We start from the raw sequence: 71,647 nt of genomic DNA, 5'->3' as shown, positions 1-71,647 counted from the left end.
GAGCTTTCTGCCTGCCTTTGTACCAGACAAGGTGAAATTCAACTCTATCCAGAGGGCAAGCACAAGACTTATAGGCGCCACTTAAGCTCTCAAAATACGACTTGCTTAAATGGGACTTACATAGCGCATTGGCCTTGAGCTGCTGCCTGAACAGGGTGAATTTTATCCTCCCTAAGAAGAGGAGCTAAAAGGGGTAGAAGTGTCATGCATACTTACTCTGGGATGACAATAAGCATGAACAGTGAGTTTCACTCTGTGCCATATCTTTCTCTGGGAAGGTCCAAATGTTCTCTCTGGCATTTTTGAGCTGTATCAAGAGGCCCACATCCAAAGAGAAATTAGGATTTTTGTGTATGAGTCTGTTGTTTTTGGCACATCAAGAACTCACAAAGAGTTCAGGTCCAGATCCTCAAATTCCTCCATGGGAGTTAGGTGCCCGAATAGCTTTGAGGGGCTGGGCCTTCGAGTTTCAAAATCAGATTTTTTCAGGCAGCTCTTCTTCAGGGGAAGAGAAGAAACAAAGATGAACCAAATAAGCCAACAAGGAACTGAAAAGCTCCGATTGCTGGAATCACTGTTTCTTTGATAGTATTAGAAAACTCTTTTCACTGCTTCTTGGACCTGTGCCCAGATGCAGACTGTGGGTAATGCTGAAAGCACTAGGCAGGCAAATTAGTTATTTTATTAGCGGTATTTTACAGCCCAGTATGTTTGTACGGTAAACACATATTTTGTATTAAGCCACTGGCTGAAGTCGTGCTTTTTAGCCTGGCGTGCTATTTTATTTTATAGCTGCTCTTCTAAGCACCTGCATGGAGCATTTGTTGGTGTCATCATCTGCGCTTTACATTGGTGTGTGTAGTGAGAGAAGTGTTAGAACGCTTTGTATTGTGGAAGGACTGCCACAGCTATGTAAGAGAGATGAAGCTGCACTTTGAACATTATTCACTCAGCATTTGTGGTATTGGTAACATTCGGTGCAACTTCACGGCATTGGTAAAATATTATGATTTTAAGGCATTTGGAAAATGCTGTGTTATCAATGAAAAATGGACTTGCCTGGTTTCAATGCAAGGATTTTCCAAGAGTATGGGGCAAAAACAACAGCTTTCAAGCACAGAGGAAAAACTTTTCCGAATAACAGCAATTAGAGGGTTTTTTGCCCTGGGCTTGCAAGTGTGATTATTCCTTTTGTGGCAAACAGTGTGCTTGCAGCTTTGCGTGATATGTACAAGAGAAACATTAGAGTCAAAACCCCCTGTATAGTTAAAAGAGCTTTCATAAAGCAGAACCTACAGGAAATATATATTTTGCAAAGGAATCATGATATTCAGGAACTGCTGAGACCCTTCTTTTTCAGTAATAGTGAAATTCCACCCCGGTGCAAGGGCCAGGAAAAGGTCCCTAGACCCATCCCACTTGAATACCTTTTTGTTAATTAGTTCCTGTTTGCAACATGTAGTGCTCCTCTGTGTAAAGACTAAACCTTATTATTATTTATTGTAGTTGTTTTTGTTCTTTGAGGTTTTTAGCCCTCTAACAACTGCCTCCCCACCCCATCCTGCAGACTCCGCTCTTATTACATGCTTGGAGAAAGAAACGGAAAGGGGCTTGAGGTGAGATTTGTTAAAGCTGGTAATTAGCCAGTGCCATAGCATTAGAATTAAAGTACACTCTCTGTCTAGGAGGACTCCTGAGTCTTCTTTCCGTGCATCTGAGACACATGCTGAATTTACTGTCCGAGAACAGTGGCACTGGCAAGTGAGTGATGTTGATAACCTCCGGTGCTCTGCTTGACAATCTGGCTGAAAATGGATTGGTATGAGAGTCTGGCTGGAACTGAAGATTCTGATCTAATCTTTAAAGTTTTTAACAAGATTGCCAAACTAATTCAACTAAATGTGAAATTTGATCAGGAAAATTCCCCCTCCGGAGCCCTCAGGCTGGGGAAGAAAGGAGAACAACAGCAGCACTGTTGATGACAAAATTCAATCAGCGTTGAACTGCCATTGATTGCTTTGATTTGGTGTGTGTTTATCTTTTAATTAAGCCATTTTAATCTGTTTTATTTTGTTTATTTTTGTTCTCTTTCCCCATGCGTAGTTTGGTGGCAGCTGTTCCGTGGGCCCGACCAACTAATTCTACAGCAGTACAGCTCTTATAGATAGGCTTGGAATGATTAGATTTTTTATCAGTAAATGTCAGCAGATGTCGATTTCACCGTAGACACACAAACCAACGAAAAAAAATGTCCATCTACAATAATCAAAATTTACAGCTAGGCAAAGTAAGAAAAATGTTGTTTAAGAACTTATTAGAGCTTGATTTAAGGATATTTACTTTGTATATTTTGACGTGATGTTGACAATTTGTGTTTTTATCGCTTATAAGGCTTTGTTTTTGAATCCTTGAGGGGGCCATTTAGGGATCTGGGGCAAAAATCTGTCAGGGACAGTATTTGGTCCTGTTGTGAAGGCAGGGGACTGGACTCAATGACCTTTCAAGGTCCCTTCCAGTTCTATGAGATGGGTATATCTCCATATAATAAATCTCAATATTTACTATCATCATACAGTATAATTATTTTCTGACATCATCACTCTGTAATTTCTCAGTGTGAAAATCCGAATAAATCAAAATAGAAAAAAAAATGCTTAAACCCCATAATTTCCTGCAACTTTGAAAATTTAAATAGATAAAAATTAAAATAAAAAAATAAAAATTGGCCAAGTTTACTTATAGATCAGTGATTTTAAAACTTTTTTCTTCTGTGGATCTCTATAACATTTCGAATGAAGGTGTGGCCCCCTTTGGAAATCTTAGATATAATCTGCAGATCCCCAGGGGTCCGTGGACCACAGGTTGAAAACCACTGTTCTACGGTAACGACAACCTTTTGTGGACCTCTTAGAAATAGTCTGCTGACCTCCAGTTGAAAACCACTGTTATAGAGCATGCTGTAGGGGAGATACAATGGTAATAGCGGTCTCAGAAGAAGATAGATATTAATATTAGTTATGGATATCACAGTAAGCTCTAGAAGTCTCAGTTGAAATCAGAGGGCTTATGCTATGCACTGTCCAAAGTAGTAGTATAGTCCCCACCTCAAAGAGTTTATATAGACTTGTAGCAGTGCCCTCTCTCGGCCCCTCCACAAACGCAGTCAGAGACCAACGGAAGTGCAGCACCCATGTCCTTTTATTGTTTGTGTCCGTTCCCACATCCTACTATTTACAGGTATTTACAGAGACCAACACTCTGGGAGACTAACAACTTCCCAGCTAGCAGGGATCTAGCGCCTACACTCCTCCCTTTCCTGTCTCCCCCTGCTTCCTGTCTCTTAGCCAGCTTTATAGGGCAGGCTGGCTACCCAGGCCTGCAGGTGGATCCATGCTGGTAATTAGGGCATGGCCCCTCAGCCAGCCCAACAAACACCCTTCTTCCTCTGGAACAGGGCTAACAGGGGCCTGGCTTGTTTCTCCTAGACAGCATCCTGTTACACCCCTCCCCACTTAAGAGGCATACGGTCCGGCCACCCTCGGACCACCTGCCTTTCGGCCCTTTCGCTTTTTATTTTTACTGGGGGTGGGGCTTTCCGCGGGGAAGGTTTCCCCTGGAACCAGTTGAGCCCCAGCCTCCTCCACCAGCGTTCGCTCTATCCCCCTCCCACAGAAGGTACACTGCGGAGGTAGTGGCGGCCCCCCTAATTCTGCCTTGCCCGCAGATCATCACACCAATCACATGGCAGCAGGGGCCCCACCCCCTGCTCCTTCTGTATCTGAGGGATGGGGCTGAAAGTTATCCCCTCATCCAGTGGAGTCTTCCCTGCCTGTTTCCCCCACATCTTTGTGTGGGTTCGGGACCTTGTCCACAGGTGCCGTTTCCTGGGAGCCCTTGGCAGGGCCCAGCCCTTCCCCTGAGGGACCTAAGCCTGTGAGCTCCCCCAGGCAGGCCTCCCGTGGACCCACCCATTCCGGGCTCGGTTGTCTACGAGTTTCATTTGCCTTGACAGATCTAGGTCCGTCCCCAATTCCAACAGCCCCCTGGCTCGGGCGGCATGCTCCCCTTTTGGGGGTACTCCCTTTCTTCCTTCTTGGTAGTGAGCCCCAGTCCCTGCCCACCACCACTGGATACGATAACCGCTCCAGGACCCCCACTCTCTTCCACCTGAAGCGGCCCTTCACTTCCAGGGGTACCTGGGCCACCTGGCAAAACTTTTTGTCCCCATGTATACACCCCAGGGCCATTCTTGCCCCCGGACCAGCCAATGCGGTTTTATCAATGCCTGCTGTACAAGCTTACAGCCGGATGCTGTATCCAGCACGCCAGCTTGGGGTTTTCTTCCCACTTTCACAGGGACAGTGGTCAGATTCTGTCCCATCTGCCCCACTATCTGCGTTCACCCACAAAACTCAGCCCACCTGCACGCCATCTCCAGGCAGTCCCGTTTTGTATGTCCCGGTTTGCCGCATTGCCAGCAGGTAAGCCTGGCTGGTTGGTCGGGTGTCCCTCGGGGCTTGCCCCTTTTTCCTGGGGCCACCACGGAGGACAGCTCGGGTCGTCTCCTCCCCGGCTCCCTATCCCTCCAGGGCTGGTCCTCCCTCTGGGGTCCCTCGGCCTCTATATACTCTTTGGTTAACCTGACCGCAGCCTCTACAGTTTCTGTCTGGTGCCGCCTCACCCAGACCCGTATTGTCTTGGAGAGGCTTTGTAACAACTGTTCCATGACCACACGGTCCATAATTTCCACTGTGGTCCATATCTTGGGCCGTAACAACCAGGTTGCCCAGTCCATTAACCTCTGGGTAATGGCGCGGGGCCACATGGCCGCTGTTCAGCGAGCAGCCTGCAGCTTCTGCCGGTAGCGTTCAGCTGATAAACCCACCAATCTAGAATAACAGCCCGCACTGTCCCATAATCCCGGGCATTTTCTTCATTCAGCACCATATAGGCAGCTTGAGCCTCTCCTACCAGGTACGGCATGAGCCGGAGGGCCCAAGTTGTCCTTTCCCACCTGGTGCCCATGGCTACCTGCTCAAATGTCCCCAAGAATGCATCTGGGTCATCTTGCATAGTCCCCAGCCTGGAGCCCAGGTGCCCTCACTCACCACAGGACTCACCACCCGCTGCAGGAGCTGTGCTTGGGTGTTGATCTGCTCCCTGATAAAGTCCTGCAGGCTCCATTGTTGTTCCGCCTGCAGGTCACGAAGGCCTGCTTCTCGGTCTGCAGGGACAACTGGACATTGACCAGGGCCTGCTGCATCTCCTCCTGCTGCTTCACCAGCCATTTTAAGGTCTCTTCCATCTCCAGGGCCGCCAATCACAGTCACTGGCGTCAGGATCCCAGACAAGCCCCCATGTGTAGTGATGCCTTCTCTTGGCCCCTCCACAAATGCAGTCAGAGACCAACGGAAGTGCAGCACCCATCTCCTTTTATTGTTTGTGTCCATTCCCACCACCTATTATTTACAGAAACCAACACTCTGGGAGACTACTAACTTCCCAGCTAGCAGACATCTAGGGCCCCACCCTTCCCTTTCCTGTCTCCCCCTGCTTCCTGTCTCTTAGCCAGCTTTATAGGGCAGGCTGGCTCCCCAGGCCTGCAGGTGGATCCACCCTGGTAATTAGGGTGTGGCCCCTCAGCCAGCCCAGCTAATACCCTTCTTCCTCTGGAACAGGGCTAACAGGGGCCTGGCTTGTTTCTCCTAGCCAGCACCCTGTTACAAGACTAGACAAAGAATGGGAAACAGAGGGTCATGCAACAGGTTAATAGCAGTGCTGGGAATATAGCCCAGGTGTCTTGAGTGCCCGTCCAGCTCTATCAGCTGAAGGTAGAGTCACAGAGTTTAAGGCCAGAAGGGACCACCAGATCATCTAGTCTGACCTCCTAGATCGGGCTAGAAAACATAGATGCAGATGCCACTTTATACACTTCCTTTCCTTGATGAGGTTGACATGTCATGATTAAAACTTTGTTTCTTTTCTGTGTCTGGCATAAGCCTCTGCATACAGAATTCAGCCTGAAGCGTGGCCATTTCACTTCACATAATCACAGTCTGTTTCCTCATGGGAACTTGCAACAATGAAGAGATTGTGAGTGGGATGGATGGAGATCCAAGCTCTACTGCAGGTTAGGTGAAAAGTGTCTGACACGTTTCAGTCTAGTACTAAGAGGTGCTTGTCTGAATCATAATACCACAACACCCGGGGTTCTCAAACCACATCTTAATAGAGTAACAAGGGACTGAGATGTATAGTGGTTACTGTCACACCTACTAGTCACAATTATATATACTTAGATTGTTAGCTCTCAGGACCAGGGGTTGTCTTTTTGTTCTGATTGTACTGGTCTAGCACAGGGGGATCCTGGGCTCTGGCTAGAGTTTCTAGGCACTACAGCAATACAAATAAATAGTAATAGTATAGACCAGCTCCCCATTCATTCAAGAAACTGCATGTAGCAGCTGCAGGCATTGCTCAAATGGCAAAGTAATGTTAGGGAAATATTTGATGTGCTTTTAGCTGTCTTTTAATGCAATTTTGTAGCTGGGAATAATGAAGAGGAACCAGAACCATATGACCTGCCATTTCTCTCTAAATGATCACAAAGCTCTCCAGGGACTACAGTTTGAGAATTGCTGCACTAGCCAATTCAGCATCCTGGGCTATTGATCCGCTAGAAGAGGCCCTGGGCTGAGAGGACATGGGGTGTTGTAAGTCAGGTTTGAAATGACTTGTGTGCAGGGAGCTTGCACAGCACCGGACATTACTGTGACAAGCACTAGCTATTTCTAACAATCCATCAGAATCAGGAGTTTCTTTAACAAACAAACAATCATACAAAACAAGGGAGGTGGACAGATCTGCAGAGAAGAGAAGCCCAAACTTCATGTAGAAAGTACAGTGAGGAGACAGAGGTGGGGGTAAGGTCTAGGTGGGAAGAAAGATAAAAGGGATGTTGCTACTACATGCAAAGGGACCAAATTGCACCCACGGGTGTATCTGCACAACTCCATTTGAAGTTAGTAGGAGTTCCGTACTGTAACCAAAAGGCAGAAAACCCTTTAATTCACTTTCCATTTCAGTCTATTGAGATCAGCCGTGGGTGTTAAATAAATACCAGATGATAATTAAAAGCATTAAGGACTAAAAGCTGTGTCATTCTGTAATAGTCAACTATTAAAAGATTCTGAATTAAGTCCTGACTTGTAATAGGCACAGTATCTAATATCATCACTGCTATGGCATTAGACTTTATGTCGCTTCGCATTTCTAATAAACAGGTATGCTGCATTATTTTGCAATGGCTAATCCTTGCATATGTTTTTAATCATCACTTGGCATTTATAATCCAATGCTGTATTAAACCTAATGCACTGAATTAGAGAGGCATGTTTGAATTGAAAATGATGTGATGTTTTGGGGAGATGGAGGAAGGGGTTTTTCTAAGATTCCCCTCCTTCACGCCTCCCTTTTGAGGAGGCCCTTATGTCATGGTGAGTGAGCCTCTCTCTGGAACCTGTACTGCATGTTGGCCAATGGAAGCTGCCTGAGAGCAGGGCGCAGTGCTCCCTTCTCCCATGGGCTGACTACAGTGACTTTGCAGCACCCTAGCTTTTGATAGAGTCCAGGCTTGGCTCATCCACATAGCTCCTTGAATCAATCCTCAGGGCTGGCTGAGCTCTACTGGGTTCAGGACGTGAGAGGGACTGGAAGTGGGGGCAAAGATGGCTGTATGTCACCTGTGAGCTTCCCTAATACGTATGGCTGTCACTTCAGCCCTTAGCACAAGTTAGAGCAGCCTCAGCGATGCTCTGACTTATGATAAACTTCAGTGCCCCCAAAGGACCATTGACAGGAATGTCCAGAGCATGGTGCTACACCATGGCCCTAATGCCCTCCCTGACATGGGGGCTGGTTTATGCCAACTAGGGATTTCCCTCACATAAGGAAAATGCCCAGCTAGCCACTTTGAAGGCTCCTATGTGCTGACAGTGGTGCAAAGCAGCTTCTTCAAGGACCAATCTGGTGCCTAGATGTGATTATCTGAGCATTGCAGAGATATAGAATTAGTAGGGTGTTTGATTTAAGGTTTAGTTTGTCCCCGTCTCTAGTTTTCAGTAATCACTGTTTTATTTTTTAATTGCAAATCATAGCTCAAAGTGTTGTTACATAAACCTATTCAAGATATCCACTGTAACTGAAACCACCTCACCAGGAAAGACAGTGGAGTAGGAAAGGACCAGTCAAGTAGGATACCACCTGTCCACGTTTTGCCAGCATTCTCTCTTTTTTGAGGTAGCTGTCCTTGGAATTCTCTCAGGGTGCGTTGTACACACTGCCAGCTGTTCAGTTTTATGAGCTCAGGACATTCCTGGATGTCCTGGTCTTTTGTACTTCAGAGGTGGCAACCCTAGGGGCAAGTGATCAGCGTGAAAAGGCCCAAAAGCAATTAGACTTCTTAATGAAAAGATTTGATTGTTACTGAGAGTAAACTGGGGGCAAGTGACTCCTGTAAACCTCAATATTTGAGATGAAGACAGAGCTATTTCCTTGTTCTCTTGCTTCCTTGAGCCTGTTTTTTAAGAAGCCACCAGGGTGCAGGACTCAAAATCAAAAGTCTGGAGTGTTCTGCAGCAACTTTAATGCTAGGCCACAACAAATTGGGTGGAGGGACATTAAGGCTTCTGTCCTACATGGGTGCTCCCACAATGTTATCAGTGTAGGCTCAGGGCCCAAGGCTGTAGCTCCGTTTAGTGAGCAGGCACTCGGGTTGCTTTTCTCTCTCAGTAGATCCAGAGCTGCTCCCACTGAAGCCAATGGAAGTTGTGTCATTGAGGACCAGCACCTACATGTGCATTGATGTGAGTAGGAATAGAGCAGAAAGAGACTCAGTATTCAGCAACCTGGGAGTGGAAGAGGCTGTGACTGAGAACCTAAAGAGAAGGGGGGAAATCGTGGAGAGAGCCATCACAGTCTATCTGAGTTTCTGGACTCTAATGATTGAGAATGGGCATGGCCAACAAGAAATACAGATGGGAGAGAAAGGCTGCCATGTGGAAACAAGGGCATGTTCAATTGTTTACATGAGCTAGCTAAATACACAGCATAGTAGCACAAAAAAACATGGAGGAACAAGGCGTTCCAATGTGTGATTGAAAAACATTGCTTAAGTCATTTTATAAATGAAGGCCCGCATTCTGCTGCCCTTCCTCACACTGAGTGATGCCTTACTCCACGAGCAGTCCCTTCATGTGCAGTCACTCTACATGTGAAGTAAGCCACTATTCAGCTCGAGGAAGGGAGGCGGAATCGGCACCATTTCCCATGCAGTGAAGGCCAAGTCCAGTTTAGTAGGGTGGATTTTTTAAAATGGATTCTTCCAGCTCTAAACAGCAGACTCACACCCTGGAGCCTAACCATAAACAGGTCTCTTCATGCACCCAATCAGCTACTATACCGTTTGTGCTCTAATGGGCTTGTGTGCAGAACCTACACTGCATTCCAAGTTTCTCCCCTCACCCCTACTTTTATCATTCAGCAGTGGGAGGATCAAGTTAAAAGAAGCAATTAAGTATTTAACAGTTGGAAAAACTTCCCAGATTTCTACAAAAATAGGCAATTTTACCAACAGGATCATCTTTTGCCGAAAAGAACATGAAGGGTCCCTTTAAGGAAAAATATTTATGAAGAACCAGCCATAGAACTGCAGATAGCATTGGAAAATATCTTCTGAGCCAGTCAGCCCAATCCTCTGCAGCTGAGTCAATGACAGTTGTGGGCACTCAGCACCTTGCTGGCTCAGGATTAATTTCCATGCTCCTTCACTGCCTTTTATACCCATACACACAAACTACATTAAAATACCATTAAGGCTTCAAAGTCAAGCACTCCAAAGTTAGGAATGCCAGCATGAAGGTTGCCTGTGCAACCTTCATTTGGCCTCCTTGTGCATATGCATTATGATACAATCTTACAACCTACATGCTCTCAGCCTGGCATATCCTGCAGCAGCCCATAGCTGCAATTGCCAGAAGAAATCCTGTTCAGCCCTAGGCTGGAGCCTGCCCAATGTGGACAGAATCTTTGTGGATTTTAGCTGCTAACATCTAAGAAGTCTCTACTCAGCGGTACAAACTGTGATTTTTCACAGGCTTATAATTTTGCCAAATTTGGGCAGATTTTCACGAGGCCAGAAAAAGACGCATCCTGACACAAAGAGAGCCTCCTGCTAGGTTTCAGTCATTGTTCCATCCCTGGGGGGTGCTAGATTTTTTTCAAAGAAAAGGTCACTAGACTTTTTTTATGCTGGCAAATGACCTTCTTGGAAACAGCTAAACCATTTTGGCTGAAATTTTCCAAAAAATAAATTCAGCTTGAGGCAGATAGCTGGCATGGAAAATTTCAGCCTGAACAGTTAAAGTTTGGCAAAGTCATAAGCAACTGAAAGGGGATCTGATAACAGGAAGTGTCAAGCTACCCGCCATTTATAATTAAATCCCACCAGTAAGGGATCAATCATGGCTTTATGAGAAGCTCTGGGGCAGTGGAAAGTTGTGCTGCTCCAAGAGCAGACTAGGACACAGATTGTGATTTGAGGACTCACAATCTACACCCTGGTTTCCTCATGCCCCAGCAGGGGGAGGTGCCCAGCCCCAGTCTCACATCTGGTGCAGCGTACAGCCCCTGCTGCACTGGCCAGCGCGCTGGGAATGAGAGTGCCAATGCTCTGCTTCTTCCCCACCCCCATATCCCACCGCTTCCCCTCCCATAGGTGATCATAGCAGCTTCACAGAGGGTGTTCTCCCTTCTGCATATCTACCTGTGATATGGATAACCATTGCAGGGGAAGAAAGGGGGTGGCTTGCACCCCCTTACTCTGTTGTGTGTGCATGCAGGATGGCCACAATCCTACCCTAAATCTGAAAGCAGCAGAAGAAATTGGACAAGCAAAGTAAGTCAAGGAAAAGCAGCAGCTGCTCTGTTAACGCGTGTGGTAAACCAGAGACAGGCGAAAGCAGTGCAGGGCTGCTGAGGGCCCAGACTAGAAAATTGGTGACAGACGAGGTTGCTATTACTGAGGGTCCCAAACAATTTCTTTGCCTCAGCGGATACAAATGAAGCAGCAGGTAACATCCCAGACACAGAAACGTGTTTCCTGGCGAGGTAGAGGGAGAACTGTTAAATTGGCTCTTCCTATTGTACTGGAGCAGATGAAATGGCCATTACAGCTGATAGCTTCTGGAGGTTTTGAACGGTTCTAACAAAGCCCCAGGTCAAGAGGGCTGCAAATCGCAGGGCCTATATTAATCCAAGAATAAGGAAGGATTCAGGGAACTGCTGCCATAAATTTGACATCAGCTGTGTGGCAAAGGCACTGGAAGCAATGATGAATGAAATTGTTAGCTCGCTTAGCAATGCAGCAGTCGGGGACAGTCACTGTGGATTCCTGGCATGAAGACCCTGTCTGATCACCTGTCTGATTCTTTTCATAGGCCACAGGATAGTTCAAGTATCCGAGCATGGGCCACTGAAATGCTGGTCTCAGGAGGGGCCAATGCAAGCTAATCCATAGGGGACATTCTATCCCTGGAACATTTATGAAAACAAGGATGATAATGATGAATTCTTGGCTATGTTGAGACCCGGGATTTATCTGAGCTGATAAAGAAATTGATTTGGTGTTTTTTTTTTAAAGCATTTAATCTAAAATCCCCTGTAGATTCAACTCTGAGTTCATTTTTTGATCATAGAAATGAAACAACTCCGGACTTTGCTCTTTTCAGAAACTACTGACTCTGAAGAGGTGGAATGAAAGCCATTCCCCTTCCCCACCTCTTACGTTCTGCTGGGTTTCAAGAGGCCACAGAGGCTAGTTTAGAATGCTAGTCACTTGAGATGACACTAGGCTGGATGGAGATCCTTGGACAGACACTGGAAATGACCAGTTTCAGCAAAATCAAAGGCAAGAAAGTTTGACATCCTATGGAAATGGGTTAAAAAGTGAGTGAGGGACAATGAGCCTCAGAAAAAGGGAAGTCCGGTGACACAGGGTGGAGGAAGCGCTGCAGGAGACTGTATTGGAACTAGTTGCTTGCCTTTGCCAAATTCTGCTCCCAGGGACTGATCAAAGCCCATTAAACTAACCCACTGGCTTCAGTAACCTTTGGATCAGGCCCTCATTTGCATGCATTCAGCACTGATGACCTCCATGGGGAGTATAGGCAGGGCATAATCTGGCCCCTTGTCTATAAATTGTGTGTGAAGGTGGTATAATTTTCTGATAACACAAACATTGGCCAATGGAGACAAAAAGGAACGGAGCCAGCAAACGCCATGACCTGCTGTACAGACTGAGGAATTCAGCGCGGAGGAGAAACGTAAGCTAATAATAACGTCCATCTCTTATAGAGCATTCTTTAGCAGTAGCTCCCAAAGTGGTTTACAAAGGGAGGTCAGTATCATGATGACACCATTTTACAGATGGGAAACCAGACACAGAGAGGGGAGGTGACTTGCCCAAGGTCAGCCAGCAGGTCAGCAACAAATGTGGGAATAGAGCCCAGATCTCCTCTGTTCCAGTGTAACCTCTAGGCTAGGGTCTAGAATGATAGTATACACCGACTCATGCATTGCAGGTCAGGGTACACACCAGCCAAGAGACTGGGAGAGGGCTCTTCAGTGGTAGCATGAAGCAGGCAGTGCTATATAAAGTGCAAGGGATGACGTCCTCAGCTGCTGTAAACTGTGGCTCCATTTGGCCCAAGGCTTCAGTGAGTACATATGGGATTAGGAAGCAGGCAGAAATCTCCTCAGCAACTCTCCCTAATCCTGATCATGTTTGTGGGTAGTAGAGTGAACAACAATGAAAATAAACAAGCTCTCTGGAAACCACAATGCTCTTTGGCTTGGGCACTAAAATCTCCAGGTGTGCAAAAAGTTTCACCCATAGACTGAAAACCATCACTGCACGCATGCCTTCCTGCTCAGCCCACTGCTGTGAATTTCAGTTTGAGAGACAGCATGCTTTCCACCTTTAATTGTATAAATAAGACACAGACGGCTCTGTTTTTATCTGGGTCCCTCTTTAAGAGCAGTCTTCCTCTTCTGATACTGGCATGCCCTTTCCATGTTCTCCGCAAGCTTAGTGCACTCCCACTTCTAAGTGACCAATGTGTTAACAAAGCTGGTCCCCAAACCAAACCCTGCCACAATCTGCTCAGCCCATTCATCTTCCTGCCTGTTTACCACCCTATGTGTAATTTGGATTGGCCCCTCCCTCCTGATTTGTGCTTATTTACTGCTGTTCTCTGACCTTGGTCAGCAGTCCAATGGTTTTTAATCCAATTGCAAATGTCACCCTCAATAGGCTATGCACCAGATGGATTTATGAGGAAAGATTAAGGGAACTAAATATACAGATTAGTTAAACAGCAAATCAGGGGAACATGATAACTTTCAAGTATCTGTGGAGTGTAAACACCAAAGGCATGATTCTGCCTTCCTTTTGCTGTAAATGAGCAGCCCCATTGAACCAATGAGTCTGTTCACAGAGGTAGGTGTTATTCAATGCAAGGATGTGTAACTTTAGCGCCCTCGTGGCCAAGATGAAGTCTGCTCTGCAGGCAGCGCTGGCCAAGACAAGGCGCGCGCGGGAATGCAGCAGGAGAAATCCCTTCCACCCCAGGGGCACCTGTTCCAAACCCCCCAGAGTGAACACACCCACCCACAGGAAAAGTACACTGGATATAACAAAGTATTTATTTACAGAGGGATGAGAGGAGCAATACAACAAGGGGAAATATAGGTGGAACACTAAAACAGGGCTGCATCCAAGCCAAGACCCCACGGGCCCAGTGGAAGCAGTCTGGAGGGGCAGACACCGAGCAATGTGTCTGCACACAGAGTTCATAGTCCTGAGCAAAGTTCCAGTCCAGTGGTGAGTCTTGGGTGCTCCTGGTTATCTTTGGCGCCAGTGAACTTTCCCCCAACAAACCCCTCCGGTGCCTCTTCTGCCGCTCTCTGCAAAGCCACAGAGCGACCCCCTCCCCACTTAACTAGCTACAGCCTCCCTCCTTGTTCCCAATGCAGAGTCACAAGCCCCAGTACCAGGGGTGAAGGTAACTTACAGGACTTATCGGTTCTGCCAGAGTCCTGAGGAGGGCGTGGCCTCATCCGGAAGAGGCGTGGGGGCACCAGCTGTGGCTGGGAGAACCAGGGCCTTTAAATCAACCAGGGGCTCCCAGCTGAAGAGGTGGCTGGGAGCCCCCCGGAGCTCAGGGGCAAATTAAAGGGCCCGGGGCTCCAGCCACTGGGAACCCTGAGCTTTGCGGGGCTGGGGCAGGGATTTAAAGGGCCCAGAGCTCCTGCCGCTGAGGGGAGCCCCGATCCCTTTAAATCCCGGCCCCAGCCCGGCAGCCAGAGCCGCGGCCAGGATTCAAAGGGCTCTGGGCTGCCCACAGCTGCGGGAGCTCTGAGCCCTTTAAATCTCAGCCGCGGCCGGGATTCAAAGGGCCTCTGGGCTGCCCACAGCCGCGGGAGCTCTGAGCCCTTTAAATCTCAGCCACGGCCGGGATTCAAAGGGCTCTAGGCTGCCCTCAGCTGCAGGCAGCTCAGAGCCCTTTCAATCCCTGTGGAAGCCAGTGCAGTCCAGCACGGCGTACTGGCTTTTGCCGGTACTCCGTACTGGACAGGACCGGCTTACTTTCACCTCTGCCCAGTACTCACAGCCCCACGCAGCTCTGGGCAGCCGTGATACTGGGTCCAGCTCCGTCCTGTCCTTCTCGGGCGATTCCCCCCGGCACAGGGCTCCTCCGGGCTCCTGTCCTGGGCTGTCCCCGATCGGGCCTGTCCTGCTCAGGCCTCAGGCAGGTTCTTTGTGCTTCCTTTGCAAGGGCCTGCGGGCTGCTGCCTCTCCCTCCCTCCAAGCTCCAGACCCACCCACCCCTCCTTTTCCTTAACGTTTCCCTCCTTTTTTCCTTACTCTCCCCCTCCCCCCTAGGAAAAAGATTCAAAGGGGCCATGCTCTCTAAACCCTAAAGGGGTTACAGATGGAAAAATCAGGGCCCTAGGAGGGGGAGGAATTGTTCAGGGTGCAAAGGGTTTTTAAATAGGATTAAAGGGATAAAACTGACAAATGGAACATTTAGGCTGAATATCAGGAAAAGCTGCCTAATGCTGAAAACGATTAGATTGTGGAATAATCTCCCTATGGAGGTGGTGGGAGCATTTTAAAACCAGATGGGACAAAACTCTGAAGACTATGCAATAGGGAATGGTTCTGCATTCTCAGGGGACTGGATGAGGTAACCTCTGGGCCCTTTCCATCACTCATTTCTGTGATGTTATTAAAATAATGTAACCTGATATCTAGTACTGCAGCAAAAGCCTTTCCGGAAGTCCAACTGTATCATGTCTGCAGCTTCATCCCTGTCATCTCTCATTGTCATTGCCTTGGAGAAGTTAATCAGAACTGCTAAGAGAACAGATGTTATTGTTGTCAGTTTTGAGTCCATGTTCTCTGCCAGGCCCTTTGGGTAGATTTTTTAGCCATATTTTATACTAGAAGTGGGTTGAGATGGCTGAGATATTTCAAAGAGTAATTTTCCAGCTGACACAAGCTTAGGAGAGCTTCAGGGCAATCAGCCGGATGAGTTTACTGTGAGGCAGAATGGTGAGACAAAGGGACTGGGAATCAGGAGACCTGGCTCCTGATTCCCAGCCATGACTGAATGAGGCAAGTCATTGAAACACTCTGTGCCTTAGTTTTCCTATCTGCAAAACGGGGATAAAACCAACCACCTATCTTGGTAAAAGACTTTAAGATCTTTGCACAAAAGCTGTTATATGAATGCAAATGACACCTTAATTAGTTGTTAATTATTATTAACAGGAATGCCTCAGACAATTACTCTGAAATTAGGACTAAACAATGGTTGCATTATAATTAGACAGCTCGCTGATCTCTCCTGAACAGCGGTCGCCATCCTGCCTCAAACACCTCCTTCCCCTGACAGCCAATGTCAAGGCGTATTTAGGTCCAATGCAGCACTACAAGCCTGAGACATTCCATGGAGTCTGAGGCACCCCCAGAGCAGGGGCGGCTCCAGGCCCCAGCACGCCAAGCATGTGCTTGGGGCGGCATGCCGCGGTGGGCGCTCTGCCAGTCACCGGGAGGGCGGCAGGCGGCTCCGGCGGACCTCCCACAGGCGTGCCTGTGGAGGGTCCACTGGTCCCGCAGCTTCGGTGGAGCATCCGCAGGCACGCCTGCTGGAGGTCCACCGGAGCCGCGGGACCAGCGGACCCACTGCAGGCACATCTGCGGGAGGTCCACCAGAGCCGCGGGACTGGCGACCGGCAGAGCGCCCCCCGCGGCGTGCCGCCGTGCTTGGGGCAGTGAAATCGCTAGAGCCGCCCCTGCCCCAGAGTTCCAGTTTCACACAACCTGGCCTGTTCCTAAAACACCAGAGTGCACAGCCGTTCAAGGGAAAGTGCCATATTGGGGCTGAGCACAGACAGGACACTACTGGGCCTCTTTTCCTCTTACTTTGAAGATAGGTAAGGGCTGTAGGGGAAGGGGAGAGTGTCATGGTAGGAGGAGGCGGAGGCCCAGGGGATGTAAACAGGAAGGCCAGTGCGTGGGGTGGTGTCATAAGTAGGCCTTCTCCATTCAATTTGCCCCACTCCGGCGCTCCAGCTGGGGAGCGGGCTTGGGATCTTGTCCCGCTCCACGCAGCTCCCAGAAAGCAGCCAGCATGACCCGCCTTCGGCTCCTACATTGTACACAGCAGCGTGGCCAGGCGACTCTGTGTGCTGCCCCGTCCACAGGCACCGCCCCGCAACTCCCATTGGCCAGGAACCATGGCCAATGGGAGCTGCAGGGGTGGCACCTGCAGATGGGGCAGTGTGCAGACCTGCCTGGCTGCTCGTCAGAGCTGGAGGGGGGACTTGTGTCTGGGAGCTGCTTGCAGTAAACGCTGCCCGGAGCCTGCACCCCTGAGCCCCTCCTGCACCCCAATCCTCTGCTACAGCCCTGATCCCCCTCCTGCCCTCCCAATCCCTCGATCCCAGCCCAGAGGCCCCTCTTGTACCCGAAGCTTCTCATCCCCAGCCCAACCCAGAGCCCGCACCTCCAGCCGGAGCCCTCACACCCCACCCCCATACCTCACAACCTGCCCCACCCCAGAGCCCTTAGCCCCCCACACTTCAACCCGGAGCCCCCTCCCACATCCTGAACTCCTCATTTCTGGCACCACCCTAGAGCCCGCACCCCCAGCCAGAGCCCTCACCCCCTCCCGCACCCCTATGCCCAATTTTGTGAGCATTCATGGCCTGCCATTCAGTTTCCATACCCCGATGTGGCCCTCAGGCCAAAAAGTTTGCCCACCCCCCGCACTAAACCCTGTTTCATGACAATTTTAAGAAAGGAATCCCCTCCATAGAATCTAGTCACTTTTGGCTTGACCAGAGAAAGGCTTATTTGGTAGAGATATTACCTATAGACAACAAAGATCCTGTCACAGGATGTCTCTTAAAGAGAATCCTATTTATGACTAATTGGCTGCTTCCCGGGTGATGGACCTGAGGGCAGGGATCAGATGGTTGCCTGCAGGCCCCACGTGGTCTTTAAAATAAAGGGCCAATAAGAAGCTCAACTGAGAGTGAGACCTGCAGGAGCCGGATCAGGGACCTGTACTGGATCTTGCTTTATTTATGGTGAACTGTTTTGATCTGGAGAAATAAAACTCAGTGCTGAAGAGAAACGACAGAAGCCCTGCTGCTTCTGGGAGTGCTGTTGATGCACTTGCCAGTAAGTTGGCCTACTGGCTTACAGATCCCAATTTCAGTCTCAGCCCACATAGTGAGCCCAGCTAGCAGACCCTGGAAATGTGATCTAGTATGTGGTCACCAGTCAATGGACAGAAGAAAACTGAAATGCTGCTGGCATCTAGCTATTCACAGGCATTTCTCAAATAAACACTCTGTTTGGGATGACCAACTTACCTGCATGCCCATGAGCATGCTACAAATTACCCAGCAAACCTATGGGTTAATGGCTCCCATTACTTCTTAGCCACCATTTTGAATAGTGTCACTAGTGAGGGATAGTTCTGGGAGTGAGGTCACAACTCTGGCCAATCAGTATTTTCCACCTTCGGGGTGTAACCCTTACGGTAGCCACAGCACTGAAGATGGCTGTAACAGAGTTCTTAGTGGTTCCTCCCTCAGGGGGTGGGCAAACCTGGCCACACCCAGTTATCTACAATGGATGGTCACAACACCAGCCCCACTTCCCTACTATTTGCAAGGGGTGTGTGTTCTTCTTTTGGTCGGCCTCTGTAAATCGCTCTGGCTGGAGGATCAAAATGGAAGTCACAGACCCCCATGTCTTCAGGAATACTGTCTCCCTTTGGTCCCGGCAGAAAGGGCCGAGGTGGCAAATCTACAGTGCTGCCAACAATCCATCCCCAACATAATGGATCTAGGGAAATTGCTCTGGCTGGGTCTTACCCTGGGAGTCTGCTGTACTGTCCTCAGGGCCAGGGTGAAGGTCTCCTGCCTAGGAGTTGCCTCTGTGGCGTCAAGAGTCGCTCCTGCAGTCTGCGGTTTAGGGCAATCCTGCTCCTTTCCCCCTCCCTGCTGATTGCAGTTTCCTCCCTTTTAAAGGCCTCCTCCCTATCATGTATGACTGACAGAGGAAAGGGGTGGGACTAGTCCCACCGCCAGGGCCTCTCTGGCCCCTTCCTCATCTTTGTGGGGCCTATACACCCTGTCACAATGTTGCTATCTATTAATTTGGCAGGGAATTCAGGGAGTCTTGGACCCTACACCACTGATTTGCCAGTGGAAGTTTTGCCATTGATTTTAATGGATGCAGGACGATACATCTAATAAGCATGAAAAACAGCCATATTTTAGAAGTATAGTTATATTATGTACAGTGTGTATGAATATGTAATATTGTTGTAACCTTGTTGGTCCCAGGATATCCTAAAGCTTTCTGTAAGCTCAAAAGCTTGTCTCTCTCACCAGTAGAAGTTGGTTCAATAAAAAATATTATCTCACCCACTTTGACTCTCTAATATCCTGGGAGCAACATGGCTATAACACCACTGCCTACAACCATTCTATTATGTCTAGTAGATTAACCAATTAGCCCGTGTCTTTTTAAGTGTTGTTTTTGATGGGATTTTAGTGCTTACTTAATTCAGGTCAAAAAAGAGAGGTTTCCTCTCAAACATTTTAATTAACCATCTACAGAAATCTCTCAACCCCAGAGGCTATGATATTAAATATTCAACTCAATATGGATATCCCTCTTGGATTGTTATAGTCAAGCACAAGTTGTATTCATCCTCTTTTATTCAAGTCAAAATACAACAAGCAAATCAAACCCTCCCATTCCAGAGAAAACAAGTTAAGGTTGATCTTTGACCTAAATCTTCTTCCACCCAGAGAAACAGGACCAACGTGAAATTTGCAAGGAAAGAGACCCACATCTGCTTGGCTCAGTCATTTTGGTCAATGGAGTAGCCAGGGTTTTTGGGGTGACCATCACTACGTGTGCCTCAGCACAGGAATTCAGCCTGCTAAAATCTCAATGCCTCAGATCATCCATGCAACAAGATCATCCGGTGTTTTCTGAAGAAAGCTTCAGCTCTTCACCAGGACTGCTTAATGCACTATCCCATTAGGTACATGACCTCTGGAAAGTCATATTGTTTCAAAGTACACTCTTCTTAAGGATGATGATAGCGCACTTTCCAAGGTTCAGTGGTGCTCTATGGTGTTAGCCTGGCTTTGGCTTTCTGCTACAATATTACTGTTATGCCAAGCTGGCTTCGCACCACACGCCATCCAAAAGCTGAGCAGCCCTGTTCCAAAGAGAACCCCACCTGCCCATGAATATGATCTGTCAGAAATGACCAAAGGATGCCCCCAGAGTCTCCCACTCCTGCTCCTCCTCATCCTCTTTTATGTGGAACTGACACGAATACTGTTCCATTCAGTCTTCTGGGGCAGAGGGATGCCATATGGAGGGAGGTAGTCAAAGAACAGATAACATTTAGGAAAGGGCAGCGGGTCCAAGTGTGTGGGAGCAAAAGGCAATGTGTTGGACAGCCAGGCTGACGTCAGATACCCTTGGGCTGGTGGGTAATACTCAATGGGGGGGCCTGCACCACAGACGTTGCTGGGCATCGGGCTGGAACCCTGTCATAAGTGGGGAAAAAAACAGAAGAGAATTCTTTAAAAAGTCAACACAGACCTTTAGTTAGATGTAATTTACGAGCAGCCCAGGAATTTTCCCAGTGTTCAGCAATGAAAACTAAGGACTTGTAGACTTTAAGGTCAGAAGGGACCATCTTGATCATCTAGTCGGACCTGCACATTGCAGGCCACAGAACCTCACTCACTCCTGAAATAGGAGAGAGATATCGTGTGTACCAACGTGGATAATGCTGTCCAATGTAGGAAACAATACCAGGGCAAACAAGCACAGATTAACATAATGGGGTGAACATAGCAAGGATTTTGTACAGAAATGAGGTGGTATGGTTGCCTACACCAAAGTCTCTATCTAGTCCTCTTCTAGCCTATGGCTTCTGCAAGGTGTTCATCCTCTCAAATGGTTGCTCAAAAACGGATATCAAAAAGGTGAGGGTCCCAGAGACAACATGTTCAGCCCCTGAAGGGATGAAGTGCATTGTATTATTCTTGATTGGTCTCCATGTGTCTAATTAAAAGTCATCTGGAAGGACAGGTTGGTCCAATGCAGGCTTTTTGGGGAAAGGGCTTGGAAATAAAAGGGGGAAACAATATTTCCACAAACAGACACCTCCCCACATATGCACTGAAATAGACTTAGTTTCAGGAGGAATGACACAATGTCTCTCTCTGAGAAAAAATGGAATTCTTCTGGGTCACAAAGACTCTTTTCTTTGTAACACCTGTACAAGGGCGTGATACTGAAAAGGGTGAGTCTCTCTGTCTTGCTCACTTCCTTTACACATGACCTCCCATACTCACTGTGATTTCCAACTTTGGAGCTGGAATGAAATCTGCTTCGGTCAGATGCTGGAGGCCACCGAAATGGCCAAATTTTTCATGTTTCCTCCACTTTGCTCGCTGGTTCTGGAACCAGATCTGGGTGCAGGAGGAGAAGGAGGGAAGGCAAATGAAGGTATGGCAGGAATAAGACAGGTCAAAAGAAAGGTTCACATCTATTTCAAAGAGACATTTCTGATACACTTTGAAGATTTGATGGAGAGCGACAAGCGTCCAGGGTGGAGAGACCTGTATGGCTAATGGCCCAACCTACCGAAAAGAATTTGCTTTCACAATACACCTTTCATACTATAGGTAATGGACAGGCTGTGCAGTATGTGTGTTTGGACAGACATGGCAACCATTGTTTGATCAGCAATAGCGCACATTGAGCAAGGTCTGTCAGCCAGGATACAGGGGCTTTCCATTATCCTTTTGGGAAAGTGATAAGGGATCAATAAACAGCAATCAGAGACATATTGAGGGGTCCTTATTTTAATGCTTTTCCTGAAGGGCATAGCCCCTAGTACAATACTGCTCCTTTCCCCAGCATGGGAGAGCAGTTTCAGCAGCAGACATAAAGACCTGGTGGAGGGTTCAGTTGGATGATCTACTGGCTCATGATAAAAGTGTTACCAACTGAACTATATTGATGACACTTCTTTCTATACTACCAGGTAAAAATTTTTAAAGCACTAGAATGGTTTAAGGAGTCTGTGTCTCACTGGGACTTGAGCTTAAGTCAATCAAATGCTTTTGAAAATTTTACCCATTAAACTTGCCCTAGCTAAAAGACTCCTACTTTTCTCCAAGGAGCACCTGTCTGCCAGCTGACTTGATCTTCCTGGCTAGTTCCAGAGACATGGCTAAATATTTACAGGCTAACCACTATAGTGGTACATGGGTGTATTGGTTGCATTGCTTGGTCAAAAATATTTAAACCTACCCTCTTTTGTGTCAGGAGCTCATGAATGGAATGCAAGTCTTTCATTCCTTGGTAAGTGGTTCAAACGGAACAAAGGAAATTAGTAACCAAAAGTAGTTACTGTTGAATATGTGATTTAAAAAAAAATCCAGCAACAAACAGGTTAATTATTTCTGCATCTCTTTCACATGAATTACTTGGAATGTCAAGTGTCTGCTTTGTTGCTATTGGCTAAAAGCTCCTGGAAAGACAAACTTGTATGTGAGTTTGTATATGTATTGGAACATATGTATGAAACGACTTAATCCAGTATCTAGTGGACAGGATTCCTATGGCAAAATGCACCATAAAATTACCCGTTTCTGGATTATTTACTGAATGGTCAAAGATGGAATGGGCCATGAAGACTCAGCTACATTCTCACCCTTTATGGTGCTTTCCAAAGTCCATATCTTGAGGCATAGTCATAGACTATAAGGCCAGAAAGGACTATTGTGATCCTCTAGTCTGACCTCCTGCATAATGCAGGCCATAAGATTTCCCTGAGTTAATTCCTGCTTCAGGTCCAATAGCTGTGGTTAAACTAGAGCAGGTCTTTTTGAAAAACATCCAATCTTGATTTTAAAAATCTCCATTGATGGAGAATCTGCCATGACCCTTGGTAACTTGTTCCAATGATTAATTACCCTCACTGTTAAAAATTTACACCTTATTTCCACCCATTGGATCTTGTTATACCCTTCTCTGCTAGATTGAAGAGACTCTTTTATTAAATTTTTGCTCCCCATGTAGGTACTGATAGCCTGACCACATCACCTCTTAACCTTCTCTTTGTTAAACTAATCAGATCGAGCTTTCTGAGTCTCTCATTAGAAGGCATGATTTCCAATCACTGAATCCTTCTCAAGGCTCTTCTCTGAACCCTCTCCAGTTTTTTAACATCCTTCTTGAATTGTGGACACCAGAAATGGGCACATAATTTCAGCAGTGATTGCATCAGTGTGAAGTAATATAACCTCTCTACTCCTACTTGAGATTTCCCTGTTCATATATCTAAGGTATGCATTAGCATAGGCGCCGAGTTTCTGATCTGCCGAGGGGTGTGCCACCTGGCTCCGCCCAGGCCCTGTCCCTCACTCCACCCCTTTCCCCAAGGCCCCACCCCCACCCTGCTTCTTCTCACCCTCGCTCCACCCCACTTCTTCACACCTCTTCCTGCCCTACCCCTTCCCTGCCTACTTCTGCCCTCGCTCCTCCCTCCACCCCCCAGCACCTGCAGACGTTGCAAAACAGCTGATCTGTGGCAGGTGGTAGGTGCTGGGAGGGAGGGGGAGGCACTGATCCGTGGGGCCTGCTGGCAGGCAGGAGGCACTGTGGGGAGGGGAAGGTACCGGTAGGGGGGCTGCCGGTGGGTGCTCAGAACCCACAATTTTTTTCCTGTGGATGCTCCAGCCCTGGAGCACCCATGCAGTCGGCACCTATGTGCATTAGCCCTTTTTGCCATCGGGTCACACAGAGATCATGTTCAGCTGGTTATCCACCATGATCCCCAACTCTTTTTCAGGGTCACTGCTTCCCAGGATAGAGTCCCCCATTCTGTAAGTATAGCCTATATCAGGGGTGGGCAAACTATGGCCTGCGGGCCACATCTGGCCCGTCAGACCATTTAATCCAGACCTCAGCTCTCGCTGAAGAGCAGGGTCAAGGGTTTGCCCCACTCCGCACGGTTCCCAGGAAGCAGGGCTGGTGCAACCATTTAGGCACTGGCATTTGGGGGGGCGGCATTTTCTTCGGCAGCGACCGCGGTGGCTAGATCTTTGGCCGCTCCGGTCACCACCGGTATTTAGGTGGAGGGAGCTGGGGCAGGGGAGCGCGGGGAGGGCCGCCTGCAGCAAGTAAGGGGAGGGGCTGCACGCAGGGGAACTCCCCGCCCCAGCTCACACCTGCCCCGCCTCCTCCCCATGCATGCCGTGGCCGCTTCACTTCTCCCACCTCCCAGGCTTGCGGCGCCTAAGCTGATTGGCCCCGCAAGCCTGGGAGGCGGGAGAAGTGAAGCAGTGACGGCGTGCTCAGGGAGGAGGCGGGGCAGGTGTGAGCTGGAACTGGGGGGGTGCCTCAGGGCAGAGGGTGGGGGGTGGGGAGCTGCTGCTGGGGGGCACCTCAGGGCAGAGCGGGGGAGCTGCCGCAGGGGGGGGCGCCTCAGGGCGGAGCGGGGAGCTGCCGCTGGGGGGGCGCCTCAGGGCGGGGGCTCGGGGATGGGGGAGGGCGCAAGGTGGAAGTTTCGCCTAGGGTGTGAAACATCCTTGCACCGGCCCTGTCAGCAATGACCCCACTTCGTCTTCTATGTAGTACGCAGAGGCGTGGCCAGGCAGCTCTGCGTGCTTCCCTGTCCGCAGGTGCTGCCCCCACAGCTTCCATTGACCACAGTTCCCGGCCAATGGGAACTGCAGGGGTGGCACCTGCAGAGGGGGCAGCACGCAGAGCCGCCTGGCCACACCATGGAGCCAGAGGGGGGACATGCTTCCCGGAGCTGCTTGTGGTAGGCGCCGCCTGGAGCCTGCACCCTGAGCGCTCCTGTGCCCCAATCCACTGCCACAGCCCTGATCCCCCTCCCACCTCTGAACCCCTCGATCCCAGCCCAGAGCCCCCTCTTGTACCCCAAGCCCCTCATCCCCAGCCCCACCCCAGAGCCTGCACCCCCAGCCAGAGCCCTCACCCTCCCATGCCCCAACAGCCTGCCCATCCCTGATCCCCCTCCTGCCCTCTGAACCCACTGGTCCCAGCCCGGAGCACCCTCCTGCACCCAAAACACCTCATCCCCAGCCCCACCCCAGACCCCGCACCCCCAGCTGGAGCCCTCACACCCCTCCCACGTACCCCAACCCCTGCCCCAGCCCTGATCCCTCTCCCACCCTCCAACCCCCTCGGTCCCAGCCTGGAGCCCCCTCCTGTACTCCAAACGCCTCATCCCCAGCCCCACCCCAGAGCCCTCACCCCCCACCCCAACCCAGAGCCCCGTCCTGCACCCTGAACTCCTCATTTCTGGTCCCGCCCCAGATCCCGCCCCCCAACCGGAGCCCTCACACCCCTCCCACGTACCCCAACCCCCCGATGTGGCCCTCAGGCCAAAAAGTTTGCCCACCTCATGCCTATATTCTTTGTTCCTAGATGTACACATTTACATTTAGCTGTATTAAAACACATACTGTTTGCTCACATCCAGTTTAGCAAGCGATCCAAATCGCTCTGTATCAGTGACCTGTCCTCTTCAGTATTTACTACTCCCCTGGTCATTTTGTCACCCGCAAACTTTGTCAGCAATGATTTTAATTTTTCTTTTTGGGTCATTGATAAAAATGATAAATAGCACAGGATCCTGTAGGACTCCACGTGAAACACCAGCTCAGAGATGATTCCTCATTTACAATTACATTTTTAGACCTGTCAATTAGCCAGTTTTTAATCCATATAATAGGTGCCATGTTGATTTTACATCATTTGAGTATCTTAATAAAAATATTGTGCAATGCCAAATCAAATACCTTCCGGAAGTCTAAGCATATCGCATCAATACTGTTACTGTTATCAACCAAACTTATAATCTCATTTAAATAATGGATGCAAGTGCAACAGTGCTTGAGTTAGGAAACTGTCATCTATAATTATTAGAAATTCTAAGAGTGTTTTAGTGTTGGAAGCATGAGAGCTCCATTGTATGCCACTCAGATTGAAGTACTCCATGATAATGCAGCTGTTTCCCTAAACATTTTAGATAGGTACTTCAGCAGTCGGTCATCCTGTTCTCTAGTGTGATTTGGTGGTCTACAGCAGACACTAAATAATCCCCCCTTCTTGTGCTTTATATACTGGTAGGGCATTGTGAGTAAACTATCCCTGCCGATGTCCGTGCTATGGCTGTTCCATTCGAATGCCTTCTTGTCATCAAAATATTAGGCAGTAAAATTATAGCTAGTTGAAAATCAGTCCCAGTCATATAAACTGTCCTCTGTGTTAAACATCTTGTATTATACTGGGATTCATTTACATGGATGCCTCGTAGTATGGAAACCCTTTCCACAGAGTAGGAGAGAGAGCCCAGAACCAGCATCCTGTGAGCAGATTAGCTCTGCAGATGGAAGATTTCCATACAGAATTGGGCTAAGCATGTTTCAGTTATAAAGTACGTGGCGTTCCCCTCTGGTGTCTTGTAAACAGCATCCAAATCTGCTGCATGCTAATATATTTCAAATGTAATAGATCTCACATGCAGGAAGGTTATGGCGTCAGATCTCAGCTGGCATAAATCAGCGTAATTCCATTAAAGCCCAGAGAAGATATGCTGATTTATGCCCCCTGTGAATGTGGCCCATGGGTCTACCACATATGGTATCAAACAGAGAACTACCAAAGGTAACGGACTGTGTTTCCATTTGGGCTAATTTTTGAGATGGTGCGGAACAGGCATGTGGGTCACACTTTATATTGAATGTACATAAATAGTTTGTAAAGGATTGATAAATGATTAGTAGATATTTTAATAAGCGGCCAGTCAGTTGTTATAGAGTCCAGCAGGTTGCTTATTGCCATTTATAAACACATTACTTATGTCTGTGATATGCTGCTTATTACATCTGTTATTTATTAACCATTTGGTTAATCCCATCAAGGGTGAAAGATACTTTTCCCTCCCATCTGTAAAATGGGGATAATGATACTGAGCTCCATTGTAAAGCATTTTGAAATCTAAAGATGAAGAAATACTATATAAGAGCCAGGAATAATAATAATAATGATTAATAATAAACAATTTATAAATGTACCTTCAATAGAAGGTATGGCTGCAGTGTGTGTGTGTGTTTGGGTTGGTGTGATGCATCTGGTATTTTAGGGGCACAGACTATACCTGGACCCTGGCTTCGGGGAGGTTGATCTTTGCTGCCAGTTGGTTGCGGATGTGAATGTCTGGATAGTGAGTGACCTGGAAAATCTTCTCTAGCTCCTGGAGCTGCTCTGCTGTGAATGTCGTCCGGATTCTCCGCTTCCCTTTCCTCTCATCTGTACAAGCAGTGAAAGATCAGTCACGCTGTATTATAAGGGTACATTTATAAATAGTTTATAAAGGTTAATAAATTATGACTATAGATGTTTTTAAATGGTTAATCAGTTGTTACAGAGTCCAACAGGTTGTTTATAACCATCTCTACACTACTTTCTAATAACGTGCTTATAACCATCTATATCACATAGCGCTCAAGTCTATAACATGCTTGTAGTATATATTGATGTAAAATGACTGAATGATTCATTCATGCAGCATCCTTTTCACCTGTCCTTGTGCCCATCATAAAACCCAATCACAATCTCTCTGTTACCCAGATGGTCTTCCAACCCTAAATTTACCAGTCAGACTCACCTTGCTGTAATTATCTATGGCCTTCTGCTTTGAAAATAGAATACTCCCATTAAGGGAGTCTGAGCATACAAGTTCTCCTACTTGTTTAATTTTAAACAAGCATTCAAAGTTCTCCCTTGACTTAAATTAATTTCTCTGTTGACCAGGAGATCTTGAGTCAGGCTGAAGAAAAGTGGCACAATGTACAAATGCAGTAGCCGTTTGCCTTTGGTGAACTGTGTTTAACTCTTATTTTAAGGTCATGAGTGAAGTTTTTTTGCTGGCCTCAGCTTAGTTCCTCTGTCTACTACACAAAACCACTGCACGCAATGAGGCTGCCGTGACCGCTGTGTCTACTGCTTAGTATGTTTCTTTGTTAATTTGTGCTCCCTCGGTTTGGCTGATGTATCTTCCTGTTGCCACTTGTTTTTAAACTGAGATTAAGCTATTTTGGGCAGGGACCATCTATGATGTTTTTGTACAGTAACTAACCCAATGGGGCTCTGGCATCTAGGTGCTACTGCAATACCTATGATAAATAATAATAATAACCACCAGTTGGACTATTTGTCTTACAAGCTCAATTGTATGCATGTTTGTATGTTTTTAGAAGTTAGAGGTCACATGAATGGCCACTTGGCTTGATTCTAACTTTATACTAGTTTTACACCAGTGTAACTCCATTGAGTTCAATGGGATCACTCCTTATTTACACCAGTAAGAGCAGAATTCTGTCCAGACTCTACATATGATGTCCTGTTGGCGGTGCAAGTACGCCCCTCCAGCTTGGATTACTTGTTCCTGCTCTCTCTATACCAGGGGTTGGCAACCTTTCAGAAGTGCTGTGTCTTCATTTATTCACTCTAATTTAAGGTTTTGCGTGCCAGCAATACATTTTAACGTTTTTAGAAGATCTCTTTCTATGTCTATAATATATAACTAAACTATTGTTGTATGTAAAGTAAATAAGGTTTTTAAAATGTTTAAGAAGCTTCATTTAAAATTAAATTAAAATGCAGAGCCCCCCGGACCAGTGGCCAGGACCCGGGCAGTGTGAGTGCCACTGAAAATCAGCTCATGTGCTGAAGACGGCATACATGCGATAGGTTGCCTACCCCTGCTCTATACCATGCTTTCATCATTACATACCACTAACTAGAAGTCTCGCAACTAATAATGAGCAGAGTGTTTGCTGCATTTTTAAAAAGTTACCTTGCGGAAAGCCATGTAGTGAACAGTTCTGCAGAACACAGCCCTATCTGGTTCTAGACATTGTAATGGTCAGTCAGACTCATGGTCAAATGCCAGATTACATGGTTAGATACTCTGTTATGGTGTGGCTACTCTGTGCCAAACTGCCAGCACAAAGTGGTCTTAAAGCCTGCATAACAGCCGCAGGAAGTGCTTGTTTGCAGCGTAAGTTAGAGTAACCCTCAGGCTGCTCTAACGTGGCGCAAGGAGGCAAGCCCTGCACAGAGCAGTGGCAGCAGGAGCAAGGGTCTGCAACAGTCAGTTCTGAGTCAGCTGATTTGCAGTATGTGCAGTTGGACCTGTGGTTCAGAAATGGAGAATTCTCCACCTAAATAGGATGCTGTTGATTGATCCACTTGAGAAGATACACCCCGAGTATTGCGATTCATGTTTTCTTTCTGAACTTGAAAAACTGAAGCATGATAAGAACATAGCATTTCTAATCTCACGAGCGACTATGATGATCTTGCTACTCTGACCTGAGGTGACTGCAGTGAGAGCACTGGTATAATGCATGTTGCTGGAGAAAACAACCTATCTGAATAGTAGCTTTTGTTCTTCCATGGTCTGGTGACAACTGCCAATTTAATTATAAGCAAACCCTTCCTAATGGGAAAAGTTATCTGGAGAGGGCTACTGCATTCTCTCAAAAACAGTTACCTTTTCTGCTTTGGTTGAAGATTTGACTGTTAAAAGAAAACTTATCTCTTTGGGGCTAAAACATTTGGAAAGATGTGACACAGCTTCCTAACGAACATAATTGCTCTCTGAGCTACAGAAAAAAAAATTGCACAGAAATGGTCTGAACTGGAATCCCGTCTACTGCCTTGTCACCATGCTGACATAGAAAACCAATGAGTAGTCAGTTCTGAGACCATGCCCTGGCAGAAAGGCTAATGGGATATAAGGGGATTTTTGAAAGGCTAATGGGATATAGTTTTTGGAGACTGGTAAGTGAATTATTCCACTTGAAACATGACAGCTTTTTTGGCACATCTCAGGTACTTTAAAAATGGATCCAGTTATGCAAGAATATATGTGAGAAGCATCAGTTGTCATGAGCTCTGCATCTCATTCAGAATGAACTAATACAGCTCTCCTCTCAAAGAATTAAATCCAAACTATTGGACTTTTCACAAGCATATCAAGCCACCATTCATTAGACTGCATCCTTGACATTAGCCCCAAGGAAGCAAATGTCATTTACACTGAGTCTTCTTGACATTATTAGAGCAGTGATCTGAAATGGGAAACACTTTTGTGCACGTATGTTGCAGGTAGCAGTAGTCAAGATCTCACAGAAGCCCTGATTATAGCGTTGGAGTCTCTATGGAAAATAGTTGCCAAAAGGGATATCACAGCAATGGTTCCATCATGAAGAGGGAAAAAATATGGGCATTTGGTGCTGAGAATATGAATCTCTAGGCCCTTTATGTTCCATGTGTATGTCCCAGTTTGAACTTAGTTCTTGGATTCTCTTTGGAGGATTTTCACCACACAACTCCATGAGCGTGGCTGGCGATCCAACCCTTGTGTGAAATACAGCAGAAAAGCAAGATCAACGGTATTGGCAATATTCTGCCAAGCCGGTGATGCTTTCTCACTCTGTAATGAATCCACATGCAATACTGATATTGTCATTTAACATTTCCATTGTGATAATACTTAAACAGCAGCCAGGGCAGAGCCCCACAATGTTAGGCACCATACAAACATACAGTAAATGATGGTCCTTGCTTAAACAGCTTATGTACACGGTCATCACTTATACCCCATACCACAAACCACAAGCCTCTACTACTTGAGCAAAAAAGAGAATGGTCATATTAGCTGACCATAGTAGTGATAGGCCTTCTGTTTATGTTTCCTCTCTGTAAACTGCCCCTTAGAGGATAATATGTTCACACACACTTGAGTCAGTAACATTATGACAAGAAACTGGAACTGGTGAAGCATGAAGCCTCTGGTCCTGGATGTCAGCTTAAAAAACATCCAGGTGCTGAGTACTGTGGCTGTCTAGCATGGCATTTGGTGCCGAGTTAACTGGGTAGGAGTTCATCAGCTGATCCGTACACAGGAATCAGGCAACTACATGAACTTCTCGAAAACATCCAGAGAAACAATGCCAAGCCTACAGAGGAGGATCAGCTCTAGAGGTCAGTGCTGTTCCAGAATCTATAAGATTGGTTGGAACTTAAGGTTTTATTCACAGGAAAAGGAAAATGTGGGAATCGGAATGATCTGGAGAATGTTGGGCCATATCCAGAGCTGGTGGAAATCGGTGTTTCCAAATTAGTGGAGCTATGTCAGTTTAGACTAGCTGAGGCTCTGTCCCACTGCCTGGGATGTTTCAGTATTCTCAAACAATGCCAACATCTGAGCAAATGAAAGTGCTTCCTCGCAATGTCCATTTCAATGGTCTCGGTCACATCAGATAAAATAAAATAAAATAAATAACCTGAGGTCAGTTATGGATCACGTAGATAATGAGTGGACAGGCTTTGATTTCAACTGGAAATGAAATTGCTGGCGAAATAGAATGCCGTGAACTAATCAAGGACTTTGCCACTAGGAGAGCTAGAAGACTGCATTTTTAATTAAATCTAATCAGTCATTCCATTTATGTTTTCAAACAAGATCTATTTTTTTAAAAAATCTGGGACTGTACATTAACATTCTCCCCTGCAAGATGAAACTTTCTCTGACTGTAGTTTCGATAGGTTTTTTTTTTTGCCTTGGGACCTTAGCTTAGAGATCCCATGGCAAACAACAGAATTCAAAATTAGTCTAATAAAGAATGTGGGACGAAGATATAAGACAGAACATTTTGGAAGTGTAACATTGGCTTTACAAATTTGTTTTCAAAGTCTCTGGGGAAATAAGAATACATATGAGTTTTCTTGAGCTATTTCTATACGTAAAGCTGGCACTGACGCCTGCAGCCCTATGCACATTATGCAGGGTGTTTTCCACTGGCAGGGCCAGAGCAAGGCACAGGAAACCTAATGGGCCTGCAGCCCAATTCATGGCGGTGGCCCAAACGGAGTTCTGACTGGTGTGGTTCAGGTACTGGTGCAGGAGCCAGACCAATGGCAGTGGTGAGGAGCAGCAGCACTGGACACCCCACTACCCACTCAGGATTGGCCCCGTTGCCCTCCATCATGATGCGGGGCGACGGGGCCAAAATTGACCAGTGCGGCGCCCCCCCATGTACTAGGTCGCAAAGCCACTCACTCAAATTTGCCCCCAACACCCCCAGTCATGGTGGAGGGCCATAGAGCCAAACTTGAGTGGGCAGTCAGGAGGCCAGTGCTGCTTCTTGCTACTGCTACCATGCAGCTGGCTCCTGCACTGCTCCCCCAAGAGCCTGCCTGGCCTTGTCCTGCTTCCAGCAGCCTGTGTCCTCTCTGCTCCACCTGCAGGACTCACTCAGCCACAGCATCAAGACCTGCTACAAATATGGGGAGCTGCGATGAGTGCCCACACAGGGGAGCTGGCCGGGAGTGGGGTGGTGGGGAGACCTGAAGGCGGCAGACCTGAGGGGGCGTTGCTAGGGTTTTGCCTATTGTTAGATAAAAAGGCATATGGATAGACGCCATGCTAAGTTAAAGTGAACATGATTCATACCATGTGAAAAATGTCTGGAGGTGCCCCTGGAAGCCAGTGATAGTCAAGTGGGCAGTGTGCAGGGGTGGCTCTAGGTATTTTGCCGCCCCAAGCACGGCAGGCAGGCTGCCTTCGGCGGCTTACCTGTGAGAGGTCCCCGGTCCCGCAGATTCGGCGGCAGCCTGTGGGAGGTCCGCCGAAGCCATGGGACCAGCGGACCCTCCGCAGGCATGCCGCTGAAGGCAACCTGCCTGCCGCCCTAGCGGCGACCGGCAGAGCGCTCCCCGTGGCTTGCCGCCCCAGGCACGCGCGTGGTGTGCTGGTGCCTGGAGCCGCCCCTGGCAGTGTGACCTGTGAAAGGTGTTCAGTCACAGGTTCCTTGTCTGCTGAAACCAACCCCACATAACACAGGCAGCTAGATATGTCAGCTTTCGGAGGTGCTGCAGAGATATAGCTGTCTTTAAATGAACATATGGTTAACATTGAAAGGGCCAGGTCATGAACTAGTGTAAATCAATGTAGTTGAATTAAAATAAATGAGAACACACCAATTGACACCTGCTGAGGATCTGACTGTTTATTTATAATTGGATTTGGGATAAAACCAGATCAGAGGAACGTTGTGGAAATTTAGATCCCGATTCCTACGTCATCTCTGCTGATAATATAGAATCACAGAAATGCAGGGCTAGAAGGGACCTCGAGAGGTCATCAAGTCCATCTCCCTGTGCTGAGGCAGGACCAAGTTAACCTAGACCAGCCCTGACAAGCATTTGTCCAACCTGTTGTTAAAAACTTCCAAGGCTGGTGACTCCACAATCTCCCTTGGAAGCCTACTTCAGAGTTTAACTACCCTTTCAGTTAGAAAGCCTTTACTAATAGCTAACCTAAATCTCCCTTGCTGCTGATTAACCAGATTATTTCTTGTCCTATCTTCAGAGGACACAGAGAACAATTGATCATTGTCCTCTTTATAACAGCCCTTAACATATTTGAACAGGGCCCAATTTTGTAGTTTTACATTTGTTTTTTCCTTCCTAACTGTAGTACTTCGTCTTGATTCAATTTCATCTTGCTGATTTCAGAGCAATTCTCCAATTTGTCAAGTGTCCTTTTGAATTTTAATCCTGCCCTCCAGAGTGGGATCAAACCAGGGACGTTCAGAGCTTAGCACATGCGCCTCTACAGCATGAGCTAAAAGCCAACTGGCTCTTAGCTAAGCCTGTAGTGCAATCTCATTTAACTCTAAGTGGTCTCAGTGCCACTAGATGGGACAGAACACCACACTCAGAAGGTGTGTGGGTTACACTTGCAATCCCTCCCAGCTTGGTGTGATCTGCAAGCTTTATAAATGTACTCTCCACTCCATTATCCAAGTCATTAATGAAAATATTGAATGATACTGGACCCACGACAGACCCTTGTGAGACCCTACCAGATCCATATCCCTCGTTTTACAGCAAACCATTCATAAATGCTCTTTGAGTATGGTCTTTCAACAAGTTGTGCACCCACCTTATGTAGTTTCATCTAGACCCCATTTCCTTAGTTTGCCTATGAAAACATTGTATGGGACTGTGTCAGAAGCCTTACTAAAATCAAGATATTTCACATCTAAAGCTTCTCCCCAAATCACTAGGCCAAGGGAAAGTGGAAAGAGGCCACCCAAAAATTCCTTTCCTAGGATGCCAGTACCTTTAGGCTAGTCCTGCTCACAACTCAAAGGGCCTGAGTCTCATTTACACTAAGGCCCCTTTACATCATTCTACTTTGAAGGCTCCTTTATGCTATCAGAGCCATGGAAGGGTTGCCAGGGCTATGTCCAGGGCCGGCTCCAGGCACCAGCATTCCAAGCAGGTTCTTGGGGCGGCAATCTTCAAGGGGCGGCAGTCCGTGTGTTTTTGCCCCCAAGCAGCGCGCCGAATTGCCGCGGTGGACGGCAGGGGCAGTCCGTGTGCCGTTAGGATGGCACATGCGTTTCCGTGGCAGCGGCAATTCGGCGGCAGCTTCTATGTTCAGCTGAAGACAGAAGCTGCCGCCGAATTGCCACAGCCGCGGAAACGCGCATGCCACCCTAATGGCGCACGGACTGCCCCCAATGGCGTGGCACCGGCGGACCTCCCGCAGGCATGCCGCCGAATTTGGCGGCAAAAACAGTAGAGCCAGCCCTGGCTATGTCTACACTACAGACCTTACAGTGGCACACTGTAAGATCTCCTATGTAGCCGCTTTGTGCTGACGGGAGAGAGTTCCCGTCAGAATAATTAAACCACCCCCAACGAGCGGTAGTAACTATGTCGGCGGGAGAGCGTTTCCTGCTGACATTGTGCTGTTCACACAAGAGCTTTTGTTGGTGAAACATATGTCAGTCAAGGGTGTGTTTTTTTCACCTGTCACTTTTTACCAACAAAAGTGCTAGTGTAGACATAGCCGACGTATAAATGATCCCTTTATACTGCCTACTGTAAAGAGGCCTTAGGGTACAAAAGGATCAGGGCCCAGTACTCACCCTGCTTTGTGACAGTATGTTTGGAAATAGTTATAAAAGAAGGGGTGGGTTTAGTTATAGTTATTTTGAACCACTTTTTCTCTGTGTACCTGAGCTGGCTGGATGTCTGGTGTCTTAGAAAAGAGATTTCATACAGGGCATCACTGTCATTCTTGTTTTTAAAATCCTTTAAAAAAAGACTTCCCCTCTCTTTTTAATCTGTTTTGATTACAGGACTTCCAGGCTGGTACGTCAGGTCACTTTCAATGATGTTTTTCACGGTGACACTTGGTTAGTGTCAGCCAACACCAGGGTGGAAGTGATCACTCTTCTTTAAAAGAGTCAGTTATTATGTTTTGCTTCATTGACGGTGTTAAAACCAAATTTGTCTGTCTGGGTACGGAGAGATGTCTGTGGGGGCTCCCCTCTGACTTAAAGAGACTGCTTACTGATTTCAAAGAGCTTGTGCTGCGGTTTTTAGGTAGACATACGGCAGCGTGGCTAATCTTTATTATTAAAGTGGTTCCTTACCCCTTATTAAAAGGGACCGGCTAAAGCAGGGAGACTGATTCTAATTGAGTATGTACAAATTGCTCTTGCTAGAGCCTTCTGCTAGTGAAGCGTAGCATTTAGTATCCTGCTGCTATCTGTTGAGGCATTGCAGAAATGGAGCAGCAGTACACAGGGGCTTTTAAAGGTTTGATTTCCCTTCTCTCCATCCAAATCACTGTGGATAAAGTTGCCTTCACCCTGGCACTGAACACAATGCTTAATTACCAGGTAATGTGGCTGAAAAACTGATAGGTGGGGACCCTAAGCTGTGTGAGCAGGGAAGCTAAGAACACCAGGTCAGACAAATCTTTAGGCAAGCAGAATAATGAGCATTTTTTCCCCCTAATGAGAGACCATTAAATATGGACCATGTTTTGGAACAGGCCTTGCTGAGCTGCCACTGCAGCAAAAAGCAATGGCAGGGGGGAGGGGGGAAACACGACTTTTGAAGACTAAAGTGATCAAATCAATTACCATCAAGAATTTTAATGGTAGAGTCATAGAATCATAGAACGCCAGGGCTGGAAGGGACCTCAGGAGGTCATCTAGTCCAACCCCCTGCTCAAAGCAGGACCAATCCCCAGACAGATTTTTGCCCCAGATCCCTAAATGGCCCCCTCAAGGATTGATAGCCTGTTTGCTTTGGGCAAAATAGTGGCAGCTTTGTTTCGGAGAAGTCACAGAAACTTGAGGAACTGTTAGAGAAGTTTTTTTTACTGGAGTTTGTTGATGGTTGGGTTCTGTTTATTTAGACAGAGGAGCGATTTCAAGTGCTGTCCACCAAACACCTGCCATAAAGATATATATATGTGTGTATGTACATAAATGCACACAGGGGCATGCAATAATGTGCTAGACAGAAAAACCACTCACTTCACATCTCCGCTTCCTTCCTTCAAAAGCAGCAAAACAGCACTAAATAATGATAACTGACTCTCATACAGTGCTTCTCCTCAGTAGATCTCTAAAAGCTTTACAAAGGCAATTAGTATCATGAGCCCTGTTTTGCTGATATGGGATTTGGAGGGACAGAGATGTTTAGAGACTTGCCCGACGTCACCTGGCAAAACTGCTGATCACATGGGTCCTAAGAAATTAGAGTTGGCCAAATTATTCATTGCAAACAATTTACTTGGGCTAGGTTGTGACTTGGACTATGCACCCATGCAAGGGAGTAGGAACTCCTCTTACCCCATGACACAGCAACCCAGACCTCAGGTTCTCAGATGAGCAGGGCTATGTGCCTTTTTAGTTCTTCCCTGGAGCAGGTGGGTAGCAACAGTGGATGGAGGGTTGACTCCACCTCCTTATTGACTAGTGCCACAATGTGCTGCTGGTATAGGCCAGCTGTAAGTAACGACCACCAGGGGGAAAAGAGGAGTCGGGGGAGGAGTTGTGACTCAGAGGGGACTCTGACTCACAGTGCCTCCCCCGGGGCTACTCTTGGGCTACTCATGCAAATCACACACCACTCTTTTGCTCAGGGCTGTACCTAACATCAGAATCTAGCCTGTGATGACTTTAGCCCTTATCTTCTGCTTGGCTGCAAAGAGATCACGGTGCCGCTAATTCCTACAAACATGCTGGAGCACTGGAGTGTTTGTGAAATGCTTGGAGCCAGTATTTAGTCCACAGTCGGACGTCATTACCTGAGCTTTGTGACTGGTTGCCTCCGTCACGTGGTATTGTTTCTGTGCCCCAATTGGATGACCAAAATGGTTGTAAACTGCTTCCAGCCAGAGAGAATTTGGGTTTGTTATATCAATAATTTCCTTTCTTGCTTCAATAAATATCAGCTACAGGCTTGAACTTTGCTTTCGGTGAACATCTGTGTAAGTCAAAAGTTAGTCCCGAGGATGCTCACAAACATTGGCTAATAAAGTGATAACAGGCCAAATCAAATAATGGTTTCCAGTTTGGCAAACAGGTTTTTACACTGTTCAGCCAGCTCTGTAGGAAACACACTGTTCACACAGGGATGAGAGCTATTATTGGGGGTCTCAGACAGATCCTTCACTAGCTTGTTCTTGCTAGTTGTTATTACTTGCACCTGGAAACCTTTACGCATCGGGCACACTTGCTTACATTGCTGTCTCAGTCAGGTTCCCTGCTTCCTCCTCTGCACTTTGATTCTGTCATTAACTTGTTATGTAGCCTCTGCTCTTGCCTGATTATAGGCTAAAACTCTTGTGAAAAACAATAGAGAAAAGGCATGCCCTCAATTTCAAAGTAGAAGTGTTAAAAGCCCAAATCCTGGTGTTGTGATTGAAAGTTCTCAGACCAGTTTGCAAAAACCAATAAAAAACACAGAAGACCTTCAAGATAAATTTATCAAAAAACACCCTTAACCTACAAATGATCACATCACACAGGTCCTATCATCAGGAGCCTATTGCACTGTAGCCTCTGGAAAATGTGCTCTATAAATATACCATGCTAGGAAAATGGGGATTGAAGGAGGGAAGTACCGAACCCTTGCTTAATGGTCTCAATTTTTAAAAACCGTGTTAAAAAAACCCCAAAACAATTTTTACGATATTGAGAAGCTCTGTCTACCTGTTTGTATGCTTCAGTGCCCACTGGCATCACTGAGAGTCACTCGTGCATGTGCTGAGAAGCGAGAGGGGAGAATTTAGCCTTAATGCCTTCTATTAAATAGGCAGGAGGAGTAGTTAAAAGCAGCATTACCCTTGTAAGAGTGAGAAGAAAAAGTACTAGCTTCCAACAGCTCCCAGCCATAAACCCAACAACACATGGAAATATGAATATCACATTGCTACCTGTATATGTGAGTGCTACACATTAACAACACATATAATGCAGGAATTATTATATCGGTCTGCAGCGAACTAGTGAGCTAAACAGTGGCAACAAAATGTACGTATAAACATTTACTCTTTTCTTCCCTGTTTGCCCTGTTCATTAGGAATTGTTCCCTTTTGTTCAGCTGGATGGGGTATTGGTTTTGCCCTGGTACCAGATCCTTTGGCTCTGATAAGCAGTGTAGTGTATGCTGGCTGGCAATATTTATTTGGGACGGGAATGGTTTGCAATATTTTATTGATGGATGTTTTGTTGTGGCTGGACAAGCGCTTTACATGTTTATTAAATATATGAATGTTTTAATAAAGTTCCAGTTTTAGAGTGAAAAACTATGACTTCACAGGTGTTTCTGAAATTGGACTGTGTGATCCAGGAAGGGCGGAAACTACAGATGATGAGGTTTGGGAATTTGAATAATATGCTCAAGACGCAAGGTAAAGAAATTGACTGTGTCTGACATCAGTGCGGACACTGAGATTTCTTAGAACGTAAGCTCTTTGGGGCTGGGTCTATCTTTTTGTTCTGTGCTTGTACAGTGCCGTGCACACACAGTGAGGTCCTGCTCCATGACTGGCAGGGGTGGCTCTATGTTTTTTGCTGCCTCAAGCACGGCAGTCAGGCGGCTTTCGGCGGCGCGCCTGAGGGTGGTCTGCTGGTAACGCGAATTCGGCGGCATGCCTGCGGGAGGTCCGCCGGTGCCGCGCCATTGGCTTCCCCGCCGCCGAAGCCACGGGACTGGCAGACCTCCCTCAGGCGTGCCGCTGAAAGCCGCCTGCCTGCCACCCTCACAATGACCGGCAGGCCGCCCCCCGTAATATGCTATGATAAACAATTTTTTATTCGTGATAGAAATCCATTAAAGTGTGTGTGTGTGTAACTCTACACAAAAATTCAGAATACTTTTCAGTTTAAATAAGAAAGTCAGAATTATCATCATTCACCAGTAACTGAAAAATGGCTCCTCTTTCCAACTAACATATAAGGACCATGCAGAGATGATGCAAAACATGGCAGGATCAGTTATTCAAAGTGACATGTAAGGATCATGCCTAGTGAAGGCCCCACTTACATATTCCATGCTTGATCCTTGAAGTATGCATTCATGCGATTGTCCACTTACCAGCCCTGTGGCAACCCCCACAAAACCTCAGGATGTGGCTTGTACTCCCCATGACAGAGCCGCTTTGCAAAATTTGGTGAAAAAATAAAATAAAATAAAATAAAATAAAACACGTCTGTACAAATGAAAAATTACTGCTGACCGGTTCAGTGGGTATCTGTTAAGATTTTTAGCCCGACTTCTCCGTGGTTAGGCTGCTGTGAGCAGAACAGCCCTGTGCTCAAGTCCTTCTGGTCAGGGGCGGCTCTAGGGATTTTGCCGCCCCAAGCATGGCAGGCAGGCTGCCTCTGGCGGTTTGCCTGCAGAGGGTCCACTGGTCCCGCGGCTTCGGAGCCGCGGGACCAGCGGACCCTCTGCAGGCAAGCCATGGAAGGCAGCCTACCTGCCGCCCTCGCGGCGCCGGCAGAGCGCCCCCCGTGGCTTGCCGCCCCAAGCACGTGCTTGGCGTGCTGGGGCCTGGAGCCGCCCCTGCTTCTGGTGGCTACCAGTCAGCTTCCACTGCTGGTTTAAGACTGTGATCCTAATCTTCAAAGCAAATCATGGACCAAACACCAGCTTCATCAAAGATTAAATTATAATGGATGAACCACCATGAAAACTGCACTCCTCTGGGACAATGCAGCTCACAAAGCCCAGGACAAGGTGGGTGAGAGCTGCAGACAAAGAGTTCTCCCTCGAGGGGATCCAGCAATGGAACCGTACAGGAGACCAGCAACTCCAGAGTCTGATGGTCTTTAGGAATTGCTGCAAAACCCCTCTCTTTGAAAAGGCCTTTCCACCATAAGAATGACACTCACAACACGGACACCCCTAATGTCCCCCTCAACCCCACAACTTTGTAGCCCCTCCCCACACTGTGGAGGCACTAGGACCCAGGTGGTGTCTCCTTCCCACCCCCATGTGGGCTTGGGAGAAAGCTATACAGGAGCCAGCCAGAGACTCAGGTTGGTTAAGGGCAGAAGCAGCCAAAGCAAGGACCCTGGGTTGTTCCTTGGCCATTCTGAAAACTCTCTACGGGTCTGAGTGGACTTTCTCTGCCCTGTGCTGATTGGCTATTTGCTCCAACCCTTCCCTTCCCCCAGAGCCTTTCTGCCTCAGTTTCACTCCACACCTGCCTCTTTTACACTCCTCTCCCTGGCCCTGACCTCCTCAGCTGCCTTCCCTTCGGTTTTCTTTCCCTTTAGCTGATCCCTTCCAAAGTAAATTCACAAAAATAAAAACAGGGCACTAATCTGACTTTTGCCACCATCACAATGCTCACTCTGCCTGTGTGTTCTACCCCTTCCCACACCCTGCCTCTGCCTTGTCTATTGCGATTGGAAGCTCTTCAGAGCAGGGACTGTCTACTAGTCTGTGTTTGTGAAGGGCCTAGCACAGTGGGGCCCCATTCTTGGTTGGTCCTTGGGCACTGCCATAATATACATGATTAACAATAAGAACCCAACACAGCATGACCCAAAATAAACAAACAAACAACATCTTAAAAAACAAACAAAAACCCTACCCCAAGTAGATTTATCATCCTGGAAAGGGAGACGTGCCAGAGACTCCATGAAGCCTCCTGAGCACTGTGCCGTTGTTATTAATTTTACCTGGGCGGTGCTCAGATCCTATGGTGATGGGCTGCAGTATGAAACTTTAAGGTAGACAGACAGGCAGAAACCTTGTTCCCTTTTTGTAATGTAACATAGGAGACTGGGACCAAGTACTGCTGCTGTCACACTGTCGGGCTAGTTTTCCTGGGAGAGATTTAAATGCCTCTTGGAATGAACAAATGAACCAACTAACTAATCTCCTCAGTGTTATCCCTCTGAACATTAAAATTACGGATTTCAGCTCACATACATGAGGAAGTAGAAGAGAAAGCTCCACAGTAGCATGAACTCCATCACTTTGCCCATTTGGGGCCAAATTTTTTTCCTGTCCTGGGTGAGGGGAGAACTGTGGGTGATGTTGAGCCACTGAAGCAACTCCTACGCCATCCTGCATCCATAGTCAGTGCAAGGGGAAAGGAATGTGACCAGGTTGTCCCTGTGCCCCAGCCATCTCCAGTCCTGTAGCCAGCACAACTTAGAGAGACCTTCAGACTGCTCTACGCTGTGCCAGAAGTCTTGCCCAGCAGAGAACAGCACCAGAATCAAGGATGCAATGGTGGCTTAAAGTCATCTTTACTCTGCTGGACATCTGCACTAAGTGCTCTTTAGTGGCAGCAAAGGATTGGGCCCACAGTACATATGTAACAGACTAACAAATAATTACAACACTGGGCCTGTTTGTCCACTGCCTTGCAGTTTTGCGTGGATGTACATGGTCACACAAGGCACCGGAGAACCAAGCCCAGTATGTGTAAGGAATTCAGCAAATGCCATACTGGGTGAGACCCAAGGTGCATTCAGCCCCTATCCCTCCTTTGGCAGCGGCTGAGTTTGCATGGGAAACTTAACCATTTCCTGACTTTAGTGTGGTTAAATCCATAACCGTAACCCTGCATTATTTAAGGGACAAATCTCAAGGGTCTTACACAGCCAAAGCATTGATTTAAATCAACGGGGGTTTGTCTGAGGTCAGCCTGAATTAAAACAGAGGCAGGAGCTCAGGGTTTGAATTTATTCAGTAGAGCTGTGTCAATTTACAGCAGAATGCTTGCTTGTCCCACTTGTATTTCATTTTTGTCTTAGAACCACTGCACTCCTGGCCTGTTTTGATAACCATTTATAGTTGCACATACCCCAACCCCAGTTATTAATCATTTCACAGAGAGCCACTACTATCAGCATTCACACACAGCTCTAAAGCAGGGCCTTTCCCTGTCTTGTCACTTTATAGAATATCAGGGTTAGAAGGGACCTCAGGAGGTCATCTAGTCCAACCCCCTGCTCAAAGCAGGACCAATCCCCAGACAGCTTTTTGCCTACAATCCCTAAATGGCCCCCTCAAGGATTAAACTCACAACCCTTGAGTTTAGCAGACCAACGCTCAAACCACTGAGCTATCCCTCCCTCTCAGAGTCCACTAGCTCAGCTACTAGTGCAAACTGTTCAGAGAAAGCACTGTGGAATTTTTCACATAGCAAGCAATGCGGCAAAGTCAATCACATTATAACTGGCATCCAGCTGAGTGGTTAGCAAAATTAAGAGAGCTGTCAGTGTAGTAATTCTAACATATCTGGTCCCAACCTCCAGGATATGAAATCGATGGATAGGAAATCACTTTTCTCCAGAGTGGGGAGAATTGGGCTCTCATAAAGGAATATGCTAATATTCCATCTGTTTTCCTCACTCCAGCAGTCTTGTCACTGTAAATAAACTGTAATAAGGCATTTATTATAAATGACACCGTATTTCTAACCCCTTATTGGCAGTGGCCATCTTGCGAGACAGTTTTATCACTTGTAATGCTGTGGTGTGATGGGTTCGTAGCAAAACAAGTGCTCACTCCAGACTCAGGATGCGTTCAGGGTTCTGTTGCAGACATCAGCCTCTAGTCTGTGAATGTGATACTGATCTTACAACCCCATTGTCCTCTTTCTCCCTCAATGCCCCCACAGCTTACCTTTAGAAGTGGCTTGATCTCTCTCTCTCTCTCTCTCTCACGTGTACACATACACAGCTGCTTTCTGGGGCCTGGTGGCAGCCTTCCCAGATTATCAGGGAGTTCTGGGAAATAGGGTCTTTGGGTGGGGTCCCAGGTAAGGATTAGTGTCTCCCAAATCAAAGGTTCTTCAGGGGGCAGGAAGTGCATGCCCACTCCCACAGGGCTGCAGGACCAGATGACCCCCCCCCCCCCCCCCCCCCGCATTCCTGCTACCAGTGCTGTTGCAATGAGTTGAGATGCAGAGAGATGATTCAGAATCCTTGGCATTGTAGCTAGTGAACCCCTGGGGATTCCCTAGCTACCACACACTGGGGATTATTGGGTGTACCAGCTACTGCATTGTGAGGTAATCCCTAGTAGCTGCCTAGCTACTGCGTCAAAAGCCTGCTGGAATGGAAGTGCAATGGACATTGGATCTACACTTAGTGGGCCTTGCCTGTCTGCCTTTCCTAGAGACACTCTTACTGTGTAGGGGAGCAACCACTTCTAAAGAGGGAGCTTCTAGGCCATAGTTGAGGGCAGGAGAAGATGGGGGAAGGCAACCAGCCCCTCTTCCCTAAAAGACTATACAGCTCAGTGAAGGAAGAGTTCCTGGGACCTTTGGGTATGTGTGTACAGTTATGGGGTGGTATTTTCCACAAAATCCAACCCCCCAAGTGAACCTGTTGAGGCTGATGCAGTGCCATCCCCTGTGAAATGGATCCTGTTGAGCCTAATTTGTGTGCACCAGACATTCCAGTGGCCTCCATTAGAATCATTTCGCTGCCTATGGTGGGTTTCTACAGGAGGCTATGTAGCTGCAGGAACCACTAGTCCCAGGAAGTGGCAGACCAGTAGAGCCACTGCTCTGTTCCAAAACCCAGTTACAGCTGAGATCAGAAGGCATTAGTTTAAAATCTCCATTGGGAATTCCAACAAGGGTAACCCACACCAACTGTCATCTGAAGTGTCTGGCTAGCCCTAATCGTTTCTGACACTGGCAGCAATCAGTTTCCCGCTTTAATAGTGGTTTAACGTCAGCAGCAGAACGCTAATCTTGTGTGACTAAAGGAGAGATGGTGCTGAACTGGAACGCTGGACCAGAACCCCCCGTTAGCTTTGGGGAAATTTGACTCCAGCTCAGCATCTAGACATTGCAGTTTAGCTTTCCCTCTAACCTACAGAAATGTTTATTTTTAACCACTCGTAGTGAGTTCTTCCTGTGGGCATTAAATCAGTGCTAGTGAGACAGAAACTGGCTCACAGCTTCCACCACTGGCCTCTCCCTACACTGCCCCATTACAGCAAAATGGCCTTCTCTGGCAGGGGGTTCATTACAAACTGTGGGCCTGATTCTGCTGTGCGCCACAGTCCATGGCAAAGCTCCCATTTAATGGAATGACAGCAGGAGCCAGCCCTTTCAATGGCCCGTCACAGTTTATTCTGCGAGAAGCATTTACCTTATAAACATTAGAATATGGGCTGAGAAAAACGAGTGGAATTTCAGTGATGCCAGCCCACAATCCCGCATCCTACAACTTCCCTGGCTTCAGTCGTTCACACACAGGAACTAAAATAATGCACAGTTCCCTGTACTGGCATTTTAAAAACGCTGCACTGACTTTTTAGGACTATCCACATACCGCTCCTGAACTTCTCATTGCTGCTGCCTAGAACCAGCCCTTCCTTCTCTATTATATGTGGACCTCAGCTTTCTGGTCACACACTACCTAGTGTGCTAGGAGGAAATTGCAACTTGTTTACTAAGAAGGTCAACGTTTCTCATACAGCTACCTCCTACCCTAAACATATGTGTAATGCACAAGGTCACCCTGCTATTGCAGAGCCACAGATTGCTCCTTGCTGCTGTCCATGGCCACTGAGGTTACTCCTTTAGCTCGAGTGGCAGAGCTCTGCTCTGCTCTTGGGAACAAAGTTTCTAGGTTCTGACCCACCCAGGAGCTGATGTTATGGAAAAACTGTTGTGATGGCTAGTAATGGCTGACATTTAATGGTGACCCCTGTATGTTAGGCACCATAACCATTGTGATTTCAAGTACCCTTCCAAGAGGTAAGATCTGAGTGCACTTACCATGGAGTGGATGGTCTGCTGGGAAATCACACAGCTGAGCTTCCTCTTCCTCATGTTTTCTCTTGCCTCCTAGGTGCTCATGTACCTCATCTTCACTAAGAAAGGCAGTTGGGCTTGCATCCAGGGCAGTGGGTCTTCTGCAGTGAACTGGCTGCATTGCGCTGGCCTTGGCCACAAGTGCAGAAGGTGAGGCTGAGCGAAGCATCTTTGCTGAAGGTAAGGCATTGTCTGATTTCCACATGCTGCTGGCATCTGTGAAGGGCATGGTACATGAGTGCTTTGTGTCAGGGATGGGCACCCTCCACTTCTGTTTCAGTGAAAGCCAGAAACATGGGCACTTAGTTCAGACCAGCATGCGGGCAGGAAGAGAGGTGAGAAATCTGAACTAGTCAAGGTAGACATTGGTAGGGATGGGCTTGTACCTGCTGAACTGTGGAGCAATGCTAGAACTCACATGTTCCATTGGCATTTTCGTTGTGAATACAGGTTCAGGTGAAGCTTTGAGCTCCAAGGAACCAGCCACTCTTTTCTACTATACTCCACCCCTTCGACTTTCCAGGCCCCACGGTTAGATTTTCAAAAGAGAACCCTGCATTAGGGCTAGGTGGTCACGAGTTCTCAGCTCCCAGTGAGGAACCTAAATAGGTGGCCACATTTTCAAAAGAGATCAGCATGCTGGAGGCGGCGTTGTTTTGAAAAACTGGCATCACAAAGGGAGCTGTTGAATACCAAGTAGTTTCGATAAACCTTAATTAGAGTTTAGAGGTACCTAAATGGGAGTGGATAGGGTGACCAGACAGCAAGTGTGAAAAATCAGGACAGTGGTGGGGGATAATAGGAGTCTATATAAGAAAAAGACCCCAAAATCGGGACTGTCCCTATAAAATCGGGACATCCGGTCACCCTAGGAGTGGAGCTCATTTGAAAATCTGCTTCCAATTGGGGGTGCTGTGCTCTTGAACACCAGGCCCTGAACTCTTTGGAAACTCCAAATGCACATTATGTGAGCATCAGGGCTGGCTTTATGATCCGCGGGGCCCAATTAGAATACTTGGCAGCAGGACGTCCGCTCTGCATTTTCCGCGGCTCCAAAGGACCCCCCACAGCCAAAATGCCGAAGACCCCCGGGGCGGACCTCCCGCTGCCAAAATGCCACCAAAGACCCCCGGAGTGGGGCCCCCTTAGGTGCAGGTGCGGGGCCCTCTTCGGTGCGGGGCCCGATTCCAGGGAATCGGGTGAATCGGCTTAAAGCCAGCCCTGGTGAGCATCTTCCTGATTTACAAAGATTGGAGGTAGCGACCTGCACAGCCTCATCTGTCCAGAAGGGGTGCTGTAGAGCTGTGTAAGTTTTGTCTTTGACCTCGCTGCTTCTCATCCACACACCTCCGGCAGCCTTAAACTGAGCGTGAGTCTGGAATTTACATTCCCCCTGCACTGCTGGTAGCCCATCACTTTGGATTCTGGTCAAGATTTTGTCCCATTATCAAGCTGCCCCTGGGTATTGTACCTTTCCTGTCTCAGCATCTGAGCTGACAGCAAAATGAGGTTGTGCTGAATTTTAATCTGGTCTAGCTAGGTGAGGCTGTTCCCATAGCAATATACTTTTCACCTGACTATTTGCATGGAAAGAAAATTTGGCTTTTAATATGTATTTTATTTCTGGCCTTGACAAAGTACCTAAAGCTTTAGGCTTTGTGGAGTTTCACTTTGAATATGTTTTACTCTGTTCTATTGATAATCACCCACACAGTGGCGATAATTATATCATCTTGAGACAAAGGACCAAGACACAATGACTTCAATGGGAGTTGCACAAAAGTATCAGAGGGCAGAAACTGATCCAAAGAAAATACAGTCAAAAAAGCTTTGGAAATTACCCAAAGCTTCTTAGCAATAAGGGACAATTATTCAAATGTTATCTTTTCAAATGATCACAAGTCTTTGGAGAGACTTCTACAGACAATCAAATACAGCCCAAGCATGTTGACCTTTAGACCCTGGCGCAAGGTCCATCTCTTCTCTCAAACGTGGTGGAGAGGGAAAGGGGAGCACTGTGTGGGTTGTTGTTTACTTCCTTCCTTTGTGGGCCTTGGAGGTTCTTGACGTTGGTGATTAAAATTAGTCTTTTTTTTAAAATAGACTAATTAGAAAGCTTGTTTCTTTCAACAACAGAAGTTGGTCCAAGAAAGGATATTACCTCACCTATCTTGTGTCTCTATTTTTAAGGTCATTTTATGCAAACAGGAAGGATGGTCCAGTGGCTAGTAGGACATAGAAGACCTGCTTCAAGTCCCTGCCATGCCAAAGACTTCCTTGTGACCTTAGGCAAATCATCTAGCCCAGTGGCTCTCAACCTTTCCAGATGACTGTACCCCTTTCAGGAGTCTGATTTGTCTTGCTTCCCCCAAGTTTCACCTCACTTAAAAACTTCTTGCTTACAAAAGTGTCACAGCATGCTGTTACTGAAAAATTGCTCACGTTCTCATTTTTACCATATCATTATAAAATAAATCAATTGGAATATAAATATTGTGCTTACATTTCAGTGTATAGTACATAGAGCAATATAAACAAGTACACCTCTACCCCGATATAACGTGACCCGATATAACACGAATTTGAATATAACGTAGTAAAGCAGTGCTCTGGGTGAGGAGGGGGGTGCACTCCAGTGGATCAAAGCAAGTTTGATATAAAGCGGTTTCACCGATAATGGGTAAGATTTTTTGGCTCCTGAGGACAGCGTTATATAGGGGTAGAGGTGTATGAAATTTTAGTTTGCACTGACATCAGTAATGCTTTTTATGCAGCCTGCTGTAAAACTAGATGAGCTGATGTACCCCCTGAAAGACCTCTGCCTACCCCAGGGTACACGTACTCCTGGTTGAGAACCACTGATCTAGCCTCTCTTTCCCATCTGTAAAATGGGAACAATATCACTTCCCTACTTTACAGGGGTGTTGTGAGGAGAAATCCATTAAAGCTTGTGAGGTGTTCCAACTAGAAGTATCTAAGATAGATCGATTCACTTGGGGGGGAGGGGGAAGCAGTTAAAACATTTTATAACTAACATAATACAGTAAACTTCTATTTCACATGCTGCCCCATCCTTTAGTCTTTCACGCACAAAAGATCACAAAGCACTTCACTGAAATGCTCAGATACCACAGAGATGGGCATGATATATGGACCTCAGTAGAATAATTGTAGGCCAAAGAGGAGAAAGACTCAGAGGAAGAGAGTGACAGATAGAGGGAAGAACACCTTTATTTGTGGAGACTGGAGGAAAAGACTGAGCAGGTAGGGAACAAGCCACTGTGAGATCAGAGAGGCAGAATGGAGTGGAATTAAGCATACAGAGAGTTTGGAAAAATCAAGGGAGTAGTTTTGCAGTAGGATTGAAAATGGAGAGGCAGTTACTAGGAAAAGAAGGGTGGAGGGAAGAAGGCTGATATTTTTGTCTGTAGGAATGGAGCTGGCAGTTAAAAGACCTGGGTTCTGTTCCCACCTCTGCTGCAACTTCCATTGTGACTTTGGCGTTCCTATTATTTGGTCACGCTTCCTAGAAGGAGCAAGCAGTCTGGCTGAGGTGGTGGCGGCATTCAGAACAGCCAATTTTTGTAGGGAATATTCATGAGAGAATTTTAAAAAGTATTTTTGAATTTGAGCCAGGGAGAAATTTTCTTTGGCGAAGGCAGCTTTTTGCTGCAGGGATGGTGACATTTCAGCCTGGCACAACCTGAGAGGAGCATTAGTCATGTGCAGAGAAATGGCCTTGACAGCTGGCTCAAAACAGCCTCTCTGTCCTGGCTTTCATTCTCACAGCAAGTGGTGGTGAAATATCGTCGGGAAACGATTTTTGTCAGCAATGTTGCTAACTGTGGCGAGAGGGTTGTGGGTTTTTTTCCTCCTGATTCTATATCTAACTATATAAAACAGTGCTTTTTATGGATTGGGTGATTTGGCAATATTGAACAGATGGTAGCTACTCAGTTACATGCCTTGATCTAGCCTCTCCTCTGCAATAAACTGGGTGGAGTGCAGTTATGGGTGAGGTAAAACAACCAACATATACAAGTTTCTCAGGACAGAGGCAGTGAGTTCCTTGATCCTGATTGGGGACTTTGGGCACTATAACAATACACGCATAATACCAATATTACTGTTTCTGCTACTATTTGTAATTCCCCAAACTCTCCAGCCTGAACTGTCCTGGCAAAACAAAAAAGCTCCCAATGTTGGAAAGCTGCTGCCAGAAGTACAGGACAAACTTTTATTTCAGGCCTGCTTCCCCTCCTATTGAAATCAAGCTCCCCTGAATGTCAGCAGAAGAAAAGTCAGACTGCCAATCAGCTCACCCACCATAAGAGGTAACAGGGTTCTCTCTTTCTGAATTAAAAGGATCCGACATACCAGTAGTTCTTGGCCAGGAAAAGTTGTCTGACTCGTGGGAGCCTGCTTTGCAGATGGCACCCAGAGCTGTTTGGGGAAGTGGAGGAGCTGGTCAGAGGGGAACATAGGGCTAATGACTGATGTTATTTGGTGCCCCTACAAAAGGTGATGGTTACTCCATCTGGGCCCAGTGGGAGGATGGGGAGGGAGAAACTAAAGACAAAAACGTGGTAAACAGGATGAAACTGGCTTCTTCTTCAGAGGCCTGCATCTTTAACTCCACAGGACTCTTTCAAACACATGCTCTGGCCAATTCCAATGTGCTTTGGATCCCATGCTGCAGTTAAGCGGCCATCTGGTGGGAATTTTTGCAAAGTAAATTCATTAAATCTAAGCACCGAGGAACCTGAGGGATGAAGAGCAGATGTTGCCTGATCCAAATCCCATGGAAGTCAACTGAAAGATTCCCATTAACTCCAGTGAATTTTGAATCAGACTCACAGAGCCTAGCATGCTGTGGGCAGGGGCTGTGGAAACTTTTCAAAAGGCCCTGGCAATGGATTTCACATCTGAGCTGCAACATTCGTTTCTCTTCCAGAGACGCGTTCCGACATAAGATCTGCTAATCCACATAATTTCTGATCTACTGTATGCACTGTTATTCTGGTCCTGCTTGCCCCTCCAGCTCCTTTCTCCGTGCAGCTGCACCCTGACCTGCAGCACTTCTTACTGTTCCACTCCTAAACGCTTGCACAGTTCCGTTAATGCCGTTGATTCCTGACCTGCACCTCTCCCGCCATTGCAGGCCACCTGTGCCAATACCCATTATGCTGACCTGCAAACCCCACTGCTGCTCCAGTCCTGGAGTCTCCCACAAGTTTCTCAGTGCACTGCAGTTCCCGCCTGACCAGCAGTAACCCAAATCAGGAGTGGGCTGGGTTATTATGTAACATGCCCCAGGCCGGTGTTATGTGGCATAAGGTTGAGTGACTTTGATGAAACACAGTAATTATCCTGAAATGTACAGCCGAGGGTGTCACTGCTGTTATGAAATAAACCTTACATGGAAAACACTGGTGGTTCTGCTGGAGAAGTGGAAGGGCAGTTAACTCATGTATCTCCTTGGTGTTGTTAACGTGCATGCAATGTCACTGCCTGCCAATCAAAAGCTTCATTTTTGTCCTGCATTTTAAAGCCATTTGATCAAGGATGGCAATGAAGTGGAACAAAAAACACCAACAAACCCACTTGATATATTTATGTAGAGGAGGGAACATCTATATAATTTACATAGCTTGTCCATGTTTCAGTGATTAATTAGATTGTGTGTGCATCAAAAGTATTAAGTAGTATCATTATTTAAAGTATATATTTTATATTGCCATAAACATATGGGTAATGCCATTAATTTAGCACACAACAGATGTGCAGACTCTATTATTGCTTTTCAGTAGTGGGCTGAAGAGTCATCACATTCTCTCTCTCCAGCCACCTTCGGTTTCTAAGCTGATAAAATTTCCTCCGCTTGCGCTTGAGGTTTTTTTTTTTAAACAAAAAGGAAAAACAAATTACAATTCATCAAGTCAAGAGATGGGCCTTGCTGTGCTGGCTGCATCATTTACAAGTCGAACAACTGACTGGGCTCTCAGCTGGAACCGTTTGGGGTGAAAATGTGTTTGTAGTGACATGCAGTAATGAAATCCCTGACATCCTTGGAGTCTTCTGCAAGGACTTGTCATAGCTAGTACTGGGATTTGACAAGCTCAACAGGGATGCAAATTGAAACAGAGCTGGGTTACTCCAACGCCCGCCTCAGTTCCAGAGACGCCAGAGTTAAGACATAAAGGTCTAGTCTACCCTGTGGAAATTGACTGCGTTGCATGTCCCACTTACAACACAGAAGAGCCCAACATTCTTAAAATGGAGTTCAGCCCGGCTGTATAGATGGGACTGCATTGGTTTTTAAGCATGTTTCAGAACTGATCTAAAGAATAGGCTTTAGCATGATTCAGGGCTATGGTTAGAACAGGGTATGATGCTGGCAATTCTTAGGAAAACTCCCACCGGTGCACTACAGCCAGTGGTATAGACGGTGGGGATGCTAATGGAGACAGGCCACTGGAGTTTTTACCACCATCGATGACAATGATAAAAAATTGGTGGCTGATTGACACTAGTGTTTCCACCGTCACTGGTGGAGCCGTACTGAAGGTTGAGCCATGACAGAGGACACCTCAGACACTCAAAGCAGAGATGCAGCCTGAAAGAGCAGACCAAGTTTTAACCAGGCCCGAACATGATAGATATTTTTGTATAAAAGGGGCCAAAATTCCAGTGTATGATTGAGTTTAACCATTGTGCTAAGTATGGTTAACACTCAGCTGTGGCCAAACTGGATTCCAGCACAGTTGGTTAACCAGTGTGGACAGAGGCAAAGTGTGTTAGGCTAGAACATATTTTGTGAATATCATTCTAAATTCCTACTTAAGCCAGTTGTGCTGCCTTGGTTTGGTCCAGTTCATACTGGCCGTCCAAGACGTATTAGAACCTACTTTGGACCCAAAAGAGTGGAAATCTTGGTAGAGCACAGTTCTTATTAAGTTCTTTGGGGGTCATGGAATGTCTCTTACTATGTGTCTGTACAATGCTTAGTGCAACAGGGCCCAGGACTGGTATCTCTGTGTGCTATTGTATCACAAATAATAAATAATAATTATTAACCTCTTTTGTAAGGTGTGTCGATGGGGCCAAACTACAGCTGGTCAAAAAAGAGCTGTTTTTTGACAGAGAATTGGGTATTTATTTATTTTGGTGGAAAGTGGCTGCTTTCTGCAGAAAATTTCAACTTTTTGTCGAAAACCTGAACAATCAAAAATGTTGATTTTCAATCTTTTCAACAAAAAGTTGAAATTTTCTGCAGGAACAAAATAATCATTTCTGATTAGCTCTATGCCAAACGGACCAGAGTCAAGGAAATGAAAGTTAAGAAGGCCAACACACTTGCTGTTCTGCAGCACTGGAAATATGCTTGTGTTCGCTGCTACCTAGCTCGCTCCAGGCGTTTATGAAGGAGCCCTTCTGTCTCCCATGATAAAGAGAGATTTTAAAGAAAAAGTGCTTTCTCTTCCTGAGTTCTAGTAATTGACTTCCAACACCACTTAGCTACCTTTTCCTTACAGTCCATTGGTCCTGTTTGAATCTGGGCAGTTGAGTTTATCATGGCAAGACATCTGCATGGAATTTGGCTCTAATGGAAAAAAATCTGGTCCTGGTATGCACCTGGTTGCATTAGGCCTGAATTTGGCCCTCAGGCCTTTTTTACAGGAGGAGGAGATGTTTATATAAAGTAAATAATAAGGAGGTTTTTTTGAGGTGAAAGGTCCCAGGGTATTTTATTGGGTTGTAATTTCCAGGTGTTCTTGGACTTCACACTGTTGCTAGGCACAGGTCACATAGACCTAGGTCCCTCAAAGGTATTTGCATGCCTAACTCCCACTGAAATTAGGTGAGACTTCAAATCAATGGGAGTTAGGCACCTAAATACCTTTGAGGATCTGGGTCATTGTTTCTTGCCTGTTCAAATAGTGCATCTCTCTGTCCTGGGGCTCTGGAGCCTTTGTGTCATACTGAATCCCCAAAAGGGGTGGCAGTAGGCAGCCATGGCTATAAGCAAAGTAATTCTTCAAAATCTTTTTGGTTTCAAGTTAAGATTATATTCAGATGTGTGTATCAAATATGCTGGGCCTGACACTCTCCTGACCAATGAATTCCCAGATTCCTGCGAGGGCACAACAGTACAAATTCTACTTAGTCACACCAAACAACTTAGAAAGAGGGAAAGTTTTCATTAAGTAGTAGAAATGGTGCTTACCCAGGGCAAGTTCCAGCTGTGGCCCTGATCCCGTGGCTGGAGCTGCTTTGGCATGGCTCTGGCTAGTCCTTGGTGTACTGTTTAGGCAGGTCCTAGCAGAGGGTTTCTTTAAGATCTCCTCAATAGAAAAAGACAGAGCAGGCTTCCCCCGATTGTCACATTCCCCAGAGTCACACATCTTCATCCCACTAGGAGGAAAGAAGACCAACTCCAAATCTCTTTTTGCGTGCAAAAGGGAAGAAAAAAGCCTCACCCCTGGAGCTCGCTCTGCTGCTTGCTTATTCCAAGAGCAATACAGGTGAGTGGGTGTATTCCTCTCTTTACCGACACCCTTCTGAACTAAATCAATGGAGACCACTGGTGTGTGAGAGAGCCCACACCTTCTCTTTCTGATCCCAGGAGCCCACTTCAAGGCCAAGAATAGCTCCTGAGTATCTAGCAAAGTGGGGAAAAAAATCTAAACAGCCCCCAAACCGCTGCAGCTTTAAAGGACTCTGCACAATCTCATTGTAATCCCAGGAGAAGGAGTGTTCCCTGCAGAGTCATGGCAAAAACGCCCAGGAAAGAGTCGCTTCACTTAGGTGAATAATGTTTGTGGGGCGATTATCTTTCTTTTAGTTTTTCCACAAGAATCCATTAGAAGTCCCAGGATCTTTTTTCTTGTACTAATATGACTTGAGAAAATAACTGAATGCTAAGTCAATGCATTCCCTGGTGCCCAGTTACTAACAGGAGGGGCACAATGCAAACTTTCCAGAAATATTAGACCATCTCATGCAGAGAGAAAAGGACCTTCCCCAGCCTGTAACTCGCAGGTTTACTGCTGCCCCTTCAGCCACAATCTTTGAGTCAGGTTTTCTCCTCTTCCAAATACAGAACCCTTTGAAACTTCCACATAGGCCCTTGTCAGCCTCTTCCCTTCAAACCAGCCATGCCAGAAGGAGAAATCCCTGACAATCCGCCTGCACAAAAATGCTCTCCTTTTTCTCAGCTCTGGAGCAGGGTTGGTTGAGGAACCTCCCACGAGTTGTCTCCTCCTTCCAGCTGGGTGTCTAAACCAGGGGGAAAATTCCCTGGATAACGCTGAAGAGTTCCAGTTACTCCCCTCTGCCTCGCTTCTTTGTTCTCATTAATCTTTATTTAACGAAGAATATGCAATTGGTCAAACTTTTTTTAACCTGGTAAATCTTCCTCGGATTGCCTCTTGCCTTTTACATTTTTCCGGGTCTGGCTCCCTTTTTCTGCTTGTTCCCCTTTTGTGCTTTCCTTATCTGTCTCCTATAATTGTATCGGCAGGCCCTTCCTTATTTGTCCAATGAACTGACAATCCTTGAGCTGATTTCCCATCATGCGATCCCTTGGTGGAGCTAAGACCACAATTACTGTGTAACCAGAGGGCAATAAAACACACCTGATAAGATGAAAGACTTGTTTTTTCCAGGGATTCTGGAGACCGGGCAAGCAGCGAGGGCAGGGGGGAAAAGGGTGGTGGAAAGGCTCAGAATGCTGGGAAAGACTGAGAATGCTGCAATGAGTCATAATGAAGCATATTTAGTGATCTGACTTTATTAATCAAATTTCTCCACAGGAGGGTGAGCAGCTCTTTCATACTGATAAAAAAGGGAGGAGTTGAAAACGGGTAGTGTTTTTCTTTCTTCCCGCACATCCTTCTCTCTACTGTATCTGTTCGTGTAAAAGATGCCCCTACTTCTTCCTGGGCAAGGGACAATCTAGCCCTCCTCATATGAGACAGCTCTCTGGTTAAGGGAACCCTTGGTATTCTTTCAGTACAAGGGGTACCTCTCACCCTCCTCATATGGGATACCTCTGTAGGTAAGAGATGCCTGGAGAGTACCTTAAGATCCTAGCTGTCTTTGCTTGTTAACCATTTTGCTTAAGGGCATTGCCATATCTTTCTGACCTGCCTTTTGGAAGGTTGGGTGAATGCGCTTGTCCAGTCTAGCGCACTAGCTCCATCAGTAGCTCTGCCTGGGCGCTCTGAGAATGGGGTTTCATTTCAGCTCGGCGTTTCATTAGAACAGCGCTTTGTGGTTCAGGGCAGTCTTGTCTTTGTGGGCAGGAGTGGGAGTGTGTTTGTGCAGGGGGATGGGGAGAACACCTTACACCTCTGGACTCGGTCTTGCTAACCCATGTAGAGTGTGCTTGCTCTTCCCCTGTGGTTCTTGACCTGTAAACTGGAAACCAGTTTGAACGGATTCTGTTTAGGGAGAAAGGGCAAGGGCAACCCTGGTGCAGTATAAATGTTCTATTGAAGCAGTCAGTGACTTTTTGATGTCTACTATGCCAGTTTTATCAGACACAGGGCAATGGCTCATGCACCAGTAGCCTTAGGGTACATCTACACTTAAATAAAAGACCTGTGGCATGGCTGCAGGCTGCCCTGGGTCAGCTGATTTGGGGCTGTGGGGCTAAAAATTGCTGTGTAAATATAGACTTGGGCTGGAGCCCGGGCTGAGGGACTCTCCCCTCCCATGGAATCCCAGAGTCCAGGCTCCAGCCTATGCCCAAACCTCTATACTGCAGTTAAAAAGCCCAGTAGCCTGAGCCCTGCACCCAGAGTCAGCTGACACAAGCCAGCTGTGCATCTTTAATTGCAAAGTAGACATGCCCTAAATATTGTTCTTCGGGCCAGGCCTCCCTCCACCTTTATCAAGGACTCTCTGAACTGGAGCAGCAAAGATCAAAGCACGCTCCAGTGAATTTGCCTACCTCCTGTAGTTGCTGGGAGAAACCCAGGCAAACCTTCCTTCCAGGGCTGTGGCAAGCTTTGTCCTGGGTTTGTAGTTGCAAACATTCCTCTTTACTTCCAAAAAGGCTGATCTTTGGAGGTATGAGAAAGGTGGGGAGTTGCGGGGAGATGCATGACTCATCACAAAATGCCTTATCAAAGGGTCAGTTAATACAGAGGACCGCAGCTGTGTGAGTGAGCTAGGATTATTTCAGGGAAACAAATGGCCCACCCACTGGTCACTCTCCCCAGCCAATTCAGTTCAATACACCTTTCTGGCAGGACAAGAGGTCAGATCGTCAGGTGGCATTACTCCGTTGGTATTTATAGCACCTGAGGCTCTGGCCCCAGGAATACAAGAGTTGCCTACTTTGAATGCTACTCTAAAGAAATAAGCATTGGAGACTGTAGTATTTACAAGTCTTGCAGGTCAGTGCAACACTTTTATTCAAAATGACATCAACAACCTGACAGATGAAACCAGATCTATTATCTTACTCAGAGTACCCCCTAAACTCCACCTGTCTCCATGTTTCTCTCTAGCCGACTTCCTGTTTGATACCTACAGGGTCCACAACATGGCTGTATGCCACAAAGCCTAACCGTGGAAGGCAGTGTGGTTTAGTGGATAGAGCGCTGCACCTGGACTCAGGAGATCTGGGCTGTATTTCTGGCTCTCTCAGTGACCTTGCGCAAGTCACATCACCTCACTTGGTGCCTCAGTTTCCCCATCTGTAAAGCGGGGATAATGCTGGTGACCTCCACTTTGAGATCTCCTGTTGAAAGTTATAAGAACTAGGAATTCTATGTGAGAGCTAGGTATTATTATGCCTCAGTTCACACCTTTGAATTTCTACAGACCCTGCTGTTTGCAGAGTCTGTCGAAATTTTGTGTTCAGCTGAGTTCAAATGAGGTGCGTGCACGTATGCATATGCGCGCGCACGCACACACACACACACACAGAGCTGTCTAATGGAGACTTGACTTTTATTCTTCCTTGTTGCATTGTTCTCCTTATTTACTATGGAGCTGGTTCTGTCTGAAAGTATCATTTTACTCTTTGTATGTGGAAAAACATAACAAACCAAGGACTGTGACAAACTCTGAGGTGGGGAAGTAGGGTGGGCAGAGTAAGGGCTAAAGGTACAGGGTTATACAGTTACTGGGTGTAGTGATACCCAGGCCCTGAGTGCTACAGGTTTTGTTGGGGGTGTTTGTGTGTGTTTTTACATTTCCACTTGAACTGGAAACCCAGATGACTTTCAGCAACTACAATTACTGAGTTATCTAATTTAGATTGTAAACTCCTGGGGGCAGCAACCACATCTTCCTCCAGAGTGGCTAAGCACCAAAGGCAGCTTTCTAAGAGGAATCCTTGCAGTGGTGAGTCCTTCTTCTGGTTTTGCCTTTGTCAACCGAATCTACAGGTGTTTAAACGCTTAGGTTCTGAAAAGTTTAGAATCCCTGGTCATGAAGAATTGAAATCTAAGTGGGCTCCACAGTTCAGAGTCTATTATTATAGAGAGCCTGTTACAAGGGAGAAAACGGTTAGCTAACGAAGTCTGTGCTGGTGGCAGACAGGAAGGAGGTTCCCTTCTCTCCCTCCAGTCTCTTTCTCCCTTTTATGTCTAAAGAGAAGAATTCAATGAGATTCCACCTGAAGCTGTGGATTCAGTTTTCCTAGGCACCTCCCTTAGCTCCTGCCTTTACAATCTGTGGTTACTGCACATACAGTCAGAATGGCCAGCTGTCACTGGGAATGGACCTCATGGCTAGCAACTCCAAAGCTTGAGCCTGGTCAGCAATCAGGAACCGTTCTAGCCACTCGAAGGCACTGGCACACAGGCACAAGCCATTTGCTAGATGCAGAGCAGCTGTAAATTGTCGATGTCACCTCTGAAGCATCACCTCCTTGTAGGTTGTCTTCCATCCTTTACACCTTACTGGAGTCTGACAGTCTCCCCAGTGACAGTCGCAATCATCTTCTCAAAGCTCAACAGCTGGCAACAATCCGAACAGAAAGCCCTTGTGACCAGCCTTCTAGATTCCTTTTAACCTTAGCTGTATTGGCCCTGTTGTCTCTGTAGCTATCCCAACAAGCCCATACATTAGAAATGTTAATAAAGAGGCTCTGTGGGTTTGAACTGATGACATTTATGATGTTTTATTTTATGACACAATGATCATCGACCAACGTTGGAGATGGCATCACCTGTCCTTGAGGTGAAATGGATTCAGAGAGCTATTGTTCCACGGTAAGGAAGTGAGTGAGTAAATAAATAAATAGTAACAACAACAAAGGGATTGGAAGAGAGAGAAGAGCAAATAGTTTGAGTCTAGGATGTTGATTATACAGTTTGGTGATGGGCTCTAACAATTTCAGTTCAAGTTGAATTTATTCTCGCCCTTTGTAATGCTGAGGAGGTTTTTTTTTTCCTAAAAACTTTATGAATGTTTTCCACTGGGGAAAAAAAACAGTAGAAATCTATGCAACTTTATTTAACCTGCTGCTTGAGTCCAGGTGCCTTTTTATGCTGCACAGCTGCTGTTGTTATGTATGGGTGGGTATAGTTGGAGAGTTCAAAGTGCCACCCTTTCCGTGGCAGTGCAAGGCTTTGAATGCTGATCAGAACACAGAGCTGCCTGCTGCAGATAGAAGATGGGTCTGGTTTTTGTGCTGTTAGGTAAATGCAAAGTTATATAAACAAGAACATATGTGATTAACACAAGCTCTCCTTGAAGTAGTATGGAGAGCACACATCTGTCTTTTGTTATGATATGGAGGCTCTATGTATGGTAACAATGGAATCCTTGAAGGTAATGGCCCAGGGGATTGATAACAGAATCAAATAGGTAGCATATCACCTCTAACTTATTATTTCATAGTGTCATAAAGTTTAAGGCCAGAAGGCATGATTAAATCATCTAGGACAGGGCAATTAAGTTTCACCTGGATACCCCTGTATTAAGCCCAAAGACTTTAGATAGACTAAAGCATTTCAGTACTCAGGAGACTAAACTGTGTGGCCTCAGGTTGGTAGGAAATAAATGTGTTTAGTTATGCAAGCAAATGAGCTTTCCGTGTCCTGGAGCAATGCTGCATCACCCAGATGTGGAGAGGACATTCAGCCCCTCCATCCACCCAGGGGTGGCTCTAGGCCCCAGCACGCCAAGCACATGCTTGGGGCGGCATGCCGCGAGAGGCGCTCTGCTGGTTGCCTGGAGGGCAGCAGATGGCTCCGTTGGACCTCCCGCAGGTGTGCCTGTGGAGGGTCTGCTGGTCCTGCGGCTTCGGTGGAGCATGCCTGGGAGGTCCACCAGAGCCGTGGGACCAGCGACCGGCAGAGCGCCCCCCGCAGCGTGCCGCCGTGCTTGGGGCAGCAAAATGGCTAGAGCCGCCCCTGCATCCACCAGACCCATTGTGCTGTGTTCTCATTGTTATTATTTGTATTGCAGCATCACTGATGAGTATCAATCAAAGATCAGGGCCCCATTCTGCTAGGGGCTTTACAGAGCAGAGCTAGGCTACAATTTTGTCCAACCCTTTTTCTTGGCAAAAAGGTTCAGTGGCTGAAATGTCTTGGCGTTCGCGTCAGTTTCGTCAAATTATTTATGTTACAAATAAAAAAAACTGAAAAAATTCTGAAAAAATGGCAACATTTCATTTTGATATTTTTGAAATGTAAAGTTTTAATTGTTTGTTTTGACACAACTTTTCATTTCAAATTTTCCTTTAAAAACATCAGAAACATTTTCAAATGCTCAAAATCAAAATGAAATGTTTCGGTATTGTCGAAGCCAAACATTTTGTTTAACCTGAAATGAATTTTATTTTCAACTTTTTGATTCACCAAAAATCTCAAAACATTTCATTTTCAGTTTGACCCAAAATGACCCTCCCTACCCCAGTTTTTTGGACTTGCCAGTGAACCAAAACACCTGTTATTTGCACTGCTCTAGTACAGACACCATAAAAAAGTCTATTCTACTCCAGTTCATAAATCTCCCTCATCACTGTAGCCTCTGAGCGCTTTCTATCGGGCATTAAGCAACATGACTCACGTCTGTCATGTGTGTTTCATCCTCTCCCCAGGGGGAGAATTGTACATGCAGGGAAATGTTTTGGTGTGCTAGGATTTTTTTTTATGTGCGTGCTGCTGTGTGTTTGTGTTAGAGAGGCAGGTTGAAGACATGTGCCTTGCACTGGGAGTGGAGGAGGGTGAGGTTTGTGATGGCCCTTAGAACCTCCCGCACTGATGAGCTTTACCCTTATGGCAGAAATTTCCATTGTGCCAGAGAAATGGATCTCTCAACCATGGTCTTCCCAGCACTTTAGGCAGCTGTTCAGAACCTGCTCACTTGCCATGTAAGGATTTGGTTTATGCTGCATCTTTCATGCGCTAGATTTTCTCAAGCAATAATTTAGGTATTGGTTGTTAAGCAACCGTGAAGGCAAACAGAGCAGCCATTATGTGACCTTCAACTTCTGTCACCACTGCCAGATAAGCTGAAGGCTGTGTCAAAAGTTAGCATCACATCCAAAGTATAACACCACCCAGCTTTGTCCATTTACATCCGAGCTGAGCTAGCACTTGGTATATTCCATTTCTTTCCAACCATTGTTATTTTACACAGGGCTGGGCAAACACCGTGGCAAATAAATTCTGCTCTCCTCCCTGTCACCGAATGCCTGCCCAAACCTATTCTTATTGGTGCACTCTTTATGAGGGTTAATCCCTTGTAAAGGTGCTAGTGAGTCTAACTGATTGAGCAAACAGTGCTTGTTCTATTTATAGATTGTTAATGTGTGACTATGTCTGTGACTTCAGAATGGGCTTCTGGGGTTGGTAGAATGGTACATGCTACAGGAAGGATTTAGCTGAAAAGAAAGGACTCTGCAGTATTAGATGAAGTAATTTTGAGTGTCACCCATGTTTACCTTAGCCTTTATGAGTTCAGAGAGAACCTGGGCTTTGGAGTGGTTGTAAAACTCAGCACAAAGGGTATATTGACAATCACTGAAGACAGGGAGAAGTCAAGGCAGGGTGCATTTTCCAGGCTTGCTGGTAAGCTCTGGTATGGAGATTTGGGGGTGGAGTGGGGTATGCCTATGACAGTCATGTGAGTTCCAAGCAGAATCATGTGATGTTCAGGAGACTGCATCTGCTCACTGAGATCTAGAGGAATCACGCCGGTGACTTTGTGAAATCCATGGGATAGCCTCTTCTATATCCATTTGTGATCCATGCCTCAGGCTCCCTCTGACTAAAGATTTGATTTTTCTCTGTTATAAGCTTGAGATTTTGAGGATGGGAAGCCTTCCAGGGGCCATATGAGTTCCAGAAGTATAGGACACTTTCTGATATCCATATGAAATCAGAGGGATTCACGTGGGGGAGGAGTGAAGGGGGCAGGGATGTACCTCTGATATCAGCATGTGACTGGGGGAGGAGGAGGGGAATATCTGTTTGATAATCATGTGTGATCCAGGTGTGCAAGGCTCCTTCTGATATATTCACATAAGATCCTAGGCTATGAGATGTTTCTCTTATTTGCATGAGATCCAGAGGCATAAGAGCCTCCTGATATTCATGTGAAATCTGGGGATGGGTGGGGGTGAGGAAGAGATGGCATCCTTTTGATATTCCAGAGAGATTTTGTGGGGGTGGAGAACCATATGTTCCCTTTGATGTCTGCGTGAGATCTGAGGGCCTTGCTAATATGCAATGTTTTTATTTCCTCCTTCTGATTTATACAAAAAGTAAAAGAGCATAGTTCCGGGATCTTGTCTCAGGTACTGTGGTGAGGAAAGCCATGTAAGTGTGTAGATGGATGGACAGATAGCTACATACCCTTGTCAAGTATTTAAAATTCACTTCTTACCAATGACAAATCCAATATCTTCTAATCCCCCATGGCTAGAAATGACCAAGCAAGAGAGAAGATCCCTCTCTCACATGACTTAAACTTCACTGCTTTCCCCTCACTTCCCACCAGAGCTGGAGAGAATTGGTGGACTTTGCCATATGCCCTATAGAGCAACATCTGGGCTGTTTCAAACAAACTGGGGTGTGATAGTGCCTTGCTTCAGCTGCCTCCATTTTAAACTGAGTGAGCTACAGCTGGAATGGCTACACTGCAGCTGGATGGCACAGGGAGAGAGGGGGATCCCTCAAGCAGCTGGGTAGGTGCAATTCTGGATTCCCTTGATGTCCATGTGGTATTCTCCTGTAGCTCCTTGGCATAATGTGAAACCTAGAGTCTGATTCACCTGCCCCGAAAATGGCAGAACAGTCCTGATCCTCGCACACCAGCTTTTGCAATTTTGCAGGACATACAAGAACTGAGAGAATGGGAGGGCTAGTGAAGAGTCAGCACTTCAGTCAGATAATAGTAATTGAACTCCTGTATACATGGCCCTTTTCAGATTGCTGGCTGTAGAAGGTACAACAGGAGATGGGGACTGTCCTGATCTCTTTACCCTCCAGTGTCTCGATGCTCTGAGATGCAACTGGAGCACTTTAAAATAATTTTACAGCATGTAAAACTCTGACGTTGATGTTTGTCTTGGTGCTTGCGGACATTCAGCCCTTTCCAAAGCACCATGTGGTAGCGAATTGCCTTTCTCAGAAGGATGGCAGCTAATTCATGCTTTCTTATTATCTGTAGAATAATGGATTCACATTCTACTTATGTCACAAATGTAATGAGTTGAATGTTCTCATCCTAGTTTCTAGAGCACCAGTTAAGCATCAATGGCTGTCGCTGGAGTGGAGAGACCCTACACTGGAATAGCAGGGTATGCTGCAAGTCAGGGGTAATCTGTATTGTCCAAGTTCACCTGTACGTCTCGGCCAGAAATAGCAGGGAGTACTGCAAGGGAGGTTTGAGATGCTTTGGCAGAGTCATGTGGTGGCTGTCTAAGACTTGTAACAGCAAGGGGCGCTGCAAGGTTAGGAATGGCAGATACAGTGACAGAGCCGTGGGGTGGGATCCAGGCCTGGGATTTCTGGGGATGCTGCAGGGCAGGAGTGAGGTGCTTTGGCAGAGCTGTCTGGGGTTCCAAACCTGAATACCAGGAAACACTGCTGGGTCAGGAGTGAGATGCACTGGCACAGCCCCACGTGATTCGGTTTTGCATAGGGCTTATCCACACTACAGATGGCAGCCGCCAGTGCTGTCCAGGCTTCACTTTCAGAAGTACTAAAACTCAGCTGAAATTCCAAGAAGAAACCAAAGAGATTGCACTTTAGTGATTCCATTAGTTCTGCTTATGAAAGCTGGAGAAAAATGTCACTTCCAAAAGTAGATAATGCATCAACATTTCAGTCTCTGCCAGGGAAAGTTATGTCAGGCTGACCAGCTGGCAAACTGCCACAACAAGAAAGCAATCCACTACCTTCCTACACAACTTGGGAGAGAACTTTATGTCTTTAAATGGAAATTAAATAAATTGTAGCGGATCAGAAAGACAGACAAACAAACCAAAGGAGACTCCTGTCCCTTGCTGGGGAGAATATGCATCTCTCTGTTGCTCTCTTCATAAAACAGCTCCCCTCTTCCACCTTTAGGAAGTTCTAATCCCTCCAGCCTCTCCCTAGAGATGTTCAGAAGAATGTGAAGTGCACAGTATTCCTAGATTCTCCATGTTTTGTTTTCTTTGATGGGTTCCAGCGGGATCTCCTATTTAGTCCACTCTAGGGAGAAGATGCTTTTCTTTTTTTGTCTCCTTCTGCCTGATGATGAATTATGTGCTGATGTTTTCCCTCACTCCTGCACCTCCCTGTAATATCCCATGGGGGGCCCATTAAGCAACTTCCTTGTCTTATCTCCCGAGGGAGACAGATCACATGCTTGAAATGGCAGGGGCAGGAGGGGCTCTTGTGGCTCAGAGGATCACTGACTGGAAGCAGCATGTCACCACTCCTTGGGATACGGGCAAGCTATCCATTTAAATATGAAGAAGCACATGGGTCTGTTGAGTGGGTATGAATAGTCTGGCTGGGTATGGAGGATCTTAATTAAAGGGCAGACTTGGGTTTTCACTTCTGTTGGTTGATTATGTTTTGCAATATTTGCATTCATTTAATTTCCCATACACTTAAAGTTTAGGTAGGTGCATCTGTGATCCATTGGTGGTTGTGTGTTACGTGTTCTGTGCTTCACCTGCTCCGCAGAGGAGGTGAGTCTGTTACAGCTGCAGCTAAAAAGCCGTGGCTGAAGAGTTCAAGCTACAGCTGCTCACGCTTTAAGCTCTGGAGGTCCCTGCTTCAGCCAAGAGGACTGTCATCACACATTCTAAACATGAAAACACATTCCGAGCAGGAGTCAACCCACCCCCGTTTCTCTAAGAGCAGAAGTGATTTAAATTAGTTTCCTTTATACACTTCAGGAGCTTCACCCTGATGAGCCAGCTGCCTGACCCGGGCTATGAAGTTGCGTAGGCATCATGGCTTTTCCCCCCAGCTGTCTACAAAACAAAAGCAGTGATGCTTTAGTTGTGGCTCCTACTGTCCTTGCATCAAGTACTCCATTTGCATTTTATCTATAAGATGACATACAAGATAACTACCTTCAAAGAACATTATAAACTAAGGCTGAAAAATCAAGCACTGGAAAATTGGGAAATACCAGAATTAAGGTTGCCTGTACATATGCACTATGATACTGTCCTTAGTTACATGGTCATATGCCGACTGGGTCGTGAGGGTGGTTCAGGCTAATATGGAAGGGGAAAGAGCTTGCTCCACAACAGAACCAATTGAGTGACTTAAGAGTAACTCATCTGCATGTGCCCTCCATCCTCCACAGCCCAGAGAAGCCTGTTCTGTGGGTCTCAGGCCCTTCTCTTTGTCTCTTAAGAGCTCCCAGGGGTTACTGAAACCATGTGACTTCAGTAAATGCCATGGTGCTACTGTGGTGGGTGGGAAAAGAAAGCAGGAGGAGGACTGGATTCCCCAAATAGGTACCCTGTCAGGCAGGGGGAAGGCACAAAGGGGTACTGCAGGGCCTATGTCCTCCCTCATCTGATATGGAGGAAAGAGTGTTCTTCAGCCTGAAGGCCTCAAACCACACTCCTGGTTGATAGCTCCGATTTGGAGCTGTTAATTGAGTGACCCCTGGGTTGGGCTCAGTGGCCTATTCAGTCTCTTTAGAGGACTGACAGCCCAGGAGGAACCCATCACCCCTCCCTAAGTAAGGGAGAGATTGCACACACCCAGTGCCCAGACCTGTGACTCTGCGTGTGAGCAAGGAACCATGCTGGCCAACCATAGAAGATTTCTGTTGTCCCCCCTGTGGGGGCACAGGAAGGCAGCTGGGAAATAGCTAGGCTCTATGGCCACGGCGTACAGGACAGCTGGACCATGCAGGCCAGATTAGGCATTTTGAGGGCCCTAGCCACACCCTCACATGGAACTCCAGTGGTAACAATGGCTCCTTCATGTCTGTCAGTATTGGTAGTTAGGTTCCCTTTGAGTCCTGGTCTGCGCTACTGGTGGGAGTGGGGCCACACAGCTCTAGTGGCTGCTGCTAGAACTGGAGGAAAATGTTCTGTCCAAATGTTCTTTTGATGGAAAATTATTTGTGGGTTTTGGGTTTTTTTTTGACAAAATGGAAATTTTCACAGAAAACATCTGTTTTCCTAAAAATAAATAAACAAACAAACAAATAAATAAATAAAAGGGGTTGGGGGAGAAGTGTGTGAAAAATGAAAACCTGAAGACCAGCAACAGTTTGGTTTTAGGTTGCCAAAAATAAAAAAAAATGTCCGAAAGCCCTAAAATTTTAAATGTTCAGTTTTCACTTGCTTAAAACTAAGAAGTTTTCAGATGTCTGAGAACACCTGAAAATTTTCAAGGAAAATTTTTGACCTAAACAAAGCCTTTTTCATGTTCATCTTTATTTTTTGTGGGGGAAAAAAGTAATTTCCCAACCAGCTCTAGATGCTGATTCTCCCTCTACTGGAGGCTGTCTGCAGACTCAGGCAGACATCACTGCATCAGTTACACTCAGCTTGCCTTTTCAAGTTTCTCTTCACAACCAGGAGGCCCAGAAACCTGTTTTCTACATGAAAGTGGAGATTCTAATGTCATCAAATCAGAGCTAAGGCCCTAGGCACATGCCTGTGTCTTAATTTGGTCCTGGGACCATGCAGCAATGTCCATCTCTGCTCTGCGAAGGTAGGCAAGATTTTACACTAGCTTTTCTACAAGCACTTCCCTGTGGATCACAAATAATTTTTAAAAATTACCCTCCACATTTGCTTGACATGTTACAAGGCAGAGGGGAGAATGCAGTGCAATGTTTATGAATTCTTTTGTAATTTGGGTTTGCATTTCGATACCAGGGTGATGTAGATTAGATCAGATTAGGATTTGGTCCTAATTGCCCACCTTCTCCTACTTCAAAAGCATGTATTTGACTCACTCTGTTAGGTTACAGGTGAGTAACAGAGAGCCAACTCATATTTTCAGTTCCAAAATCCATGAGCTCTAAATCAATGCTCTATTAGCAATAGAGATAATCTCTCACTTGGCTATCTATAGTAACACATTCAATAAGGCTAACCTCCTTCCTCTCCCTCTCATAAAATTCCTTATCTATAATTTCTACTAAATCCACAGAGCTCTGCCTCCAAAGACAATAAAAGGAATTTGAATTAATATGTTGTATCAAAGCATCCCGACTGCTAGCTGAAGAAGACATTTTCACTCACATTGTTAAATAAAACTGAAACGCTGAGCACTCAGGACCCAATCCAGCTCCCATTAAAGTCAATGGAAAAGCTCCATTGATTACAGAGGCAGCAGTATCAGGCTGTCAGTGTCTGCTTTTCATTGGTACCCAAGTATGAGAAAGCATGAAGTGCATCTAAGCTGTACATTTTCTAAGGTAGTGTTTTGAGCTCAGGGCTTCTGGTGACATATACTTTGGACTCAGTGTTTATGTTGTATTTGGCTGGTATACTCTAGAAAATTAGATTGACCCAGCTACATCACTCAGTGGTGTGAAAAATCCATATCATTGAGCAACGTAGTTAAGCTGATCTAAGTCCCCATGTAGACAGTGCTATGTTGACGGAAGAATTCTTCCATCGACCTTACTGCCTATTGAGTAGGTGGATTACCTACGCTGATGGGAGAACACCTCCTGTCCCGTCAGCATAGGTTATGTCTAAACCAAAGTGCTACAGCTGTGCTGCTGTAGCGTTTCAAGTGCATTCGGGCAGATCAAAGCAAGTTTGATATAACGCGGTTTCACCTATAACACAGTAAGATTTTTTGGCTCCCGAGGACAGCGTTATATCGGGGTAGAGGTGTATTTATTCTTCGTATAATCGTAGTGCCTAAGCATCCCAGTTATGGACCATTGTGCTAGGCACTGGACAAAAAGACAACCCCTGTCCCAAAGAGCTTGCACTCTAAATATAAGAGAAGTGACACCAGTAGATGCAGACATCCATGTGTCAATAACATCCCATTGTTTTTTTATCCTGTCCCTGGTGGGATGTGGCTCTGATGAGCTGGGGTATCTGGCCCTCTGTTCATGCTCTGTCAGGTTCTAAAATCCTGCATTCCTTCCCCCCCTCCCCAATCATTCTTCATTACTAGGGAGGGACATTAACATGCAGTTGGGATCTTTGTCTTTTAAAGCCTTCAAGCTGCTCCTGCTGCCTGTTTCCCCACTTCGGTCGTAGTTCGTTGTGACATCGCAGTCAGTCGCTTTGGAAAAGATTTGGCTGTCTTGTGCAGCAGGTGATGGCTGGCATTCCTGGCAGTGCCAGCCAGGAGAAGTGGGGAGCAGGGATTTTAATAGTTGCAAGCCCCTCATCAGAAGCTAAACTTCTCTTGGCACATTGCCCACATCTCCCCTTCAATCGGAGAGTTTTATCCATGAGCCATCACACTCCTCAGCTCTTGCTGCCTCCCTTTCTCTCCTTCCGCTTAGTGGTTCATTTGCTGCTCAGTCTGGGATTAATTAAAACAAAATTCAAGTAACTGTGCTGATGCTAATTCATTTTATAGCTACCCACTCGATGCACAGATGTGTAGGGGCCACAGGTGAGGAGGCACATCTTGCCGATAGCCAGCAGAGGGAGCTGTGCACACAGGCTCAATGGCTGTTTGGCTGAGAGTGTAGTAGGAACTAAAAGTAAATGATTCCCAAAACACCCAAGACCAGGGGTTCTCAAACTGGGGGGTCGGGACCCCTCAGGGGGTCATAAGGTCATTACATGGGGGGCCATGAGCTGTCAACTTCCACCCCAAACTCCGCTTGCTTCCAGCATTTATAATGGTGATAAATATATTAAACAGCGTGTTTAATTTATTAGGGGGGTTGCACTCAGAGGCTGGAGATGTGAAAGTAGTCGCCAGTAAAAAAGTTTGAGACCCACTGCCCAAGATATAGTTTCTGCTTGTCCAGGAGGAGGGGGTGGAATATCCTGAAATAACCAATTTGCCACTAATTGCACTGTAACTTTCCTATCAGGGATATAGGAATACAGTAGAACCCCTTTGTTATGAACTAACTGGGGACTGAGACATTCCTAAAATTGAAACATTCATAAAATGTAACATCTCAAAATTACAGTAGATATGTTGCATAAATTGCAGAATGGTGCACTGCCTCACTTTCTCCTCATCATTCAAACCTCTCCTAAACCATGCCCAATGCACTGAAGGCACCAGAATGTGAAGAGATGTCAACTTGTTCTTCAGCCACATCATTTTCCTTATGTGATTTTTTCTGCCCTCCTCCCCTTTCTTTGGGAAGAATGGTTCAGATCACTGGTCATTCATAAGACTGGTGTTTGTAAAATTGAGGTTCTACTGTATGTGTGGTCCCCAAGAAAACCAAGTGGAGAATTCCTTGATTTAAGGAATTGGGACCCTAGTTCTGTCTCATGTTGGATTGTGCCTTCCTACTGTGAGTGTCTGCATTTTGTTTAAGTGAGACAGCTCTCACAGAGCTAGACTGAAAGCTCCCTGTCAGAAACAGGTGGCATGTAGCACTGGTGCCCCAGGAACTGCCCTGGCAAGGAATTGTGACTCAGAGACACTCCCTAAGTCACAGCTCCTCCAGAGCTCCTGTTTCGCCTAAGAGAGGAAGAATATAGGTGGAGTGAGAGAATCTCACACATTTCTTATATACATTATTTTAAAAGGGTGGGACTGTACTGCATGGACACAAGAGATCCTATGAACTCCAAAGATTTACGATCTTCCTCCTGATTGCCCCAGAATGCAAGTCCTTTTTAACTGACATTGACTAAACTTCTGGAAAAATATATTGTGTATGAATTTAGTGGGAACCATAAAGGACACAATATATTGTGTATGAATTTAGTGGGAACCATAAAGGACCCAATCACATTGTCAGCTGTGGGTGTGCAGCACCTATTAAAGTCAATGGAAGTTTCTCGTACATTAAGTGCTGCTTCTAGGATGCAACCGAGACCAGGGTCTGATGCTTCTGGGTTTTACTGAGACCAGCCAGAGGTTCTGTCACCACCTGCCCTGTAACCTCTGTGCTGTGCACCTCTGGCTCACAGCCCTGACACCAGCAGCATAGCCTCACTCTGGCCTCCACCAGCCTGGTTGTTCCTTGCAAGGTGCCACCACCAGCCTTTCTGTTTAATACACAGCCCTGAGACCATATTGTAATCAAACAAGAGTAAGTTTATTAACAAAGAACAGATAAGTAAAAAGAGAAGACAACAGATGTGGTTACAAGGTACACAGAACAAAATGAGCTTTCTTGTGGCTCTGAACTCTAAAACTGAACTTTATAATTGTTGTCTGTGCAGGCTTCTCACCTATAGTCATTTCCATCTACTCCGGGTTTTCTGGCCAAGAGGATCCACTTCTCATCCACTCATAGGGCACTGCTCACCCTTTGTCCCCTAGCTGATGGATGCCAAAATGGCTTATGGCCTTTGCTTTTATTTCCCATACTCTCTTTTCTCTGTTTAAAAAGCCAGGAAGGCTTCCTGAGGGTGCAGGATCCATTCCCCATTATGATCGTTCAGCCCTCTTCCCCCCTGCTCTTTGAGCTTGATGGCTTTGTTTACCTTCTACGTAGATGTAGTTTTCACTGCCCTCTGCAGTGCTACCTGGCTCAGTTTATAGACACTGAAGAAATAGGAAAACAGGCAAAACAAGTAACATTCCTATGTCTAGGACAGGCTGGGCTTATGCAGTACTTGCAAAATACCTTTTAAGGATATGTTTCTGTAGCAGGGTGGACCCTGCTCCGGGGTTTTAAGGGGTTAAAAGTGGCCTGACAGAGCTGGGCTGATTGGGGAAGTGGCTACAGCTGGGGGCCACGCCCCAAACTGAGGAGCAGGGCCTTATAAAAGGCAGGGAAGCTAGGAGCCCAGACAGTCTCTCTTCTGCCTTCAGAGAGAGAGGGGCCTAGCTGCTGGGAAAGAGAGACCAGGTACCTGAGTGCAGCAGGGCTGGGGAAGGCTGAGGAGCCGGGGAGCTCCAGCCTAGAAAGCCCCAGGCTGCGGCCTAGGAGTGGGCCGATAGGTACTGTGGGTTGCAGAGGGCGGCCCAGGGGTAGGACAAAGCAGCAGGTCCAAACCCTCCTTGCCAGGGATGAGTTGGCTGAGAATGCAGTCTGCCCAGAGTGGGGGGCTAGACAATGACTGGCAGTAGCCATACACTGAGGCAAGGTAGGGATAGAGGGTGAGGGTTACCTAAGGAGGGGAGAACCAGAGAGATGGGGGTTATTGTCAGGGGGCAGCACCCCAGAGAAAGGGGCACCGGGTCTAGGAAGGGACACGGGGGGCCAGACGAACAGGTGGATCACCGGCCTGCAGAGGGCGCTCCGGACTGGAAAAAGAGCTAAGTTGTTGAGTAACCAGTAGGAGGTGCTGCAGGGGTGAGTACCGCCCTGTTACAGTTTCCAATACACATCTATAATTCTTTATATGACACCCACCATCCCCATACATACACCATGCAATAATATTAATGACCAGTGTGTTACTGGTTTCCATATGACACCTTATTTAACCCTTTTAGATATAGATTATGGCCACAGTGTGTTGGGACAATGAATGTGTCAGGTCTGATGTGAGTTATGGTGGGGTGTACCCTCTGATAGTTGGCACTGAGGAACTCCCTGGGTTACACAGGGCCCCATTGTGCTGGGTGCTGTACAAACACATAGTAAGAGACAGACCCTGTCCTGAAGAGGTTACCATCTACACAGACAAGACAACGGATGGAAGAAAGGAAATGTTATCCCCATATTACAGCATGGGAAACTGAAGCACAGAGAAATTAAGTGACTTGCACAAAATCACACTGGGAATCAGTGGCTGAACTGGGATGAAACTCAGCTCTCTTGAGTCCTAGTCCTGAAGCTTAATGACCAAGATGTTTAGGCTCCAAAACTATACAATGGGTTAGACTGCACAAGCTCCCCCATCCTTTGGGATGAAACAAGTCATGCATGTTTGCAGTGTGTCTCCAGTCTAACTTAGTATAGTGTTTCAATATGGCGTCAATGTACTTTGTACTTGTTTAAAAAGAATGAGTTGGCAGTAACTACCAATGTTGTTTCAATACTACGGCAATAGGTGCTTTAGAAATGCATAGTTTGATTAGAGATTTAACATTCAGTAGGAGTTCTGGCACAGACCGAGGGCAGCAAACATAGCCAAGAATATGTAGATTCCTAAAACTCCTTCCTGTATGAAATCTCAGGCAGCAGCTTGTCCATAGCTAATGAGAAGGAGAAAAAATCCACAACAG

General features: G+C 46.5%; 1 protein-coding gene and 1 long non-coding RNA gene across 3 annotated transcripts; one reads left to right on the top strand and one right to left on the bottom strand.

The window, feature by feature from the left end:
- Positions 1 to 19,344: 19,344 nt before the first annotated feature.
- ISX (intestine specific homeobox) lies at positions 19,345 to 55,960 on the bottom strand. Of its 2 annotated transcripts, none has more exons than XM_039524434.1 (5): positions 55,861 to 55,960; positions 44,868 to 45,119; positions 26,874 to 27,025; positions 21,028 to 21,144; positions 19,345 to 20,211 (listed from the first exon to the last, which is right to left on the bottom strand). In XM_039524434.1, the coding sequence occupies exons 1-5, from the start codon at positions 55,943 to 55,945 to the stop codon at positions 19,975 to 19,977; spliced, it is 843 nt and encodes a 280-aa protein (XP_039380368.1). In that variant the 5' UTR covers positions 55,946 to 55,960; the 3' UTR covers positions 19,345 to 19,974. The 2 variants fall into 2 exon arrangements, with proteins under 2 accessions (XP_039380368.1, XP_039380360.1); XM_039524426.1 differs by lacking the exon at positions 55,861 to 55,960 and adding an exon at positions 53,131 to 53,721.
- Positions 43,180 to 49,238, top strand: LOC120397860. Its single transcript, XR_005594040.1, has 3 exons — positions 43,180 to 43,400; positions 44,941 to 45,083; positions 49,150 to 49,238. It is a non-coding gene; the product is annotated as an uncharacterized LOC120397860 (long non-coding RNA).
- Positions 55,961 to 71,647: the final 15,687 nt, after the last annotated feature.

This window comes from Mauremys reevesii, linkage group 1 (genome assembly GCF_016161935.1).
Source record: "Mauremys reevesii isolate NIE-2019 linkage group 1, ASM1616193v1, whole genome shotgun sequence".
In the NCBI taxonomy this organism is placed as follows: Eukaryota; Metazoa; Chordata; order Testudines; family Geoemydidae; genus Mauremys; species Mauremys reevesii.
This window is presented reverse-complemented; position numbering and strand designations above follow the sequence as displayed.

Excerpts from the sequence above, each read along its gene's own strand:
- ISX (XM_039524426.1), bottom strand. The coding sequence starts at position 53,314 with ATGAAGATGTGTGACTCTGGGGAATGTGACAATCGGGGGAAGCCTGCT. Across the intron at positions 27,026-44,867 it reads AGCAGACCATCCACTCCATG|ATGAGAGGAAAGGGAAGCGG; the intron begins GTAAGTGCACTC and ends CTGCTTGTACAG. Across the intron at positions 21,145-26,873 it reads TCCCCGAAGCCAGGGTCCAG|ATCTGGTTCCAGAACCAGCG; the intron begins GTATAGTCTGTG and ends TCCTGCACCCAG.